The sequence below is a fragment of the Eretmochelys imbricata genome, chromosome 7, assembly GCF_965152235.1.
Source record: "Eretmochelys imbricata isolate rEreImb1 chromosome 7, rEreImb1.hap1, whole genome shotgun sequence".
Taxonomy (NCBI): Eukaryota; Metazoa; Chordata; order Testudines; family Cheloniidae; genus Eretmochelys; species Eretmochelys imbricata.
In genome coordinates this window covers 96513127-96585215 of record NC_135578.1, presented here as the reverse complement: position 1 = coordinate 96585215, position 72089 = coordinate 96513127, and the positions used below count along the sequence as shown (strand labels likewise).

At 41.0% G+C, this 72089-nt stretch overlaps 1 protein-coding gene across 1 annotated transcript; it reads left to right on the top strand.

Moving 5' to 3' along the window:
- The first annotated feature begins 21505 nt into the window (after positions 1 to 21505).
- On the top strand, positions 21506 to 65297 carry LOC144268203 (gamma-aminobutyric acid receptor subunit pi-like). The gene is made up of 10 exons (XM_077822855.1): positions 21506 to 21561; positions 26559 to 26662; positions 42652 to 42719; positions 43656 to 43873; positions 46249 to 46331; positions 49575 to 49712; positions 59190 to 59342; positions 60372 to 60565; positions 64940 to 65078; positions 65287 to 65297. The coding sequence occupies exons 1-10, from the start codon at positions 21506 to 21508 to the stop codon at positions 65295 to 65297; spliced, it is 1164 nt and encodes a 387-aa protein (XP_077678981.1).
- The last annotated feature ends 6792 nt before the right edge of the window (positions 65298 to 72089 follow it).

The following is a 72089-nucleotide window of genomic DNA, read 5'->3' as shown; positions in this document are numbered from 1 at the left end:
TTGTCTGTGTAATAGTGACTTTATTTGAAAAATATATAATATAACTGATTAAAATATGCAGCATTGAATGAAAACATTTGAATGTATTTATTAAAAACAGTTGCACTTTTAGTCACTGGAAATTTATGGAAGAAAATGTAAATATCTATATTTTTATTTCACTAGCAATCCTTTTCTACTCATATACAGTATATATGTTGTTTATTCTTATTTTAAAGGTCAGCTCTAACTTTGTATACAGGTTGCTGATGCTGCCTTTTCCATCCTTACAGAACTGTAGCCAATTCTAACAAATCTCCCAAAATCTAAAGATCACAGCCACATTGTTATAAAACTTAAAATACTAAAATCCTGGAACATGATACTATATTGATCTGAATTAAAGCAAACTAATTTGATCTGCACTAATGAAAATGATGAATTATTCATTTTACTGCATAAAAACAACATTCACGTTCATAGCCCTGTGTTGCAGTCCTCACTCAGACAAAACTCTCAATGATTTTATTCAGAGCTCAATTCTGCATTCCTTAATGACATGAGTAGCCCTTTTGGTTTCAATGGGACTGACTCGTCATGTCAGTTGGAAATGGAAAACTGAGCCCCAGAGCAAAGGTTGTATCTAAACTTTCTTTTTCAGAATGTTCAAGCTTCTGTGTATGCATGTATATTCAAGAATTGTATCTCAACAGGACTTGCTTAAAGTAATGTATATTACTAATTTCTTGGATGCTATATATTAAATGCATGTGTATCTGTAAATTTGTTCAGGATGCAAGAACTGATTTTACAATGAAAGTGACTCCGAGCTGTTTTGTTATAGAACCAGTTTATGAAACCTGATTTCATACTTTTTAATTTAAAAGCCTTGTATTGTTTACAAGGGGCTATTTTAAGCTAATTTTTCTGGCTAAAACATAGATTTTTTAAGGGACCTGTCACAGAGTAAGGACTCAGGCAAAACTCTTACTGAAGTCAACAGAAATTTTGGTTGAGCCAGGAATGTAGGCTGGACTCTCAATAAGTTAATTTTGGACAGACAGGAAGTTATTTATTAACTCTAAAATTCCAAGTCATGCTTTTTCTGTACAGGCTTAAACTATTGTTTCTCAAATATGTTAACTGAGAGAATCTATTGGTACATTTCACAATTAATGATAGCTGAAATTAGAAAAAATCTTTAAAATTCAAAGTAAAATCATTTCTGCCTAAATTAACAAAACAGTTTTATGCTGTGACTCTGTGAAGCACACACCAGAGTACGCAACCCAGTGGGAGGGAAGACAGAGGTGCCTTCAAACCTTCTCCGCTCTGCGTGGATTTTTGGTCAGTTGGGGGGAGAGGGCTGGTATGGTCCCTGGCACTGAGCTGATTAAATCGGCCCTACATTGCTTCTGCAGTGGGGGAATTCTCCCCAGCCATGTGCAGTGTCTTTACGGCCCATATATACTGCTGACTGGCATATGGAAGTTGGGGCATGTGGAGTGAGACTCTTTCTTCAGGATTATGAACTATACTTCTGTTAACTTCCATGGGAAACAACAGTTCAAACCTGCACCCGAAAAGCATGATTTTGCTTGTGATATCAAATCTAATAATTGCCCTCTTGTCATCCTCAGCCAGCAAACATTCTGATCATTTTTGCGGCTTGGCCTTTCAACCATTTATTATTATGAATTATTTCTAGTTTGATAGTGCTCAGATGTCCCAGTCAGGATTTTGGCCCTATTGTGCTATGTGCTGTAGAAACATTGAAAGCCACAGTCAATGGCCCAATGAGATTTCCATCTAAAGGCCAATCCTGCAGTTTGTAAGGGTGGACCCTTCCACCAGCACAGAAGTCACATGGGGTCCAACTGCAAGGATAGCAGAACTGGGTCTTAAACAACAACAGGCAGGGTGGAGGCTAGGGATGTAATTGAAATATGTAAAATATCTATTTACGCCTGCATTAAATACATATTTAAATATACTATATTCAAAAAAATAAATGAAAGTCAACTAAATATAAGAGACCCACCCAACCAACCCTTAATTAAATGGATAATTACCAGTAGGCATCATGGGAGAAATGGGTCTTTAGGACTATGATTCTGTGTACTGGACTTTTCGGTGAATAATTAATGTGAATCTATTCTGTGAATAACAGTCTACTGCCGGAGATTATTAGAAAGCAGTTCATTGTGAACTTTTGACATTCACATGTGGAGTTGTTCTGAAAGGACATGTGTCACCTGACATTCTTCTGTCCCTAATTTCATAAGAGTAACTCTTCTTGGGTTTCCATCTCAAGTACTTGTGATTAGAAATGTGAAATTTGTTATTTCCTGAACTATTCCTGGAAGGTAAACACAAAAGGTGTCTGAATCCATTTAAAATTAAAAGTGAATATTTGAGAAAAATGTGTACAGTATTCAGCCAGCTCTGATTCTGAATTAAATTTAATGGGTCACATTCACCTTTATCGATTTTTGGAAGAAAAAAAAGAACAATGGAGTGTATAGGGGAAAAGTATACTGGGCCAAAATCTATTTTTAGGGTATGTCTATACTGTAATCACAGGGTGTCGAGAAGACATACCCAGGCTTTAATCTAGCTATCTCTGGTCCCGGAGAAGTGAAGTTGCAGCACATGCGCTCCAGCATACAAGCCTGCCTGGAACCCTTAGAAATTACTTGCCGGGGCTAGCTCACACTGAAGCTTGTGTTGCTGTGGCTAGTTTAAAGCTGGCTAGTTTAAAGTCAGGCATAGGCAAATTCTACTGATTTCCATGGAAGTTGCATGTGGGCAGAATTTAGCACACATTATTTAGAAATTTGACAGCACTGAATTACTCCATTTTGCTATTTACAACACTCCTCCCCCTCCCATTATCATGGAAATGAACTGTATACATGCACATAATACAATACAGCTAAGGAGATTGCAATACCATATATTACATCCCAGAAATATCATCTCTAAGACTTAATGCATCCAGAAGATAAATCATTGCGTTGGTCAATCAGTGCTGGAATACATTAGAATATTGCAACCTGTCAACTTGCTATGGACCAAATATATTGGATTTGTTTTTACAATTTAAGATAAAGACTCAAAATAGAAAATCATAATAACAAATACAGGAGAAAATATCCCATAATATGGGGTAGGATTAATTAATTTTACATATTTTAGAACCTTAGCATTTATGAAGTTAACAATGTGCAGTATACAGTGACGTAACACCAGACGATTTAAGTATGAATCAAATGTGAATCTGGGTTCAAAATATGTGATATATTTGGTAATTAGATAGAAATGAAATGTATGAACATCTTACTCCTTTACGTACTACTTGATAAGTTTATGGAGGGGATGGTATGATGAAACTGCCCACAAAGGCATGTAGTTGATCTCCAACTGCTAGCAGCAAATATCTCCAATGGCCGGGAGATTAGATGGGGAAGACTCTGAGTTACTACAGAGAATTCTTCCCCAGGTATCTGGCTGCTGGGTCTTAGCCACATGCTCAGGATCTAACTGAATGCCATATTTGGGGTCGGGAAGGAATTTTTTCCCAGGTCAGATGGGCAGAGACCCTGGGTTTTTTTTGCCTTCCTCTGCAGCATGGGGCATGGGCCACTTGCAGGTTTAAACTAGTGTAAATGGTGGATTCTTTCTAACTTGAAGTCTTTAAATCATGATCTGAGGACTTCAGTAACTCAGCCAAAGGTTAGGAGTCTATTACAGGCAGGGGTTCTGGAACGGGGTCCCCCTCTCCCCTTTTTAACCAGCCATAAGGATGACTGATGGGAAGAGAGGCAGGGCTCTTGGGGGGAATGGGTAGCACGGGGTGGAAGGAGGGGTGGTGTGGAGGGTGGGGCCATGATTCTTTTGGGCACTGGTGGCCCCCCCACTGATAGGAAGCTTCCACTGACCCTGTTTACAGGAGTGGGTAGGTGAGGTTTTATGGCCTGCAATGTGCAGGAGGTCAGTCTAGATCAGGGGTGACCAACCTAAGCCTGAGAAGGAGCCAGAATTTATCAATGTACATTGCCAAAGAGCCACAGTAATACATCAGCAGCCCCCCATCAGCTCCCTCACCCTGCTTCCAGCGCCTACCACCCACCGGCAGCCCCACCGATCAGTGCCGCCTCCTCCTCCCTCCCTGCACCGCCTGATCAGCTGTTTTGTGGTGTGCAGGAGGCTCTGGGGTGGGGGAGGGGGAAGAGCGAGGGCATGGCAGGCTCAGGGGAGGAGGCGGGAAGGGAGTGGGGGCAGGGCCTGTTGCAGAGCCAGGGGTTGAGCAGTGAGCACCCCTCAGCACATTGGAAAGTTGGCACCTGTAGTTCCAGGTCCGGAGTTGGTGCCTATACAAGGAGTCGCATATTAACTTCTGAAGAGCCGCATGTGGCTCCAGAGCCGCAGGTTGGCCACCCCTGGTCTAGATGATCATGATAGTCCCTTCTGACCTTAAAGTCTATGAGTCTACTTTTGAGGACAGCACTGGAAGGATTGGCATAATCCAACATGACAATGACAATCATTTCTGTGAGGCTGGGAAGTCCAAATCTTTCACCTAGGTTCAGGCCACCAAACATCTGTTTTGGAGATACAGGGATGAGGCATGTTAACTGTTTATCCATGGAGAAATTGGAATAAGTTAGTATGAGTCATTGTTACACAGGGTGAACTCCTGGCTGCATTTGGGACAACTGTTTTGATCTCAGTGGGGCCAGGATTTCATTCACAAACTTGGAATACTGTTTTCTTTATTATCCAAATGCATTTACTTTTCAATTTAAAATAGCATAAGGTTTAAAAAACATAATCCTAAAGGGCCAACGGGATTTCAAAATTTCTTGATACTAGTGCCCAAGACTATTCATGTTGTGGAAGAAATTTCATCTCACTCCCTGGAAACGAAAAAAGCTGCTTTTCATAAATCGTTCATATTACGTAACTGCACAATCCTCTCAACACGGCCTCTTTATTTGCAGACACTTTGCAGCCTGAAGCAGAGCCATGTCAAATTCAAGCACTCTGTTCATAATCAGGACTAATGTTCCTGATATACAAAAGTCACCAACAGACTATTTAGTCTAATATGTTAAAGTCTATAGTCTTTAAAGGATATCTAAAATAAACTGAACAGTTAAGATCTTAAAAAAACCCTAAATATTAAGAAAAAAACACCCAACCAACCCAGGTTAAGGAAACATTTAGGTTGCTTGATTAAGAACTCAAAAATCAGGAATGCCAATATTAGGGTTGCATCCAAAAAACCTTATGTATTATAATGCAGTCTTCACTTTAGCTGCATAGTTGGGAAAGGAGTGAAGTTCTGGCATGGCATCTTTCTAGAAATTTTCCAAAGTGCATAGCAACTCTCCCTAACCCCTTTTTACTTTAAAAGGTCTGCAGGGATCAAGCTTAGTGCCCCAGTGGAGTCTGCTTCCGCCTAAGTGTACATCAATACTCTCTTGAGCATTAAATCAGCCATGTATGAATGTCTGTCTCACCTTCTTAAAATACATGCTTTGTGTGTTAGCAAAAATAAGCAACCTGTGATTATCACAGTTGTCAGAACAAAAACAAGTTTTGCCAAAATAGTTGAAGACATAAATACAGTTGTTTCCATGTTAATTTTCAAATTTCTAATCCCAGCTGTAGGAGTGTTCAAAACAGGTAACTAGAGGTTTTTATAATCAGAAACGTATATTCTTTTCCATTCCTGCCATATGCAAAAATGGCTGAACTATTTCTGCTCAATCTTTTCAAAAAAGTTAATCTTTGGACAGACTCCAAGCTTGGAAAATTTCATTCTGAAAAATGAAAATTTCAGCGTTATGAGCAACTATAAACAGGGCATCGGGATTGAAAACATGTAGTCAAACTAAAGCTCACAGCATCTCCCATGATAATGCACAGATGCACATTTAAAAAGTGTTTAAAAGCTTGCAATTATTATGTAAGATAAGGTTATCTCAGTATTTGAAGTAGCTCCCTGTACTGAAGGCCTCATGTACTGTGTGGCAAGATTCTTGAATTCTGCAGCAACCTGGTGAATCATAGATACCTTGGGCCCAGCCTATACTCTTCACTATGGGTAAAATTCATCCCAGTTTGGAGAATCAGCACAAGGGGCCATGCACCACTTAAGTCCCATCTAGGGACTATTTTGACCTCCCTACACAGAAGTAAAATATATGGATAAACCATAGGAAATACCTTGAATACTACAAATACTGAGGTATCTAACTGCAGGTACTTATTTATCCAACGGAATTGGTGACTTTAAGGACACAGTTACACATTTCATATATAAACCTATACCAGGTTCTTAGCACTTATATGTAATGTTCCAATTTAATACACACAAATAGATTTTATGGTGTTGCCTGGTAGTGACACCATATTTAGGGTTGTGTTATAAAATGGACTTTAAATGAGGGATGTATTTCTGTTTTTTCTCTAAAAATAGGTGGCCTATCAATGTGAAATTTCACTATGACCTTTGAATTTTCTATTCAGTTTTTGCTGGTTTCTCTTTATAAGTTTTTAATAAGAAGTCTTTGAAACTAATGCTATTTTTGTTCTTAAGAACATAAGAATGGCCATACTGGGTCAGACCAAAGGCAGTCTGACCTTTCATTGTTGACTGATATCTTTTAAAAAATATTGTCTCTGCACAACATTTGAGACATCAGTGTATCTTGTGTAGATCTGATGTAACATCTAGGGTTTTTTGGGGGGAAAGTGGATCTCATTTTTACCTGTTATTCATCATAGCTGAAAGTTTATGCACCAGCACCTGGTATGCTTTTCTGTCATATGTTATACTACTGATGTTTGATGTGCAATACCTGTCATAACCGACCACCGTTGGTTAATCCTTAAAAAAAAATCTAGGAAGTTAATATCCAAAAAACTTTGTTGTGAAGAAGTTATGGTTGCTAGATACACAACATACCTGACATAATCCCATAAAAGCAAGGGCATGAAAAGTTAAGCCACCTACAAGTAGATATCCTCTTCTCCTCCACCCACAGACACACAGCTTAACTGTATAATACACCACAGATGGCACACCTTGACCTTCACTCTGGCCCCTAAGTATACAGTCTTCCATCACTACCTTTAACAAATCAAACCCTCCTATCCTACCACACCAAACATCCACAATTAATTTTATTGGGAGAAGGTAGTTTGGTAAATGGGTGTGTGTAGAACAGCAGGTTAAGGGGAGCAGAAATAAGGTTGAGATGTCTGGTCTGTGCTATATGGTAGATGTGATAATGTTAAGGATTGTGTGTGGGTAGATGAGCAGAGCGTATGTATCATAAGGTGGTTTAACCTTTCATTGCCTTGCTTTTGTGAGGTTGTGTTAGGTAAGCTATGCTTATGGCAACCCTAAATCTGCTTCACAACAAAGCTTTTTAAATATCTAGAATATTTTTGAGGGAAACAGTAGTAAAATATTTACTAGCTGCATAAAAAGGTTACTACAATTGTGACAGGAAAATGAGGGAATTATGTCAGACAAGAAAAATGTTTTATGAGAAGGGTACTAATGTACAAAGTAATTATAAAAAACTCATTTTAAAATAAATTCAAATAGAAAACTGGTAAAATTCGGTTGGAGTTTTCTGCAATTTCATATGTGCCATGTTAGATTTTTTTTAAATAGAAAAGTGCCTCTAAGTGTATGTAATAATCGACTGCTTGATTTTGTAAACTAATGCCAGATATTTTAAATAACAGAACTAACTCAGCTAATGGTATTAGTCTAATTCCTAAAAAATATCACCACCGTTGGCACCTTGCTGGCAGTCTCAGTAGAGAGGATAAGCATCAGCTACTTTCTCTGGACTTCAGAGTACTAATACTTAGCTCTTATATAGCACTTTCTTGTATGCCCCAGCAGCCTTTGCATGCATGGTGCATGTCTTTTACAGGCAAGAATCACAAATGCTGCCAGGGCTTAGAAGTAGCCTGAGTGACATGCCGAGAACTAACTTGTCAGCCAAATGAGGGAATAAGCTGCGGCTCATAACGGAATGCAGACATGTGTCTTGGTCCACTTTCATCAATTGCTTGTATTCAGAGAGTGAATCAGTCAATCAGACTTGGAGTATAGCTGCCTGCCAGGTTTTGTCCTTTCTTCTCCCCTATTTGCCCCACTCAATAAATAAATAAATAAAATCTCCACAGTGGCAAGAGGATTTGCTGGCTTTCATTCCAGCCCTTCCTATCTGCAGTGTTAGCTAGACTGCGTTTATGGAAAATACATTTAATTATCCCCCCTTTTTTCCCCTTTCATCTTCTTTCTGGTTCCTAGGGGTTCACAAACAAGTGAAGGAACTGGGGAGGTTGCAGGTAGTCAAGTTAGAAGGTAGCTATTTAATTATACTGCATAATTATATAAAAATGAGTGAAATGTACATCAGTGAGTGTGGATTACATAGAGGCCTAATTTTGTGCAGTTTCACGTGTGACCTTTCTCGATAGTGAGCAAAAGTCACTGATTTTTCCCTTCAGGGTCTACCTGTGCAGTAGCAGTAAGTATAGGGGAGGCAGGAAGCTATCTTTCACACAACTCAGAAGCAAGAGCAACCAGAGGCAGACCAGGGTTCTAGAGAAGCCAATGGGGAGGTTAATGAAGGGAAGCAGGAGCTGCTGGGAGGGAGCTTAGTATGGGAATAGGGATTGGGCAGGAAGGAGGAGAGCCTGGAGGATTGTTGGTGGAGGAATGAGCTGGGGCAGTGGAATCCTGGGGACTGCAGGGTTGCTGGAAATATGAGGGATTCTGTTGCAGCCTTCCTTATTCTGCCCCACTCTCCATTATGACCCCTTCACTATGCTATCCCTTCACACACGCACATTTTTACTACCAGGTGCTGTTGCTGGCACTACTTCCTCCTCCCTGGGTCTGATACCAATTGGGGGAGAAGAGTGAGGCGAGACAGAGATAAATTGATAGCAAAAACCTGATTCCAGAGCATATCCCACCAGCTGGGAAGAGGAACTGCAAATGCCTAGTTGAATGCATGAGATGGCAGAGGAGATGCAGACAGGTGTGATAGGGCTTGCGACAGTGTGACTGTCACACACAATGTCTGATGCTTGGCATCCCTTTGGGTTGTTCACTGGGGATTGGGCAGTCACAGGAAGGGGTGAAAGCTGGAAAGGAATCCATACATCTTGCTGTGCATAGGGCTTCATAAAATATGGGGCGAGTCATGCTTCATTGCCTTCTTGGCTGAATTTCTAGCTACCCAAGCCTACTTAGAAAATCTGGATGCAGAAGTCAGATAAATGCAATTGTCATTTTCATAGTAACGCAAGCCCAGCTCATGCCATTTACAGAACAGTGAATGTAGTACCCTGTGGGTAACATCACCTGTAGTTTCAGAGATCATTATAATAGCCAATGAAATTGTGGCATATTGACCGCTATTATATGGCAGGGATACTGACCTTTGCCTGCTAGTTTTCAGTCCCCTTCATGCTCTCACTGGAATTTCTTGTAGACCTCCAATACAGCTGGACAAGCCACTTGTAGCAGTGTGAGGGATTTCACCCTCTCTGATTTCTCTGCATTACCACTTGCTCCCAGGAAAATTCAGAAGTGCTGCAACCATCTCCTCCAGTTCTCTGCCTGGTTCCCTTTTATCCTCAGGGGTTTGGGAGATTTAGCTTACTCCATTTCTGTGAAAGATTCAGTTTTCTTCTGATACCACATAATAAAGACTGGAGTGCTCAGGAGTGCTGGTAAGCAATTGGACTTTATTTCCTGGCCCCAATCACAATCAGAGTGACATAGGTCAGTGCCTCTGTCATGTGGTAGAGATCAGAATCTATTGACTCCTGTGGAAACCATTACAGAAACTACAATTTGCAATTATCTAATGAAATCTTTAAAAACACTGAGACAGGCAAAAACAAGAACAATAGCCCTGACCAGACTTTAACTCCAGTCAAACTGAAATGGCCACTCATGTAAAGGATATGTTAAATATTTTACAAAACTCATTGTCAGGGTTCCCCCCGACACTCTGAACTCTGGGGTACAGATGTGGGGACCTGCATGAAAGATCCCCTAAATTTATATTCTACCAGCTTAGGTTAAAACTTCCCCAAGGCACAAATTCCTTTCCTCATCCTTGGACGGTATTGCTGCCACCACCAAGTGATTTACACAAAAATTCAGGGAAGGGTCACTTGGAATCCCTATCTCCTCAAAATATCCCCCCAGGCCCCTTAACCCCCTTTCCTGGGGAGGCTTGAGAATAATGTACCAACCAATTGCCTTAGCAATGTGAGCACAGACCAGACCCTTTGTCTTTAGGACACTGAAAATTAATCAGGTTCTTAAAAGAAGAAGAACTTTATTTATAAATAAAAAAAATAAAAAAATCACACCTGCAAAATCAGGATGGAAGGTAACTTTACAGGGTAATAAAAAGATTTAAAACAGAGGATTCCCCTCTGGGCCAGCTTCACAGTTACAAAAACAGGAATAAAACTACCTCTGTAGCATAGGAAAATTCACAAGCCAAAACAAAAAATAACCTAATGCATTTCCTTGCCTTACTCACAATTTCTGTGGTTTTAGATGGATTATTTCAGGTATATTTTCAGGAGATATTGTACCTGCTTGGCTTCTCTCTCCATCCAGAGAGGGAACAACAAAAGAGAACAACAATAAATACTTTCAAATCTGTGCGGGGAAGGATCTTCTTTCCTCATTGGTCCTTCTGGTCAGGTGCCAACTGGGTTATTTGAACTGCTTAACCCCTTACAGGTAAAGCAATCCAATACAGCTGCCAAGGAGAGATTTTATGCTACTGCATACATAAAGGTTGCTACCCTTCTCCCTATATTTATGGCACCCATAGAAAGAGAATTTCCATCAGAATCTGTAAGTAAACTATTACAAGGTTTTGCATAACATTTTAAATACTATGGCTGGAGCGAAATCTACACTTAAGAGGGAAATCCTATCAGTGTGCAGCACCTGGCAAAGAAGTGCAGGAAGAAGGGAGCCATCCTGTTGGCACAGGGTAAAATGGTTTGGGATAAGCCCCTTCATTTTTTTTTTAATTAAAAAAAAAGAAGCAGTGTGTTCTTCTGGCTAACACACGCTACCGAAAGCCACCTACATTCTGAATGGCTAGCCAGTACTATTCCCCACCTGGCAGACCATAACCCTTTGCAGGTATGGCGCACCAGCCTATTAGTAGCCAGTCCTCGTCACTAGTGCTTAGGGCAGAATCATGGTGGACTGCTTTGTGGGGGGTATGGCATGCTTTCTTCTCCCACTAACACACCTGCCTAGCACAGGGCAGGATTTAATCCAACATTTTTGCACAGAAAACATGATGCGCCAAATGAGCTCCACAATGGGTATGCCACTTCCCAGGAGTACTCAGGGGTGTGAGGCAACTTGCTACCACTGGCCCTTAGTGTGAGAAATTACCAGACCTGCAGTTCCCAAAGGAACAGTGCCCTGCAGCTTACTAGTTATACCTTAGAACACAGCTCCACTTAATACATAACGCTTAGATTTATTTATGGAGAAATCAAGTATAAAAAGTTACATATAAAATAAAATCCTAACATGCATTCTACACCCTAAACACAACTCACAAGATGCCCGCTTGTCTAGTAAGGTACTGCAGTCCTTCTTAGAGCACTTTTTAACCGGGATGGCTGAGACTCTTCTTTTATGGCATCAAGTCTGATGGCAATTTGTCTCCCTCAGTGAAGGATGCCAAAGCATCTTTCTGCACCCCAAGATATACCAGACCAGTCCTTGTTCTTCATCTTTAAAACAGGGCCCTACCCCACCTGTTTTACTTCTTAATTTTCCTTATGAAGTTCCCACAATCTCTTCATTAGAATTTGATTCAGTTTGCAAATAGGTCCCCATTGTAACACACACAATACACAATGGTTGGCCAGGGATATAAATGTATCCCATCTCCTGTATAGGGTAACTTCACTGAAGGCACGCTACCTCTGGATGACCTGCCTTTAACTACAAGGCTCTAGGAACATAATTTCCAATATATACATTTCTCCTTACATATTATATGCACATACATTTCACAAAGATTATGGTGATCAGTGTAACACAAGCTTTCAGCAGAAACAATACATGACCCTCTTTAGAGAATTAGAATGTAAATACCAGATTCAGGGGATCCCTGTAAAGATTATGTATCCCTGTGCCCTCTGCCAGTTGGCATAAAGCGATCCTTTGATTACAATAAGTTTAAATTATCTTTTCAACCCTTAAAGTTCTACATTAGAAATTCAGTAATATCTGTAGGTAAAGATGATTGCTTTACAAAAGATCAGCAACTGATTCAAATGCTCATGGACATGAACCAAGGACAGAAATGCACTCACAGAAATTTCTGCAAACTCCCTTATTCCACTTGCATGTTTCCTAAAACATGTTCACAAGCCCATAGCAACAACACAAAGGCTATATTTAAAAGAAGGCTCGTGAGCCTGTTATAAAGACAATAAACAATTTCCTGGGAATGAAAGATCAAAATAAAAATAAGGGAGTCATTACTCTCACATATGAGGGAAATGTGCTCAAAGGATGAACCATGGAGAGTCAGAAAGCATCCATGCAAAAGAAGAATGAAAAATATCACAACACTGATATTATATGCACATACATGCATCCGATGAAGTGAGCTGTAGCTCATGAAAGCTTATGCTCAAATAAATGTGTTAGTCTCTAAGGTGCCACAAGTCCTCCTTTTCTTTTTGTGAATACTGATACTGTGACCTGAAGTAGGAGTGAAACAATCAAAATTCAGAGGGAAATGTTGTGATATCACCATCTGCTCATTTGCACTAAGCCAGATTCCCCTAACACAGACCATCATAATGTCTTATGCATGTTTTTCCACTGAGGACAATGTGTGTAAGTACATAATTGATCTTAACATCAATATCTACTACCATATTCAATGACCAAAGTTAATGAATTCTTGAATTGTTTTAAAGGAGACACTGAAATAGTTTTCCCTTTTTACAGGAGACAGTAATAACCATTACCTTTACTTTTGTCACTTCACTACTTTTTTAATATTTCAGATGAAGTAACATACCATTCAGATTGTGGTAATTCAACAAATAAAAATACAATCATGCTTCTTTTATTTAATTTATTTATTTATATACACACAAAAGTTACCTTGGGGTAAAAAAAGCTAGCAGTTCACACTCTGCTCAGTTGAAGGATGGGGACAAACCTGTACAAAGCCTGGACAAATTCTTTGTTATTGCTAAATTTTCCATGAACCTGCAAAGGGCAAGAGTCTGTGCTCTTGCGAAATACATGCTAAAAACTGAAAATCATGTCAGATGTGATATTTCTTTCACAGCATTTAACATGGATTCTGTATTAAAACTTTCTTTTACCCTTCCACATCCAAGATAAATCTTTTGTTCAGAATTTTTGTTAATATTTCTGTGGTACGTCTTTTCTTAATATTTTAAAGCATGCCTGCAAAACTATTCCTATCAGGGACTGGATGATCAATAGTTAATTTCAGATCTATAATGTGGGTTTGCACAAAATCATTTTGAATGATTTACTCTCTATCTTAAAGTCAGGAAATGGATTATAGACCTTACAAACTGCTTTAAAATTATCATTATGGTTGTGAATCAATCTGACAAAAGCAAGAAAATTTCATATTAAAACTAAAACACCTGCCCCCAACCAGACACAGTTTGATGAATGTGGACGTTTGTATTTTTCAGTTCAAGGATTATTTATGGCTAAAGGTAGAAAAACATAGTTTCATTTTTTTCAACTGCCATCTAAACTTTTGTCCATTAACAAAAATCTTGCTAGGGATGTGTAACAAATATAGCTATAGCATATATAGCATGAATTTTATTCTTAGATAGCAATGGGCCCTAAAACTGCTATGTGAGAAAAATACAGTGAAAAGAAATTACAGATTAGTCACCTGTGGGTTGTGAGTGTGGGTGTGTGTGCAGTGATACTATAGGCTAAAACTGTCTTGAACTTTTTGTTGTTTATAATTTACCAAAGGTATGCAGTTATTTTTATATTATAATGCCACTTTTCCAAAAATATTAAAATTAAAATGTTAAAACATTAAAAACACAAATCTCCATGCTGCTGACTCACGGAGCTACCTCTCTATTTCAGACCTGTTTTCCTCTGTCCAAATTAAAATCTCAGCCTGGCTCTCCGACATGTTCTTGTGAATGTGTAGCCATCAGCTCAAACTAAACATGGCTGAAACAGAGCTCCTAAGTTCTTTCCCCACCAAGCCCTGCCAGCTACTTCCTTTCTTGATGACTGTGGACAGCACCATCATCCTACTTGTCACTCAGGTCTGTAATTTGGGTGTCATCTTTGACGCAGATCTCTCTCTCAGGCCTCACATCCAGGCCATATCTCATTATAACATCTCTAAGATACAGCCTTTCTTATCCATCCACACAGCTAAAATGCTCATCCAAGCTTTTGTCACCTCATGTCTTGATAAAGGCAACATCCTTTTCTCTGGCCTTGACAAATGCAGTCTTGCCCCACTCATATGCATTCAGAATGCTGCTGCAAATTTTCCTAGCGCCCATCTGGTGATGTTATCCCTCTCTTTGAATCCCTCTCCTAACTCCCCGTTCTCTATTAATCAAACATAAGATACTTTTATTCATTTTCAAGGCCCTTCATGGTCAGTCCCACCCTATTTTCTCTGTCAAGCTATTGGTGCTTACTTCTGATCACCCCATGATGCCAGCCTCCTGTATCCTTTCTCCATTGCTCCCCACATGCTTGGGAGTTGTTCCCCAGGAATATCTGCAAAGCTACCTCATTACCCAACTTCAAATCCCACCTCAAAACTCTTCTTTTCCACAAGACGCACAAAACATTCAACAAAAGTTAGGGTGCTGGTGTACAGTGACAACAGTCTGTCATACTGGCCAATATTGACTCACTATTTCCTTGTACTCTTCTGGAGTCCATTGAGGCAGAGACTGTCATTTTGTTCCGTATTTTTACAGTACCGAGCACAATGGGGTCCTGGTCCATGACTAGGACTCCTAGGTACTACAGTAATACCAAAAAAAAATAAATAAATAACGACTGGTCCTCAAAAAGGACACACAGCTTGAATTTACTAGAGAGCAAATCTATTACTGAGTTAAATCAAATACTGCTGCCCTTTCAAAACGGTAATTTTTTTTTAAAATGTGGGTCTTTTTGCTTGTTTTAGATATTTGCTAATAAATATGTGGCAACACTTGTTCAGGATAAATTAGCATGGCTTTACTGCAGAGGTGGGCAAACTATGTGAATCCGGCCCCTCGAGGCTTTGGATCGGGCCTGTGGGATTGCCATCCCCGGGGAGCCCCGCTGCTCTGGGGAGCAGCCACACCATGGCCCTGCAGCCCCTGGGGGTGGGGGTGGGAAGGCAGAGAGCTCCGCACACTGCTCTTGCCTGTGGGTACCTCCCGCAAAGCTCCCATTGGCCAGGAACTGGTTACCGCGGCCAATGGGAGCTTTGGGGGAGGTACCCACAGGCGAGGGAAACTCGCGGAGCCCTCTGTGCCCCCCCACTCCCAGGGGCCATGCAGGGACCTGATGCCAACCGCTTCCTGGAGTGGCTGGGCATGGGGCTGGGGCAGGCAGGGAGCCTGCAGTGGCCCCGCTGCGCGCCGTTGTCGCTCCAGAGCTGCTGTAGGTAAGTGGCACAGGGCTGGAGCCTGAACCCCTCCTGCACCCGGCACCCCAACTCCCTTCCCTGAGCCCCTGTCACATCCCACACCCCTCCTGCACCCCAACTCCCTGCCAAGCCTCCTGCTGCACCCTGCACCCCAACCCCCTGCCGTGAGCCCCCTGCCTGCACCTTGCACCCCAACCCCCTGCCCTGAGCCCTCTACCTGCACCTTGTACCCCTCCTGCTCCTCAACCCCCTGCCCTGAGCCCCCTGCCTGCACCCTACACCCCTCCTGCACCCCAACTCCCTGTCCTGAGCCACCTGCTGCATCCCGCACCCCTCCTGCACCTCAACCCCCTTACCTGAGCTCCCTCCTGCACACCGCACCCCCTCCCACACTCTGCAATCCACCCCTGCACCCTGACTCTGCAAGCAATTTTCCCACACAGATGTGGCTCTTGGGCCAAAAAGTTTGCCCACCCCTGCTTTACTGTATACCATTACCATATAAAAAGCTTCATGTGATTTGAAGTTTGATCTACTATAACCTTTTTTTAGAATATATATTTATCATTATACTTTACTATTAAACCTTTCCCATGTTTGCTTTTAGGAAATACAAGAACTCTTGAAGCCATCTCTGACAATGTACACTCTTTTCTGGTGTTCCAAAGCCCTGTTTCTATTGATGTTTTGCAGGTAAGAAAGCTAAACTGTTGGTATCTGTTTGATATCTGTGGATAATATAGTTGGGTGTCATAAATATAAAGGGAAGGGTAAACACCTTTAAATCCCTCCTGGCCAGAGGAAAAACCCTTTCACCTGTAAAGGGTTAAGAAGCTAAAATAACCTCGCTGGCACCTGACCAAAATGACCAATGAGGAGACAAGATACTTTCAAAGCTGGGGAGGGGGGCACGAAAAAGGGCTTTCTCTGTCTGTGTGATGCTTTTGCCAGGACCAGAGCAGGAATGCAGGTCAGAACTCCTGTAAAGAGTTAGTAAGCAATCTAGTTAGATATGCGTTAGATTCTGTTTTGTTTAAATGGCTGATCAAATAAGTTGTGCTGAATGGAATGTATATTCCTGTTTTTGTGTCTTTTTGTAACTTAAGTTACTTTGTAACTGTAACTAACTTGTAACTTTTTGTAACTTTGTAACGTAATCCCTAGAGGGATTCTCTATGTTTTGAATCTGATTACCCTGTAAGGTATTTACCATCCTGATTTTACAGAGGTGATTCTTTTACTTTTTCTTTAATTAAAAGTCTTCTTTTAAGAACCTGATTGCTTTTTATTGTTCTTAAGATCCAAAGGTTTGGGTCTGTGTTCAGCTATGCAAATTGGTAAGGATTTTTATCAAGCCTTTCCCAGGAAAGGAGGTGTAGTGCTTGAGGGAATATTTTCGGTGGGAGACATTTCCAAGTGGGCACTTCCCCTGTTCTTTGTGTAACACTTTGATGGTGCCAGCGTTTAACCTAAGCTGGTAAGAATAAGCTTAGGGGGTCTTTCATGCAGGTTCCCACATCTGTACCCTAGAGTTCAGAGTGGGGAGGGAACCTTGACAGCTGGTTAAAGGCCTTCTGACACTCTTCGGTCCACTGAACGGCATTTGGCTGTTTCTTTTTGGTTAGGTCTGTCAGTGGAGCGGCGATTTGGCTGTATTGCGGTACAAATCGTCTGTAGTATCCGGCCAAGCCGAAGGATTGGACCTGTTTCTTTGACTTTGGGACAGGCCACTTTTGGATAGCATCCACTTTGGTCTGTAGGGGGTTGATAGTTCCTTGACCCACCTGGTGTGCAAGGTAAGTCACTCTGTTCAGGCCTATTTGACACTTCTTAGCCTTAACAGTTAGTCCTGCCTCCCTTATGCGCTCGAAGACTTTTTGTAGAAGTTCCAGGTGTTCTGCCCAGGAATCCAAAAATATGGCCACATCGTCAAGGTAGGCGACTGCATATTCTCCTAATCCCGCTAGGAGACCATCTACAAGTCTTTGGAAGGTGGCGGGTGCATTCCGCAGCCCGAAAGGGAGTACATTAAAATTCATACAGCCCGAGATGTGTGGTGAAGGCTGACCTTTCCTTGGTGGATTCATCTAGTGGTACCTGCCAGTACCCCTTGGTTAAGTCCAAGGTAGAGATGAACTGGGCCCGTCCCAGTTTCTCTAATAGTTCATCCGTGCATGGCATTGGATAGTTGTCTGGGCGAGTTACAGCATTTAGCTTATGGTAGTCCATGCAGAAACGTATCACCCCATCTGGTTTGGGAACTAGAACCACTGGAGATGCCCATGCACTGCCAGAGGGGCGGATTACCCCCATCTGTAGCATATTCTGGATCTCCCGTTCTATAGCAGTTTTAGCTTGAGGAGACACCCGGTAAGGTTGGACTTTAATTGGGTGAGCATTACCTGTGTCAATGGAGTAGTATGCCCATTCAGTCAGTCCCAGGGTGGCTGAGAACGTTGGCGCGTAGCTAGTGCACAGCTCCTTGATCTGCTGTCGCTGCATATGCCCAAGGGTCATGGAGAGGTTCACCTCTTCCACACCACTAGCACTTTTCCCTTTGTAGTAGACACCTTCAGGCCACTCAGAGTCATCTCCTTCCTGGGCTATAAACTGACAAACCTTTAATTCTCTGGAATAAAAGGGCTTCAGAGAATTAATATGGTACACCCTAGGCTTTCAGTTGGAGGTGGGGAATGCTATGAGATAATTAACAGCTCCCAGGTGCTCCTGGACCATGAATGGCCCTTCCCACGATGCTTCCATTTTATGGGCCTGGAGCACCTTCAAGACCATGACCTGGTTCCCTACTTTGAAGGAACACTCTCTGGCATGTTTATCATACCAGGCTTTTTGCTCTTTTTGAGCATCCTGTAGGTTTTCTTTAGCAAGGGCTAAAGAGGTTCGGAGGGTGTTTTGTAGCTTGGTTACAAAGTCCAGAATGTTAGTTCCTGGAGAAGGTGTAAACCCCTCCCATTGTTGTTTCACCAACTGTAATGGCCCCTTAACCTCATGGGCATATACAAGTTCAAATGGTGAAAACCCTAAACTGGGATGTGATACAGCTCTGTAGGCAAACAGCAACTGCTGCAACACTAGGTCCCAATCACTGGAGTGCTCATTTACGAATCATGGCCCCCAAAGTTCCATTAAATTTCTCCACCAGGCCATTTGTTTGATGATGGTAAGGGGTGGCAAAATCCATGAAAGTCAGTATGTACTGCTTTCCTCTGGGAGTCTATTTGAGAAAAGGACCCAGAATATCCACAGCTACTCGCTGAAATGGAACCTCAATGATTGGGAGTGGCTGGAGAGGGGCTTTGACCTGGTCTTGGGGTTTTCCCACTCTTTGGCATACCTCACAAGACTGGACATAGGTAGAAACATCCTTGCCCATTCCCTCACAGTGGAATGACCTCCCCAAACGGTCTTTGGTCCTGTTCACCCCAGCATGGCCACTAGGATGATCGTGGGCTAAGCTCAAGAGCTTTACCCGGTACTTAGTTGGAACTACCAACTGACTCTGAGGATGCCAGTCTTCCTGGTGTCCACCAGAAAGAGTTTCCTTGTATAAAAGTCCTCTTTCTACAACAAACCTGGATCGATTAGAATAGCTGAGAGGCGGTGGGTTGCTCCGTGCCGCCGTCCAAGCTCTCTGGAGGTTTTCATCTGCTTCCTGTTCAGTCTGGAACCGTTCCCTTGTTGCTGGAGACATCAGTTCCTCTTTGGATTGTGGCCCGAGGCTTGGTCCCTCTGGAAGTGATGTAGGGGATGGGGCTGTTTCCGTTGACTGTGAACCACTCTCCGCTGGTGCACTATGTTGAGGTTCAGGCTCTGGCTGAGCCTCTTGTGTAGGGTTATGGGCTGCTGCCAGTTCAGGTTTGGTGGGGCCCTCTGATGTTGGGGTTGCAAGTACTGGATTCAGTGCTGGCAATGGGTCTGGTGCTGGTTGTTCCACTGGTTCCGGTTCTGGGGCTGGCTCTGTCTGGGTCTTTGGGACTGGATTCACTATTGCTGTTGCTGAAGTTGGCATGGGGTCCAGTTCCATTACCTCTGACCGGGTCCTGGTAGAAGTTTCTGGAACAGAGCTAGGCGTGACAGCTTGCTTAGCCTGGCTGCGGGTGACCATTCCCACCCTCTTGGCTAGCTTCACCTGATTGCAAGTCTTCCCCCAACAGCATGGGGATGGAATAATCATCACAGACTGCAAAAGTCCACTTTCCTGACCAGCCCTTGTACTGGACAGGCAACTTGGCTGTAGGCAAATTGAAAGAGTTGGACTTGAAGGGTTGAATTGTCACTTGGATCTCTGGGGTCCACTAAGGAAGCATGGATAGCCAACACTTGTGCTCCGGTGTCCCTCCACGCAGTGACCTTCTTCCTGCCCACACTCACAGTTTCCCTCCGCTCTGAGGGTATCTGGGAGATATCTGGGCCTGAGGACCTCTAGTGTGATTCTGGTGCAATGAACTGTAATCTGTTGGGGTTCTTGGGGCAGTTGGCCTTACATGCCCCGGCTCGTTACATTTAAAAGATCGTCCAGCTGACGGGTCACTAGTGTGAGGTGGGTTGCTGGAGAGCAGTGTGGCAGGACGATAAGGTGTCTGGAGTATTCCTTGGTGTGTAGTTGGGGCCTTGGGCTGCCCCCGGTAGTAGGGTGTGGTCTGAGGGTGTCCCTTCTGGTATCCGCTCCAACTGTGACCAGGGTTGTTCCTCTCTCCTCCCTCCACCCGTTTTGTTCCAGCTTGCCCCGCCTCTCTGGTGGTCTGTGACTGCTCGTACTGATCAGCATAAGAAGCAAGACTTTCTGCTGAGTCCATTTCCTTATCCCATAAACACTGTTTTATTTCCTCCTTGGACATATTCAGGAATTGCTCCTGAGCTATCAAATCACACATTCTGTCAAAGCTAGTGACACCCTTTCCTTGGACCCATTTGTCTAACAGATCCTTCATCTGGTTTAGATAAGCCACATTATTTAGTCCAGGCCCTCTCTTAAGGATTCGAAATTTTACTCTCTAGTCAGAACATTATTTTTTGCCCAAGTAACAAACGCACCTGAGAGCCTGCAAGGAAGAAGTTTAAAGGAACACATTGGATTTACCAGCTGAATCTTACCTCACTATTACAGAAATAAGCCCACTTCAGCTAGGAGCAGTGGAAATATAGAGCTGAACTCACCCTTGGTGTAACTTCATTGTTTTCAGTGATCCATAATATTTTATATTAAGTATACTGTTGATCAGTCGAACTTGTTCAGAAATAAAGTGGACATGAACTTTGCTAAGTGATATTATTTGATTACTATTATTATTTATGGAAAGTGAACACTGTGCTAGGTGATATACGAATATGAAATATATATGGACACATGGTCCCTGCCTGAAGCATAATACAGTTTATTTCAGACAAAGCAGTTCAGCCACACATAGTACAACAGGTGATGGTACAAGCTTGAGGTACTATTAGAAGTACTGGGTGCAGGCAGGTCTAGGCCTGCCAATGACTAAAGATCCCGCCCTCAACTAAGGGGGTGGAACCACTAAGTGCAGGCTCCATTTGATTACAGGAAACAAAGGAGAACACAGGCACAGGAGTGAGGACAAAAGAGTCAGTGGACACTGCCCAGAGGAACTCTGCCTTGAGATGTGAGTGGAGAAGGGACCAAAAATAGCTCCCATAGTTGCAGAGCACCCCCTCAAGTTTCCTCCTCCTGGCGTGATGGATGATCATCTTGGCCAGTGCTAGGAAAAGAGATTGATGAGGAGGTCCCGTGACTCTGTGCGACCATGGATGGGGTGTGCACAGATCAGGAGGTGTGTGGAGAAGTGCAGCCGGAACCTCAGTAAGAGGTTCTGAAGGAGCCAAAAGAGGGCCTGTAACCTGACACACCCTACACAGAAGTGTGCCAGGGTCTCCCTCTCACTGTGGAAGGGCCAGGTGTCAGGAGTGTGTGAACACCCCTACAAACTTGAATCATCTTGATCTGATCACCACTGAAAGACTTTAGGGAAGGAGTTTGAAAACATTTTTCCTGGGTTACAGTATGTTTGTGAAATCCAGTTCCCTTTGTGACTCCCTTAACTAATGGGCCAAATTCTGACCTTTTAAACGTGTGTAATTCTGCTGAAATCAATAGGGTTGCAAGGATATAACTTTTCAAAAACAAAGACAAAAAGCACTCTTAAAAAAACATTAAAGAACAAAATAATTTTGAAGAGGTCTGTGACAGGTTGCCCTCCTTCTGGGGTACCACCTGATGTACTCGGACACCACTGAGCCCGCATGTTCCACCAGCCTTGGTTTCTTTACCCTGTCTTGCTAAGCCAGGCCCACAAGCCTCCTCTAGCACACACACAGGTAGGGACACATCCAGCTGCAGAAAGACACAGAAACTGAAATCAGTACTGCATGGGAAAGCTTTTAGCTAAGGAATTGTCCAGCACTCAAGTGCACTTCCCCTCTGGAGAGTAAACCCAAAATTGTATTGTCTTGCACTGCACAGAGAACTTTTTTCAGAGTAACAGCTGTGTTAGTCTGTATTTGCAAAAAGAAAAGGAGTACTTGTGGCACCTTAGAGACTAACCAATTAATTTGAGCATAAGCTTTCGTGAGCTACAGCTCACTTCATCGGATGCATACTGTGGAAGATACAGAAGATGTTTTTATACACACAGACCATGAAAAATGGGTGTTTATCACTACAAAAGGTTTTCTCTCCCCCCACCCCACTCTCCTGCTGGTAATAGCTTATCTAAAGTAACCACTCTCCTTACAATGTGTATGATAATCAAGGTGGGCCATTTCCAGCACAAATCCAGGTTTCATCTTCTGTATTTTCCACAGTATGCATCTGATTAAATGAGCTGTAGCTCACGAACGCTTATGCTCAAATAATAAGGAGAGTGATCACTTTAGATAAGCTATTACCAACAGGGGAGTGGGGTGGGGGGGGCGTGGGGGGGAGAAAACCTGGATTTGTGCTGGAAATGGCCCACCTTGATTATCATACACATTGTAAGGAGAGGTTTCAGAGTAACAGCCGTGTTAGTCTGTATTCACAAAAAGAAAAGGAGTACTTGTGGCACCTTAGAGACCTTATTTGAGCATAAGCTTTGTGCTGGAAATGGCCCACCTTGATTATCATACACATTGTAAGGAGCGTGATCACTTTAGATAAGCTATTACCAGCAGGAGTGTGGGGTGGGGGGAGAGAAAACCTTTTGTAGTGATAAACACCCATTTTTTCATGGTTTGTATGTATAAAAACATCTTCTGTATGTTCCACAGTATGCATCCGATGAAGTGAGCTGTAGCTCATGAAAGCTTATGCTCAAATAAATTGGTTAGTCTCTAAGGTGCCACAAGTACTCCTTTTCTTTTTGCACAGAGAACTGTACAGTGTAAGCTAATTGAAATTCTCCCTCTCCCTTAATGTGGAGAGATATGCACAGCTTTTTGCACCCCCCCCCCAGTTATGAATTACACAAACTGGGTTTAAAACAAAAAGAAGTTTATTAAGTACAAGAGGTAGATTTTAGGTTGTTATAAGGGATAGCCAACAGATCAAAGCAGATTACCTTAGTAAATAAACAAAAACTGCAAACTGAGTTTAACACACTAGATAAGTAGGATGTAAATTAGCAAATTCTCACTCTGAATGATAAACAGGCTGGCAGACTCTTAAGACACAAGTTGCTTTGGCTTTCCCAGGTTTTCATACCACAGGCTAAAGATCCTCACTTTCCACTTCAGTCCTTGCCCCTCAGGTGTTTCCAGGTGTGTTGTTGCAGGGAGAGTGAGGTTCCATGATGATGTCATTGTCCCACTTTTATATCTTCTTTCCACTTGCTGGAAAGCGCTTTTGCTGTGGTCTGGTTCAAACAGGTCCCAGTGTGTAGTGCTATCTCTGAGAGGTTTCTGTTGTACACAGTTCCTGGGGTAATCCTTGGGCTTGTGTGCATTTCCTCAATAAGCCATTAACATTGTTTGCCTTTTTACTTTGGGGACTGTTTCTGTGGCCTGCTGACTATGCTTGCTGGTCCCTAAGTGAACCACACTATACAGAATCTTGATTATTCTGGAGCCAGTTGCATGGAAAGTTTTACCCATACTGCTTAATTGCGCCCACTATTTTACTATCAAATATTTTCTCTGAGATTAGTATGTTGTGGACTTTAATCAGGAACTCCTTTCTGTTTGCCCTTTTGATTCATAATACCATGTATTTATAGATGAAATCTCTCTAAGAAATTGGGAGATTAATTGATTATCCTGATAGAATACTCTTTTGCAAATAAATCTGAGAATAATTTGGCCATTGAGTTTTTTCTGTTGATTGTTGGCTCAAAGTATCGAACAATGAGAGTTTTATAAGATTAAGGAAGGACTGTTGGATTGGGTTTTCAGGAACTGATCCAACCACCTTCTGTGAAATATTAACAGCCTTCACCTGGATTTGAGGGCATTTACCATATTTCATCATTGGGTTTTTAATAAGGAAAGAATTAACATACATATTAAATTATTGATAGACTGAAGTAACAGAGAGTTTCATTTCAATTGCTGGTATATTTCAAAGTATTATTATTTTTCTGTGTAGAAGCTTCTGTGGTTTGTTAAATATAGAATGTTTTAAAATATGCATTATACACCTGACAGACCAGAACAAATAGGCATTCCAGTCTATTGGATAAATACATATTCATAATTTTTCTAAAACACATTCTCTAGACAGTAGCCTGAGACAGCTGTTTCAAAGTAATTTTCTATTATGATGAGTGCTAATGCATTTTGGATAAATTCCTTAAGAACATTTAGGAACAAAACTTACTTTAGGAGGTAGATGTGTTTAAAAATTAAGTACCAAGGCAAAGGAAACTCAGGTACATATGTGGAGGAGATGCGTAAGGGAAAAGCAAAAAGTTCGTGGCTTTTTAAAATTCCCTTTGTTATAGCTGTACAAGATGCCCTATCGCAGTAATTACTCCTGCTCCTTTTGAGGTGGCGTAAAGAAGGAAATACACAGCATCCCTATTACAGAATAGGACTACTTGGTAGGCTCAGATTTTTGGCCCCAAAGGCAACATGGTACTTAAGCAAGGAGCCTAATTTTAAACTCTTAAGTTGGACGGTTAGCTATATGCTTAAATATCTTGCTGAATCAGGGCCTTATTTAACTTGTGTTTTGGAAACTCAAGAGTTAGTGCTATTCTGCTTATGGAAGAGGTGTAATGTACCCTCTCCAGCCACCTGAATACAATGGGTTGTCCTAATGCACAAATGATTGAGGTCTTGTGGACTGAATAGGACCCTTAGTTATTATTTAATCAAAAACAAGAGGAATGAGCTTGCACATTAGAAGCTTATTACATAAATCCAGAATTATCCTGGAATAGCATAGAGCTGGGTGATAATTAAAATGATTCAAAGAAATGGTTTCAAAACACCAATTACTTAATGGACATACACATCATGCAACAGCTTATGTAAGTTATAACAAAGTTGACACTCCAGACCACTGAAATACAATCCGCAATCAGATGTTGATCAGAAGAACGATGTTGTGTGATGTGATGAAAAAGAATGTTGTCTGGCAATTTCCCTGTTTTTTTTATAACAACATGAAATATATTCATCCACAGCCCATTAAAACTATGTGGTTAAATTCGTGCAACTCACTGGCTATTTAGCTGTAATTATGTGTTACTGGGTGAGAGACAGAAAAACTACTGCAAGCATGGCCTCCATGTAACAGATTAAAAGGTGATACTTATACAGCAAGTAATTATACTACATTTCATTCATATTTAAAATATACACTTGACTTAAAGGTTCTTTCTTCTTTAGAAGATCATTAATCTTACAGTGAACAAACTATCTAATTGTGGCCAAGTATTGTTAAAAGAGCATACTTAAAAGAAAATGGAGTAAATCAATGAAATACCTTTGCCTAATAAATCAATTTCCAGAGACAGAAGAATTCATATAGTCTATGTGATTCTAGGAGAAAGAACTTTACAACTGACAATGAAATATAGCTACCTCCCAGCAAAGATTGTGAGGAGAAATACACTTGCCCAGTGTCACACAGTAGGACAGTGGCAAACTGGGGAATAAAACAACAGTCTCCCGATTTCCAGTCTTGTATCCAATCCATGGGACTCCCACCCACATCTCTACATAAACCTCTACTATTAAGTCACTGGAATAATCGTGTTATACCACTAGTTTTATTTGTTTTACTTTCCTATATTGTACTCATAGCAAGTTTGTGTACATAGGAGCTGTACACTGTAATTCTACTTGATTTACTCAACATATTTATTTCTCTCTCTCTTTTAAAATGTGGTGCAGTAAAAGCAGGATTTTGAGAGATTTAGTGTATAAAAATATTCCTTTTTTAAAAACTGTCTTTTTTTCCCTGGGGACTTTAAGTGGATTTCGCTGTATAAAAAGAAGCATCATTATAAATGAGGAAACAAAAAAACAAACAAACCAGAAAAGATATATGGTACTGTATGTTTTACACATTCAGCGCTAGAGAAAACTGAGTTGTTTCCACAAGCTGTTCAGTTATTCGTGCAGTCTAAAAAAATATTTAAGGCTAAAAATGGTAGTTTCTGCAAATTAGGGACTGGAACAAGATTCATGAAGTCTGACATTCTCTAGGATATTATTTTTCTGTAGATAAGTGCATTATGAAATACAAAAGCACAAACATTTCATGTTATGTAAATCTAATGGCAAGCAGTCCTTTATGGCCCTGACACAAGTACCAGTTTCAAGAAACTCAATTTTGTCTGTATAAAACTCTTCCTTCGTGTTCTTCTTTTCCTTTAGGTTAATGAAAATGTCCACAGCTGAAGGAAAAGGTGAAATTCTTCCTCCAACTATTCAGAAAATAATGAAGGGATACAACAAGTACCTACGTCCATTTTTTGATAGTAAGTATATAAATTGTTTTGGACAAGTTTACGCCATAACACAGGCGCTGACTTTTGTTTTTGCTGGTGGGTGCTTTTGAGGAGGTGTGTGTGTGTTTGGGGGAGTGGGGCTCTGCCAGTTTTGGGGGGAGGCTATTTTTAGCATATTTATACACTTCTTTCATATTCTAGTTATTGAATGTGACTGTCCTTGGTAACTTTATTATTTCAATAATGATTAAATTGTTATGAACCACTAATTAATTGATAATTACATTAGCATGAATTACAGTATATTAACATCATTGTAATCTCCTACAAACTGTCTTCACTAGCATCCCAGTTTAAAGACATTAGGTATCTCACTGTAGCTTTCTCGATAACTGTCAGCAATCTTATTTACATCTAGTTCCCTGGTATGGTCTTGATGCTCGTTAAGGACAGCTACATTATTCAGTTGCACTTGTCTCATTGATGACTGGAGATGATTTTTAAGCATTCTGAAGCAGGAGAATGCGTGTTCTGCAGTTCAGCATGGTACAAGCACAGTGAGAAAGATATATAAATTTGAAGCAGTCTGAAAGCAGAGTGCTTTCATTTTGTATATATTTTTGTATATATAGTTAGGATTATATTTTGCCAATAGCATTACTTTGCATTTAACGCTGAATTTCATCTGCCATTTTGTTGCCAAGTCACCCAGTTTTGTGAGATCCTTTTGCAACATTTTGAGGTCAGCTTTGGACTTAATTATGTTGAGTAAATTTGTATCATCTGTAAATTTTGCCACCTTTTTCCAGATAATTTATGAACATGTTGAACAGCACTGATCCTAGTATGGGCCCCGGGGGGGAAGGGGGGCGCCGCTATTTACCTCTCTCCATTCTGAAAATGGACCATTTATTCCTAACCTTAGGGCTAGTCTACACTGGCAACATTAAAGTGCTGCCACAGCAGTGCTTTAACATGGCTTGTGTAGTTGCAGCAGTTGTGTAGTTGAGTTCTCTCCCAGTGCTCTAAAAAACCCACCTCCATGAGGGGCGTAGCTACCAGTGCTGGGAGTGTGGCTCCCAGCCCTGGGGCACTGTCTACACTGGCGCTTTACAGCGCTGAAACTTGCTGAGCTCAGGGGGGGTGTTTTTTCACACCCCTGAGCGAGAAAGTTGCAGTGCTGTAAAGTGCCAATGTAGACAAGCCCTGAGTTTCCTATCTTTTAACTGGAGTGCCTGGTAATGCTTTCAGGTTCCTGACAGGATCCTTAATTTAATTTAATTTAATGACAAGCCTTTTGTTATCTTAATCACTCTGCCTCTGTTTATAAACAAACTCCCTGTCCCAAAGGCAGAAGCTGTTAGCAGCAAAGAACTGATCACATTCCACACACAAGCTCTGTCTAGGGCGAGGGCGTGCCCTGTGAGCAGACCTCAGGTACAAAACTCAGGGGGGCCAGGAACCACTAAGTCTCGTGGGTGCTGAGCACCCCCTATTTTTTTTCCATGGGTGCTTGAGCCCCAGAGCACCCACGGAGTTGGCGCTTGTGCACGGTAACACAACACAGCATCTGAAAGACGTAGCCCAACTTTGAGAGCAGATCTCCTTATTCTCTGTACCTCTTTTTTTCCGGATTTGACAGTGGCACATTGATTTGCAGATGTATGCTGCCTATAATATCAGAATGTGACCAATAACGTAATGGCTTTCTTGAACCAAGGTGGGGTTTATGAAGACCAAACAATGATAAACAAGCCTTCCAATATTTCATTTATTTATATTAGACACCCACAGGTATTGGGTCATACTTTGACCATCAGTTAAAGTAATTATTTAAGCTGTGTATTTACATAAAACAATATAATATAATCTATGACTACTAGAATGTAGCATTAGACATGAGAAGAGCTTTACATCTCATTTTAATGATTCTCAAGCTGCTTATACAAAAGTGGAGACAAATATTGTTACTACTATTAATTGATAGCTCTTATCACCCAGGAAGTTAGATGCTTTAAATATGGAAATTGAAACATAAAAGTAAGGTCACAACAAACCAAATATTAAATAAGTGAATCTTGCATTTGTGTCCTAATGGTCACTGAACTTGATCTCTGACAGAGTTCTAAGGGAAGTTCATTCCAAAGCCCCCGCACCCTCACCAGACAAGAAGACCCAGATTCTCCCTTGCAATCAGGGCTGAATTTTGCTGTGCTGCAGGTACAAAACAGCTTGAAAGCCAGCTACCTGAGAATCCCCGTAGTCGGCTTCATTTGCATATTTCTAAAGGTTTCCAGTTGGTGAAGTTAAATATTAACCTTTTAAAATAAATTAAAAATAAATGCAATCATAAGTCAGTGCTAGTAGAAACATGTAACCAACATCAATTTTTGTTCTTAAATTGATAGAGTAACAGAAGAAAAGAGATTAGTATTAAAATGTAACCTTCTCTTGGGATTAGTGAGCTATGACTTTTTTACTCTTACTTTGGCCTAAGTGTAAATATATTTATTTCCTCATACACTCAGGTAAGATATACAGACAATAAAAAGTGATGAGGTTTCTTAGCATTGTGAAACCAACAGTAGCTTCTATAGACCCCCAGGATTACTGCCAACAGAAATGTTACTGCATCTATCAATATTCTCAACAGAAATCTCACTTCTGCCTCTGAACTTGGCACTGAGATTTATGGGGTCCTAGCTATAAACACACTTAGTAGCAACAACTATATATTAAACTTTTTTTTTTTAAAGCTCTGGTACATTGACTTGCATGGGATAGCTACAAATCTGAAGGCTTAATAATGGATCAGTTCTTTGCATGGATCAGCATGTATAAAATCTGTCCTCCTTGAATAACGTGCAAACTCTGAAACTGAAGTTCTTAAGTTTTAAAACATATGCAGGTCATGTATGGCATTGTAAAATAAATGAACAGAAGGGAAAGGAGGCACTAATTCTAAAGTTAGGCGTTCAGAAGCTTCCATTCTCTCTGACAAAATTATTTCCTTTTATGTAATCACTTAAAGTCATTGGCTAAAGAGGTTCTTAGATCATGCAATTATCTCCTAATGTCTGAACACATGTGGTGAGACTATTCGTCAGTTTACCAGCCAGAGCGTGTCAGACCACATGTAATTTTTAGAGCAATTTTATAAAATATGAATAGCCATTACTATATTGTATTTAAAAGTGCATAAAATACCTACATCTGTTTCTCTCTTTTATTCTAAAAGAGCCCCAAATGCTGACACAGCTGCTTTAAATGGTCATTTATGTAGTATGTTGGGGGAGACAGTCTTTTGCTAGCAAATAACAGACAATGTTAGTAAATGTGGAGTGCTAAGTACATTCCATCTAATTTAGGATAATACACAATGAGATAGGCTAATAGTGGTTACCATTAGGACTTCCGTTTTTAGGCATAATAATTGCTGGGGCCACTACATGTATATGTGGCTGGATCAGAGGAAAATGACTTTAGTTCTAGTCCGCTACTAGTACACATTTGTTAATGTGCTTTGGTTGAGTGAGACTCAGCACAGAGACAGACACAGAGCAATAGCAAAGCACTTCTGTTGAGGTCCAATACTAAAGCACCTCAGCAAAATCACTTTAGTTGAGATCTAACACATGAGCACATTTTAGCAATGGCTCTCAGCTACTGGAGTGTGGCCGGAGCTTCTTACCTCTCAGTTGTGTTATAGTAAGTCTGCTGAAGAGGTGGGGTGAGATCAAAGGAAATGCATTTTACAGGTGGCAATTTTTACAACAGGATTAATCATGATGGGAGAGAGAAGAAATTTAACAGGGAGTAATGTAGGTGACTGGCATTAGTGTTTTGGCACCATTTTTGTGAGAATAACATATGGGCAGCAGTGGCACCGAATGATGATTTTTAGTAAGGAAGTTATTGAAGCAGCATGGCTCTCTAATGTAGACACAGCCTACACTGACAAAGGCATTTTTTCTGTATATGTAGGAACACCACTTCCCTGAATAACATTAGCTACATCAACAGAAGCCCCCTTCTATTGATATAGGTGCATCTACACTGAGGGTTTTCCCGGCATAGCTTAGTGGGTTTTGTTGTTGTTGTTTTTCCCCACACTCCCGACCAATGTACTTATGCTGACTTACCTTTTAAGTGTAGACCAAGCCTAAAGTATAACAGACTTTACTCAGAGCTGCAACAATGTCCACAACCCCTAAATGCAGGGTTAAGCCACTGGATCAGTGTAGTCACATAAACCTCTTCTCGGGTCTTGTTGTTATGGGTACCTCAACTATTTTTTCTCGTTTAGTTGTTTAATAATTGTATACAGAAAATGACAAAGCGTTGACCAAATGCAAATGGATTTTTTGCTGTAAATGGGTGTAGCTTCACTGAAGTCAATGAAGCTATGCTGATTTATACCACCTGAGGATCTGGTCCTAAGTGCAACATATAGACCCACATGCATATGCACATAAGCATATATGTACACTGGCATGAGTCCAAAGTATGCCTGTACAATCCCTGAAATGCATGCAAGTATTTGTACATATGTATGTTGGATACGCATAAAAGTGTGCTTGCAAATTTGGAAATCTGGGCCATAATGCTGCTTACACTACTCAGGAGACTCTGCAGATTGTATAATTCATTTTATCAAGGAGTTCATAGATTTAATGAAATCATCTCTTGTTTTCATTAATTTTCTTATACAAACTGACATTGGAATGCAACACATAGTGTGCATATTCTTGTTTGTATCTGCTCTCCGTTTGATTTGCTATTAATTATACACTCAGTAAAGATGTTTACAGAAAAAATATGCTCCCAAAAGGGAATTAGTTTGTCATATGACTAGATAATCTTGTTTAGATGAGCTGACTGCTGGCATCAACAATGTTTAGAGTTTAGTATTAACTAGGTATAAAGGGATCTAGTAATATGATTTAATCTGGTGAAAAATGGGACAGATTTTGTCCTGAATTTTGAAACCCAATAGTTCAGAGATGTTCATATTTGAGGTTTTACTTCAGGCAGGACATGAAATTTCTTGGAGTGATACTAGTATGCAAGGATTACACCATCAAATAAAATTGACACTAAATTCTCTTTAATATTTAGCAAATGGATTTCTAACTCCTAAAAGAGAACATCATTTATTAACAGATTGGCATCAGACAGATACTGTGGATTCCCCATTGCTGTTGCCAAGAGGGAGAGACAAGTATCATTATAATTAATTAATGATACATTTTAAGGAGGCATAATTTCTTGTTTCAGCAAAGCCTCCATCTTTCCAGTTCCTTTACATGTTTCATTTATTCTGAGGTAGACAGATGACTGGAAATTATTTTCAATTAACAAAAAAACCAAGCTAGAATCACCATTGAAGAGACTATGAAGATATTTATTCTTGTGAATAGAGTGAACATTCTTCTCCAGCAATAGAAAAATGGTAATTTATCCCTCTTGTTTAGTGTAGTATCCATGTAGTTAATAGAGTCTAATCTCTCATAGCTTTTTGCAGATGTAAAATTGATCAAGAGGTTTTAGGTTTGTCTATATCAGATCTGTTTAAGTACATATCTACTCCTCTCATTTACTAGAGGTTTGTAGAATATTTAACACAACAGGGCACCAACCTTGTTCCTAAAAGGTGCTACTGTAATATCATTAATTTTTTTTATTATTAACAATAACGATAATGTTCACATTTCCTAACAATCCTATGGCAATGTCTTTCTTTTGCATCAGTTCATCGGTCAAGTCAGAATGAATTCAAAGGATGGAAGTGGGGTGATAATATTACTGAAAAATCAAATTCCCTAATGTAAAGTGACTCCTGAATGTATCTTACTTTTCATGTTTAATGACTGTGAACTCTCCTCTCTTTCCCCCCACTCCCTTCTGAGTTAATTTATGTATGTTTGTCTAGTTGGTTTAGATTGTAAACTTGTCAGGGCAGGGACCCTATCTCTTAATTTGTTGAATTTGCTTTGTAAACCACCATGTACATTGATTGCCTGGTATACAAACAAAGGTACACATAAATACAATATTTTTTCTTGAAGATTAGCCAATCAATTAGTTCACGTTTTCCCCAACAGGTGGTATTAGCATGTATTCAAATGACTGATCAAGACTTTTAAGTAGGCTAGCTAACAGATGGCACTATGATGCAATCAAAAAGGTAGGCTGCCACCTACATCAGGTCATTCTTGCTGGACTGTCCGGTGGTAAACTGACTTCTTGACAACCCTTGAATTTATACTCACAACATCCCTGTGAGGTATTGAAGTATTATCTCCATTTTTACAGATGAGGAATTGAGGAACAGAGTGACTTGCCTGAGGTCCAACAGGATGTCTATGACAGAGCAGGGAATTTAACTAGGGTCTCCCAAGTTCTAGGCTTGTGCCCTAACAAGAAAATTATCCTTTCCCAAGTACATAATGGCTATCTCCAGATGAAAAAGAAAAAACCCATGTTTAACGGCACTCTCAACCTTAAAACCGTATTTTTTGTGAAAATATCATTTTCTTTAGCTTTGTAACTAACTAGTAGACACTTTACTAAAGTCTTTGTCAGCTGGTAAACATGCTCCAACATAGTGACTTTGGGTAAAATTTTCATTAACTTTCAATGAGACACACTCCTAATAGGGGGATTTCCAAAAGCACCTACCTCCTATTAAAAGTCAATAGGAGTTAGGCATCTAATCTGCTTAGGCACTTTTGAAAGTCCTGTGCTAAATGCTTTTGAAAATGGGCCTTAGGCTCCCAAATCACATTGGGGCTTTTGAAAGTTTTAACCTTCATACCTGTCTGCATGATTTTTCTTGTAGTTCTTAAAGGAACTGGACACCAAAAAGTCAAATTAGTATGTTTCCCAGACCTTAAGAAAAGCTCTGTGTAAGCTCAAACACTTGCCTTTCTCACCAACAGAATATCGGTCCAATAAAATATATTACTTCACCCACATTGTCTTTCTGATAGCCTGGGACCAACATGATTACAACAACACTTTAAATTACCACTGTCTTGTGTGAATCTGAATATTTTTTTTCTAATTATTAGGGCTGTCAAGCGATTAAAAAATTAATTGTGATTAATCCCATGATTAAAAAAAAATTAATGACAAACTTACAAATGTAGAATTATGTACAAAAAATAGCTGCATTCAAAAATAAAGCAATATAAAACTTTAGAGCCTAGAAAGTCCATTCAGGCCTACTTCTCGTACAGCCAATCGCTCAGACAAACAAGTTTGTTTACATTTGCAGGAGATAATGCTTCCCATTTCTTGTTTACAATGTCATCTGAAAGTGAAAACTGGTGTTCGTATGGCACTGATATAGCTGGCATCACAATATATTTACATGCCAGATATGCTAAAGATTCATATGTCCCTTCATGCTTCAACCACCATTCCAGAGGTGCTGATAATGATGTTAATATCCATACTGATAATGATCCAAAGCATTGCAGACTGATGCACATTCATTTTCATCATCTGAGTCAGATGCCACCAGCAGAAGTTTGATTTTCTTTTTTGGTGGTTCGGGTTTTGTAGTTTCCGCATCAGAGTGTTGCGTTTTTAAGATTTCTGAACGCATGCTCCACATTTCGTCCCTCTCAGATTTTGGAAGGCACATCAGATTCTTAAACCTTGGGTCGAGTGCTGTAGCTATCTTTACCAGCATTGGTACCTTCTTTGCATTTTGTCAAATCTGCAGTGAAAGTTTTCTTAAAATGACCATGTGCTGGGTCATCATCCGGGTCTGCTATAACATGAAATATATGGCAGAATGTGGATAAAACATCAGGAAACACAATTGTCCCCCAGGAGTTCAGTCATAAATTTAATTAATACATTTTTTTTAACAAGTATTGTCAGCATGGAAGCATGTCCTCTGGAATGGTGGCCGAAGCATGAAGAGGCATATGATTGTTTGGCATATCTGGTATGTAAATACCTTGCAATGCCAGTTACAAAAGTGCCATGCAAATGCCTCTTCTCACTTTTAGGTGACATTGTAAATAAGAAGCAGACAATGGCTGAACAAGACTGAGTGGCTGAGTGAACTTGTAGGCTCTAGAGCAGAGGTGGGCAAACTGTGGCCCACGGGACCATCCTGCCTGGCCCTTGAGCTTCTGGCTGGGGAGGCTAGCCCCCGGCCCCTCCCCTGCTGTCCCCGCACCCCCACAGCCTCAGCTCACCATGCCACCAGCACTCTAGGTGGTGGGGGTGTGAGCTCCTGCTGGCCAGCGTGGCAGCATGGCTGGCTCTGGCCAGGCAGTGCGGCTGCCAGTCCTGGTGCTAAGAGCAGCTTGATAAGGGGGCGGGGAGTGGAGGGGTTGGATAAGGGGCAGAGGGTCCCAGGGGGCAGACGGGGAACAGGGGGTGGTTGGATAGGTGTGGGAGTCCCGGGAGGCCTGTCAGGGGGCAGGGGTGTGGATAGGAGTCGGGGCAGTCAGGAGACAGGGAGCAAGGGGGGTTGGATAGGGGGTGGGTTCCCAGTGGGGCAGTTAGGGGCGGGGGGTCCTGGGAGGAGGAGGTCAGGGGACAAGGAGCAATGGGGGTTGGATGGGTCGGATGTTCTGAGGGGGGCAGTCAGGAGGCAGGGGGAAGATGGGGACGGATAGGGGGCAGGGGCCAGGCAGTTTGGGGAGGCAAAGCCTTCCCTACCCAGCCCTCCATACGGTTTTGGAACCCCGATGTGGCCCTCAGGCCAAAAAGTTTGCCCACCGCTGCTCTAAAGTTTTACATTGTTTTGTTTTTGAATGCAGTTATGTAACAAAAAAAGTCTACATTTGTAAATTGCACTTTCAGGATAAAGAGATTGCACTACAGTAGTTCTATGAGGGGAATTGAAAAATACTATTTCTTTTATCATTTTTACAGTGCAAATATTTGTAATAAAAATAATAATATAAAGTGAGCAGTGTATGCCTTGTATTTTGTGTTGTAATAGAAATAAATATTTGAAAATGTAGAAAAACATCCAAAAATATTTAATACATTTCATTTGGTATTCTATTGTTTAATGGTGCAATTAAAACTTCAATTAATCATGATTAATTTTTTAATTGTAATTAATTTTTTGAGTTAATCGTGTGAATTAACTGCAATTAATTGACAGCCCTACTAATTATGCTAATTTGTTTGAGTAATGCAGTGTTTTTTTAAAAATAATTGTATGTTTCCTATTTAACATGCAGTAAATTCACACTCTTACACCCCTCTTCTCCTCTAGTCACCAGTATTCCAGACAGATATTAGCCCCAAACCGCATGCCCACTCTCCAATTCAACTTGATACAGGCCTGTGTGTCCCCCAAACTCTCAAATTCGGGGTAAAAGTTGGGACTCCCACATCTCTGTGTTGAAGTTAGCCACAGTCTAAACTAGGATGACTATTTTATCCCCTCTTCCTACAAAGATGTGTTCTTAAAAATATTTGTAGGCTGGAATAGTCTCACTCTCAAAGTTTTTTTATAAATCTATTCTAAGTGAGGGGAGTTTCAAAACTTTCTGTTTAGTTCATCATCGTCTGATTTCCTCTTTTCACTTCCTCTTGTCTGTCCTCTTTCCAAAGAAAATCCAAATATGCAACTTATTTACATTATTATAAAGTAGATATAAACTTAAGGCATCCGCTCCCTCAGAATTGTTTCTTTCTCTTCATTTGTCGCCACAATCCAATTAGTGTTCTTGGGCTAGAGAGCAACACTATCTACATGTAGATGTCAATAACATGTAATGTTCCTCAATTAGAAACTCTTTAGAGAGAATTCTATTGTGCATTAAATGTTCTAAGTTCTCTAGTATACACAATCCTGAAGCTTTCAAAGTGCTTATTCGCTCTGCCTTTGGCTAGTAAAAGTTTTATACATGAGCAATAACTATTGTTTCCGTGTGGACAATTATTTTTATTGCATAATTCTCATCCTCTGTTCAAAGTACGAATGGCTAATCACAGTAATAATCAGTTTACATTTATATTTCTGGATCTTGCATTTTATGCAAAAAATGACAAATCAAATGCAGCAAAGGTTAATGACTGTTACTGACAAATCTGGCTTTATTAGTGTAGCGTGCCTGGGGTTGGACCAGAGAAAGGAAGCATGGAGTGCTAAGAGACAAGCAGAGATTCCTTGAGCCATCCTGCCTGCTCAGTGCAACAATGTACTCTGCAGTGCTCCTTGCTGCTCTACAAGGATCAGTGTGAATTTCCCCATAATGCAGTGACAATAGCAGGAAGAGGCTAGGGGGCCCAGAGGCCTGCTCCTTTATGTCCATAGAACATGGAGTACACCATTAGCCAAGAACACCCCTCCACCCCCACTCCTAGCTTTCAAGAGAGCACCAGGTTCATATTCTGTGCTGGTTATGTACATATACCTTAGAAGCAGGGGGAATAGGGAGAAGCACCAAGTGCCCTCATCTTTTTTTTTGTCAACAAGCAAACCTATGCAAAGCAGGGCAGAATTTTGCCCTAAAAATTAGATGAGGTTAAAATGTCTGTCCCGTCTGCAAATATAGAATTACATCAGGGTAAATGCAATCCCACCAAACAAGATGCCTGTATTGCTGAAGCATGGTGTGTGCACTATATCATCATAACAACATCATGGTTGGATGTATCAGCTGAAACAATGGCCATAATTAGAGCTTTTACAAAATTGCCCTGAGGAATACATTTTTAACACAGTTGTTGAAAGTTAGATTCAAAAATAACAATGCATGTTAACTAGATTTTTGCGCAAATCACCACAGTAAGACACTCACTCTCTTTGGCATTTCTTTGCTATATTTACCACATTTTATCCAGAGGCTATGAATAGATTCCCAGCAATAGCTATTGCAGTAATAAAGAACAGAATATATGACTTTACTGACGTAAATTATTTTGAGCTGTGGTTGTACATATATTTGCTAATGCTGCTTGCAAAGCACCTAAGAATTTGCCATATCAGATCAGTCCAGCATCCCATTTAATCCAATGTCCTGTCTCAGATAGTGCTAGTAGAAGATGCTTCAGAAGAAAGTTAGAGGAACTCTTTAGTGGATAATTATGGAATAACTTCCGTGTAGACATTTTGTATAACCTCTGTCAGTTATTTTCTAAGGACTGATGATTTATAGCCTCCCTCCCCAAACACAAAACATTCTATATGTAACTGTGAATATTCTCATCAATATAAATATCCATTTCTTATTTTATTCCTACAAAGCTCTTAATCTCAATGATACCTTGTGGCAATGAGTCCCACACATAAATTATATTTTCTACAAAAATATCTGCTTATATCAGTTGGAAATTTGCTGTCAATATAATTGAATAATTCCTATGTATCCTTTCTCATAATGCAAAAACAAGGAATGCATAATTTATCCTCTTTATACCATTCATTATTTTGTATAATTCTAACATGTCCCCTCTTATTCATTCTGTTTCTAAATGAAACAGTATTATTCTTTTCAATCTTTCTTTATAAGGAAATATTTCCATGCCTCTGTTCACTTTCACTCTTCCCACCCTGAACCCCCTTATTTCTGCTCTACCTTTTTTGAGAAAGACTGACCAGAATTTAACACAGCATTCCAGCTGAAGTTACAGGATTGATTTATATAATAGTATCATATTATTTCCAGTATTAACATCTATCCCATTCCTTATTCACCATAGCAATTTGGTTGGTGTTGTTGTGTTAGAATACCACTACACATTGAATAGGAATTCCTTCCAGTGGGCATCACTTTGTGTTTGTCAACACTGAATTTAATCTGCCATCATTCTGCCCATTCACTCATTGTTGTTAAATCAATTGAAACGTCTGATGTTTTGAGTCTTAACTAATCTGAATAATTGTGTGTCATCTGCAAATTTACTGTTCCACCTTTTAACCCTTTCCCAGATCATTACTAAATATAATAAACACTGGTCCTAATATGGAACCTTGACACATACTACAGTTAACCTTTTACCGCGTTGAAAATGGACAAATTATGTGTATTCTTTTTTCCCGTTTTTTTCCTTGTTTACAATTCATAATAGTTCTTTCCATATCACCTCACGAGTACTTAGTTTCTTTGGTAGCTTCTTGTGGGGGGACTTTGTCAAAATCTTTTTGAAAATCCAAATTATGTCAACCCATTCATCTTAGTCGACTCTTTTGTTGACATTCTCAGAGAACTTTAATAATTTAGAGTCACAGTTCTCTTCTACAGAAGCTGTGCTGGTTTGTCCCAATCATGTTATTCACCTAGCTGTTTTATAATTCTGTTTTTAATTTGTTTAGCCAATTCACCTGGTACTAGAGTAAATCTTACTGGTCTGTAATTTCCAGGATCATCCTAGCACCTTTTTAAAAACAGGTTCAACATTTTCTGCCATCTTGAACAACAGCCAATTTTAACTAGCAATGGCATATTTTTACAGGAGGCTCAGCCCTTTCATTCTTAAGTTCCTTCACAACTCTTGGATGTGTGCCATCCTGTCATAGTAACTTGGGTTTTTTTGGTTTTTTTGAATTTATCAGTTTGTTCCATTACTCTTTTTTTTTATGTCTCAGACTCTGTTAGTACCTCATCTTTATCACCAGAAAACAGTAGGTCCATGGTAAGTATCCTACTAATATCCTCTATGGTATACACTGAGGCAAGCAAATCAATTAGCTTTTTCTGCAATATCCATACCGCCTTAATGGCTTCCTTTACATCCTGGTAGCCAACAGACCTACAGATTCTCTTGCATGTTTCCCACTTCTGATGTATTTAAAGAATTACTTGTTTATTTTATATCTTAGGGCTATTACTCTTCAAAATTCCTCTTCACACACCCAATTTTCATTTTATATTTTACCGGAATAGTTGATATTCTTTCAGTTTGCCTCCTTAGTCTTCACTTGCCATGATGATGTGAACTTATGGCATCTGCAAACACAGACAGTGCAAGATAGCTTATGCTATTCTGGATGTGTTAGTATACATTTGTCCAGAGGGTATCAAAGGGATTGTGTTTGCACTGTTTCGGCTAACTCTATGATCATTAACAAATTTATGTTCTTGCACAATATGGTACAAAATTGAAACTAGGGATGGGCAAACATAATTATGTCATTAAATAAGAATAAATTATATTTTTAAAAAGTATCCTTCATGATTGTGTTAAATATAAAAATAATAAATTATTAAAACAAAACATTACTTTGGGGGATTGGAGGTTTTTAAGAACTGGTTCGATAAACATGTGCCAGGGATGGTCTCAATATACTTACTCCTGCCTCAGCAAGGGGAGTGGGCTAAATTAACTCTTGAGGCCCCTTCCAACCGTACATTTCTATGATATTATAAGCCTTTCAGGATAGAAGGAGTGCTTTGTATCATAAGGGTTTGATGTACAAAATAGCTGTTAAAAGATAGGTCTTTATTTCCTGTCCTTCACCATTGAAGAGGAAGTGGTCTGTGCTGTAGACTACAAGGTTGTGGATTTAGACCCAGCTATTAACCCATTTAGGGATGGATCCTGGAGTAATTCCAGATTGCAAATCATAGCATTTATGAGTGAATTTGGATGTTGTGCTAATATTGTTTTTACTATTGCATTTTTAGTGTTTGTGGTTGGGTTTATGGGCTCAGCCCTTTAAGAACAGAATGTGACTGACAGAGTCTGTTTGTCCTCACTGCAGTTAGCTCAAGTGATGTAAACTTGAATTAACTTCTGTTGAATTAGCTTGACCACACTGTGAAAAGCAATTAAACTGCAGAGTGATTGGATCAGCAGCACAGGGTAGCTGTGTCCTACTGTATTACTAGCTTAAGCGTCAGCATTGGTTGAATTTCAGCCCATGCCCCCGGATGTTAACATAGGTGTGGGTTTGTGATGTGGGAGCTGGAACTGAGGTTTACCAAACTTATCATCAAACTTCCATTAGATGGAACATCTAATCCCTGCAGAGGTAAGCAGGATTCAAATGAGTGACCTACAGGTGAAAGGCTTTATAGCTTATTAGCAACACCCTGAGACAGCCAGTCCGAATAAATGCTAATGTTACACATTCGAGAACTACGCTAATTTCAGTAGGCACTGCTGCATCCTGGATGGAAAGGGATTGAATTTCATGAAAGTCCAGGTTTTGAAGAAGCAGCAAAGACAACTCAGTTGCCAGATCCCATAACTAGACTTTGCAGATTCTGGTTTGTATAAATGACCATGCAGGGTTTGTTCAATGTTAATAATGCAATCCATTTTCATGACAATTTACAGGAGAAAAGAATGGGAAATGGTATAAACATGAACTGAACAATTCTTGTGGCAAATTTTACATAGTAAAAACTTACCCTCTTCCTGGCTTATTATGAGTTGAAGATGATGGAAGTTACTGTAGAAACCAGGAAGATAAGACATCAGTGATGTATCTGAGAACTCTTCAATCAAGTAATTTCTTCCAAAATTTGCTTAGATCCTCAAAAATTTAGTTTGAGTAGTGGAACAATGCCTCCACCCCTAAATATAGTGTACAATGTATAGGGAAACATAATGTTACACTGATAGACCAGTGAGCTACTTTAAACTGGAGCATTTGTATTAAATTTTTTGACAGAATCCCAAGCTAACCACCGCTGGAGTGTCTTCCAAGAGCACCAAACTTGGCCATGATCATACTCTATTCAACAGAGCTACATTTCCTCTAACCTCTTCAGCAGAGTTCCAGCTCTTAAAAGTAAAGGATACTGGAAAATAGAACCCTGCCATTCCATCCAGATCTTACTCCAAGAAAACATTTTACAATTATACTAACATACATACATACATACATACATATATATATATATATAGTAACTTCAAGTGCTACACAAAAAATGTGATACTCTGTGGGACTGCTTCTGGACCCCATATGTCACTCTGATAGCGTACACGAGATATTAATGCACTGCAAAGAGCTGAAGGAGCAGCATAGGGCCACTGTAAACTAGATACATTTTATCTAAACCTTCCCTTATTGCTAGATGAAATATGCTCTACGTCTCATAATTACTTTTAAAAAGTTGTGCATATATTCAATGTTGGTTTCCTAGTAGGTGCTCTCTTTTTTAATCATTATGCACACATATAGCCAGGACAACTGTGTACTATGATCTCATGGGAGCCCTTCACAATCCTGAATACTTCAGTTCACAACTGGCCATCCTCTCTCCACACTATGTAAATGTAGACTCCTTTGGGGCATCAGAAGCCTAGCCCTACAAGCATCACTATGAAACAATGACAATACTGTATCTCTTTCTGTCTAACTAATATATTTCTAAGTTGCTTAATCACATTGCTATATAAGGGTTCTTGATGTGCAGGCTCTCGCTAAAGCTGTAGTATTTTTAGGGGAAGAATGGAATGCCCAACTAGCTTTCTACCGTAATTATTCACAACTACACAAATGATTCATTGCTAAAGATCAAAAAGCAATTAGTGATGTCAAGATACAGTGACACCAAACAGACAGTAATCTCTTAAATAGACACTGTATAAGGTAGCTCATATAGCCCATCTGTAGATTAAGCATGTGACAGACCCAGAAGCAACTCCATAGCTGACTGACATCTGAGGAACCAGCTGCTGTAACAGGAAGAATTCTTTCCATGGCTGTGCATCTGGATGTAAAAGGGTGTGATGTACAGTGGGAACAGTACCCTCAGCACCTTATTGCATCATGTATTCCCTACAGCTTTCATTACAATTAAAAAAGCCTAACATTTGATAAAGCTTTGGAAATAAATATCTAAAGAACAAAAGTTGTTATCTAAATGTATTAAATCATGGTATCATTAAATAATTAAAATATTGATATTGAAATTGTACTGTTGGTTTAATTTATTTTCATTGAAAATAGCTGCCCTGCTAAACATCAACTTCAATTAAAATGGAAGTTACTATAATTTTGTAGTCTATTGTAAATGATGAAAACTGAATATTTAAATACAATTAATTTAAACAATATTCTGATCTTCAATTTTTTTCAGATGGTCCTGTCTCAGTAGGAATGAGTATGGATATAGCAAGCATTGATACAATATCAGAAATAAACATGGTATAGTAGCTTTGTAATATTTTTTATCTTATCTAAGTTAATGCCTGTTGTTTTACAGACCCCAGTAGTGTACTTTTCAGATGGCTTTCCTTCTTGTTCAACAGACTCCATGCCTTGGATATTAGGAAATGGAGCCTTATATTTAAAGGACATGCAGTAGTTACCTTATGATAAGATTGTGTCTTCTGTAAGTACAAGTGCAAATCATGTCCCCCATAGATCATCATCAGTTAGGGGTGGGGGTGTTCATGTTGGGCAAGGGGGCTGTGTGGCACGGCATGGGCCCGCCCCTGAGGGGAAGGGGCATGCTGGCAGCACAGGGCCGGGCAGGCCAGTGTGCATCTGGCAACTTCCAGTTTGTAAATAGTGCCCTTGCACTGGGCTGGACAAGTGGGGCCACCCCTGCCATGCCATGCCCCATTGACCCTGGCTGGCCCCTCGCTCTGGGGACTGACCTCCCCTCACCATGCTCCATTGCCTCCATGGGGGCCCACAAATATGTTTGGAAACGTTAATCCGGCCCTGCAAATAGATGTTTGTAGTATTTACATAAATTACCCTGAAGACCATAGATTTACAAAGGCAGCTATGTCAGCAGAGAGTTTGGCCCACAATGTTTGCTATAAGAGTCTGTTCAGTCATAAGGAACTAATTCCATTAGAGACAATACTTATTCATGATGTCATCCTCACACCAAATGACAAGAATTCTCAAATGCTGGAGAATTTAACAGCAAGCAAGCTACTAAAACTACCTACTTTAATTCCAATAATTAAGAATTAGAATTGCAGAGTTACAGTCTGTTTTGAGTGACCCATAGCTCTGTTTCCATGCATTTAGGAGAGGAGAAAAAGGACAAAATTTCTGTCAAATTACTTGTGAAAAACAGAAGAATAATGGTTTGTTCATTGTGACATCTTGTGTATCTCCCTTCAGGATTACACAGCTACCATATTTCTTAGACAACGATGGACTGATGAACGACTTTGTTTTGAGGGTAATAAGAGTTTAAGCTTAGATGGTCGTCTTGTAGAAATGCTTTGGATACCAGACACCTTCATAGTAGACTCAAAGAAATCTTTCCTTCATGATATCACTGTTGAAAATCGTCTAATAAGAATATATCCCAATGGAACAGTCCTTTATGCCATACGGTATGTATACTTTATAAGCCATATTTATACATAAATTCTATTTACATTTTAAATAATTCAGATTTAGCATGATTTGCTCTTAATCTGGTCCCAGTTTAGAAATTTTTCTGCTTGTAGACATCTACTATATATATATTTTTGTAGTTCTATATAAATGCAGGTATTGTCTGGCTATACTGAAAGAAGGACAGGAGATATTTGACATGGGTTTAATCAGGCTGCAACTTTATTATTAGATGTCTGGGACTACCTGGCAAATAAAAGTATACAGTGCAGGTAACATGCTTATTCTATGTAATTACCAAGAGGGCTTTTACCAGCTCCGCCTCTTTTTCCATCTAGGTCAGGAGTCACTAGGGGTCACCAAATGAAATTAATAGGCAGCAGGTTTAAAACAAACAAAAGGAAGTATTTTTTTCACACAACGCACAGTCAATCTGTGGAACTCCTTGCCAGAGGATGTTGTGAAGGCCAAGACTATAACAGGGTTCAAAAAAGAACTAGATAAATTTATGGAGGTAGGTCCATCAATGGCTGTTAGCCATTGTTAGCAGCAATGGTGTCCCTAGCCTCTGTTTCTCAGAAGCTGGGAATGGGCAACAAGGGATGGATCACTTGATGATTACCTGTTCTGTTCATTTCCTCCTGCGCATTGGCCACTGTCTGAAGACAGGATACTGGGCTAGATGGATCTTTGGTCTCACCCAGTATGGCCGTTCTTATGTCCCTCCAGGAAATCCATTGCTGGGACCTGACCATACTCATGGGGCTTCCACCAGCTCCCCATCTTTTTCCATCCAGGTCCTTCCAGCAAATCCATTGCCTGGGACCTTACCATCTACCCTCCTGCCCCCCATAGGAGGGTAAAGGTGGGATAGAATGGGGAATTGACTCTCTGCCTTACCAATCATAGGAGTCCCCAACAACCCCCCATTCATTCCTTTAATGAACACCTCTTTTTAAGTCCTTTTTTAGTCACTGTATACCTTCCCTATGGAGTATCTGTACTGGACATCTGCCACAAGGAGGTGCCAGCAATTAATTTGCCTGCTTCCCCCGCAAACCCAGTCGCATTCCCAGACATGTCTCACTGCTCTCTTTTATATCAGCCAAAACAAATGAGCTCTAAAGCTTTAGAGAGGAATCCCATCCTCCCTGAATAATTTGGTGCCCCACTATGCCCAAATTGCGGAACCTTTTATGATCCTAAGGGATTTGGCCACCCCCCCCGTTAGCATCTGTCGTGCCTTGTCCACCCGGGTGGCATTCCTCGGCTCCCAGACAAACCCTGTGTTAATGCATGTCTGACAACACAGATGTGCATCAAGTCCTTTCTTGTTCTGGGCTATAATTGAACCCCTTTTTCACATTCCCAAATAGTATTTTCCAAGGTGTGCCATATCATGTTGGTGACTGCTGACTGGCCTCTATGGCACACAGCAGTGGCATCAGCTGGTCCAATAACATGCTTCTTCTTCCATGCCAACATAGGTTCACCCCATCACTGGACCCTGGTTGCCAACCAGCCTGCTCCATGTAAAAGGGAGGCTTTGGGCACAGAGATACCCCTTTTAAAACCTGCATTCCCAGGGGATGAGTCAGCAACCACACTGACCCTTTTGCAGCCGTTTTCATCTCTTCCCACACGACCATAAAGCACTGTTCCCTTCATTTGGCCAGTCAGCCAAATATTACTCCCCTCCACAGCATACAGGTGCAGGGCAGTCATTGGTACCCGCCACTTGTAGATATTAATATCAATATAAATTCTTTGACATTGTAGGGGCCTTTGATGCACCTTGGTCCCTCCTGTTCTCTGCCAGTGGTGCACAATAGCTTTGCCTCCTGTGGATTATAGTACTTTGGTCTAATTTCAGTTGATGGAATTAGTGCATGGGTGGCTCGGTGGTGTTGGTGACCTGTGTTATACAGGAGATCAGCCTATATGATCTGATGGTCACTTCTGGCCTCTAACTCTGATTCTATGAAAATAAAAGCCAATGCAATTAACATATTAACTAACTGATTTCTAAGTAGATCAGCTTGCTTAGATGTAGAGACTAAATTCAGCAATTAGACCTTGGGCAACTCCAATCATTGCACATTACAAATGATCACAGGATATGGCCCATTACTATTAGTTGTTGTTATTTTGCTATAGCTACTTACAAAGCTGAGGTTTACATAACAAGTGCGAGATATTTTATTGAACCTAAACTCAATTGTTCCTTGTTTACATAAAGCATCAGTTACCTTCTCCTAGGAATATGTATTGCCCACAAATATTAGTTGAAGAAAGTAGGATAACCCATTTCTAATTATAGTACATACAATATTATGTATAGTTAATAACCATCTGCTTTTGGTTTTTAAAGGATAACTGCAACTGTTGCATGTAGTATGGATTTGACCAAATACCCTATGGACAAGCAGACATGCACCTTGCAACTGGAAAGCTGTAAGAGACTTTTTTACTGCTACTTTTATATAGTTAGGACAATATTTGTGATCTATTTTAAGAGCTGCTAGATAATGTATAACATTATGAAAGAGGGCTGGGATTTACAAAGAAGACTAGTGAGAATTGGGTGACCAACTGCTACTGAATTTCAGTGGGATTTGGGTACCTCTCAAGTTTAGGATAATTTGAAAGTCCAGCCCCAGAACACTGAAACACTACGGGCTTGTCATCACTATTGGCTAAATCAGCGCCGCTGTGATCAATGCAGTGGCGTCGATTTAGCAGGCCTGGTGAAAATGTGATAAGTTGATGGGAGAGGAAATACTTGTGGATTTTTTTTTCAGTATTTTCCCATTTTTACCACTTCATTTCTGCAGAACAGCAGCACATCCCATATTCATTTTGCAAATGATGCTATGGGTAATTTCCATCAAGCAGATGCTGTATAGTTTAATATTATGTTGCCATTTAAGGGCTTTATCCTGCAAGGCTCACTCACACAAGACTCACACTAAAGTCAGTGGAAGTGCTGTGGAGGCCACAATCAGAATTACTAGTTAGCAGTGATATTTTTTCTTAAAATAAATAAATAAATAAATAAAAAATAAAAAGAGAGAGAGAGAACATATTGTTAAGTCAAAAACAGAATGATGTAATTACATCATCGACATTGCCTAATGAGTCGTTCAGCAGTTTCTGTACTTCCCTCAGGAACTTAAAATATATTTGACAAGGGGAAAAATAGAGGAGTTCCCTGTCTAATTGAAAACTCAGAGTTTTAGAATGATTCCATCTGTTATTTTAGACAACCCACAAGTATCCCCTAACTAAAGGGAAAACACGGTAATATAATCTAAACTGCTCCCATTCCATTCTTCTTTAGTTTCTCAAAAAATAGCCAAGAACACACATTGGAGAATGAAAAGGATTATTAACAGCCTTTAGCAGTGGCAGTCACTTTTTTGTTAAGAGCACTTTAGCAATTTTTTTTTTTTTTTTGGTTACAGTTCAGTGGTGTTAGTTTTCCTATTGGATAAGCAACACTGACTTGCAGAAGAATAATATTTTACTTCTCCAGATACTGTTCACTTGTAAATATGGTTGCTGGGTATTATACACATATATAACATTTACAATATAAAGCAAATATTTGAACTAAAATAAAAGGTTAGGAATTTTTTTGGTTAAACTATTATAAATATAAATACTTATATAATCATTATCTTGTAGTGTTATTTGAGTACATTGCTACAGTGGCTTATGTAATGAAACACCCTACCTTCATTTGTAATGTTGCTATTTAATTATAATTATAAGAGCTGATTGAAAAATGGTAACAAAAATATCAACAAGAACTGGGTTTTTTGGTAGAAATCATAAATAATTTCAACCAGTTTTAATAATTCCACCACTAGAAATTTCACTTGTCTCCCAGAAAATCAAGTTTCGATTGACTATAAAATTATTAATTATTATTAATATTACTGCAGCGCCTAGAAGCCTGAACCCCAGTTGAGACCTTGTTGTGCTGCACACTGTATGGGCACATAGTAAGAGACAGACCTTGCCCCAAAGAGTTTACAGTTTCAATCCTTATCGACACTGCAAGTATCCAATCACATTACTATGTTTCCACACAGGCCGCTATCTCACTTGCAAATAGTTATTCATCTTTTAGACCCACCTTTGAACAGTTATTCCCTTTTTGAATTTGCTCTTCAACTGCTGTTCAGTGAAGGCCCTGCACTTATTCTTGAGAATCAGGGAAAAAACAGACTCTGAGGAGAAAGGAAATCTACGTATGAGATTCTGAAAACCTTTAGGCCTGGAAAAGTTCCTGCAAAGACCTACTCATGTGATTAACTTTATGCATTGTGAGTATCCCATTAACTTTTTTGGGACTACTTACAGCTCATAAAGTAAAGAACATGAGAAGTCTTTGCAGGATTGAGGCATTAGTATGGATGTAAAAGTTAGCTTCTCCCACTCAATGTTATTTAAAGAGACAAGAGGATACCCATTAAAGAAAAATAATGTGGTTTTGTTCCTATCAGTTTCAAAATTTTTGTCAAGACAAACTTCCTTTAACATGTTGTGATATACAAAACTCGTTCCCCTACCCTAAGAATAATGTTAGAGTGGGGAAACAATGTAATATTTCTATGAAAAATTTAATTTTCCTGATACTCATGAAGGCCCCCCCAAAGTTCTTCATAAATGGTAATGGATAGGATTGGTATTTTGAATATGTTTTGATACCAAAATATGCTCTAAATCTGTGAATTGCTCAAATAGAACTATTTGTCTTTCCAAAAAAATGGGGGCTATTCAAGAAAATAAAAGCCTCCTTTCTGTAGTGTGCTTGCTCACACCTTTCTCAGGCTTCAAGAATTGTTTTTATCCACTGCCAGTTCATAAAGTTAGATGAAACCTGGAAGTATGAACATCTGCATTTTAGCAGGGATTCAAAACTATTTTGGACATCAGTCTGAATGTCACTTTGCAGTGAACTGGAATTGAGTTATTCCACAGGGCAGTAGAATGAGCAATAATGAGAATCAGTGTCTGTCAAATGCAAAAATGATTGATCTATGTAAGCAAAAATAGATATTCAAATGCTTGCTCTTAATACCTAGGTGTTCTCAATATGTTCTCAACTGGACCATATATATTAATGTATAAACTGTATAATGTATAAACTCTAATTTAATGTAAAATACCTTTCAAAGGTGTTTTATTGATGTATAAGCCATGTATTGATTAATGTATACACAGCACAATTGCCGCCTGCTATGTGATACTTCTCCCACCTTGGGTGCCAATCATCTATGCCGGTTAAGAGAAGCCTTCCCTAGAGCATGCACAACCGGTATGCCTGTAAAGAAGTCTCAGTTTTATAGCATATGTAATTTATAAACTCTGCATTTCCAAGCTCCAGCAATTTTCCCTCTTCCTGTTGGACTTGATGGGCTTTGCCTTTAGAAGTCTGATACAACTCATCCTTTCATTTATCAGTTTATACCAGCTTTTATTTTTCTACACCACCTATAGTATTTCTTTTGAGATACTCAGACCATGCACTCAGATTCAATTGTCAAATTTTGTCATAAAATTGCATTATTTATAATCCAATTTTACTTTTTTTACAAATGGCAAAGGATCATAGATAAACTTGTTCCGCACAAACTATTTATTATATTTAACAAAAACATTCACTGGTTGGTTTCTCTATAACTACAGGGGGCTATAATATCAATGATGTCCAGTTCTACTGGACCAGAGGAAATGATTCAGTTCGAGGCTTGGAGATACTCCAGTTGGCACAATATACAGTAGAAGATCATTTTACTTCAGTATCTGAAGCAGTCTATGAAACAGGTAGGAACTCCCTTTGAGAACTTTTCTCTTGAAGTTCAGAATATGGGGATGAAAGTAGAACGGTGTGAAGGAACTAAATAATTTGCCTTTCTTTTAGTATTTGCAAAAATGAAAAATCTCATCCAATTTCATTCATGTAAGCTATATGGCTTGTATGATATTCTTTAGGGAATTTGTAGCCTCTTAGAAAATGCACTCGACTGTTCAAACGTTTACAGTTATTGGACTTCTGTGGTAACATCTTGGAAAGTTACATACAATTTGAAGAAGCTGATTTCAGGCAAAGTTCTGCTCATGCAGCTCTTAGCTGAAGCTTATGTTGTATGCTATACAGAATACATGGAGAAGAGAGAGAAGGAGGAAAAGTGTTTAATGTAACAATGAGGTTGTAAAGTGAAACATTCACATGACAGGGAATTCTAAAAGATATGCATCTAAATTTTCAAAAGTAACTAGTGATTTTAAGTGCACAACTTAAGACACCTTAAATAACCTGGCCACTGAAAATCAGATATCTTTCAGGTTTCCTTAATTGGGCAAGCGAAAAATCACTAGTCACTTCTGAAAACATAAACCAATATTTATCCCACAGTGTTAAAGACTTGTACAACTTACGAGAAATGCAGACTTTGCCACGAGGGCTTGTAAGTTAAACCACAGCTTTTTGGTTTTGGCAGTTTCAGTCAAACCTTGATAAGCAGAACCTTGAATAAGCAAAACTGTGAGTTACCTTACCTAAGATATCTAGGGTGCTATAAATAATCATATTAGAAGTTCCATAGGACTTCTGCAACTTTGATTCATCATAGAACAAAGTGGTGGAAAATATTTCTTTAGCTGTGAGATTTGACTTTCTGACTGTATAAGTTATGGTGGCTGTTCTGGAGATGCTAAAGGATCTTTCAAAGGGAAGAAGAGCTATCAGACATGCTTTATGCTCCTTGAGTTATTCACTGACTCTTCTTTGTTCCTGTTTTATGGTACATATTAAATACTATTTGTCTTATGCACAACCTACCATGCCAACCATAAGGATTTTCTTTATGTAAGGACTCCTAATGCACCCATTTACATTGTAATTCGGGTCTCTGGAGCATGCTTTCCTGACCCTCAGTTTCACACAGATTGCAACTTCTTTCCTCTACTGCATTGTTGGGATTTTATTCTTGAATAACACAGTATAGAAGGAAACACTATGATCTAACCTGAAATATTAACTCAGGTTAAAGCATCAAAATCCTCTAAATGGATATAAAAATACAGATGAAACACAGAATAGCAGGCTTCATTATCACAAAGAGTCTTGCTACTTATATAACTGGCATCTGTTTCCCTTCCTCCCTTCCACAGCCCCTAGATAAACTGCAGCAGGCTCAGTCAAAGGAGAATAACCCTTTAGTGCTGTTCAGCATAGCCAAACTACATGTGTAATGATGTGGGGGGAAAAGTCAAAGGCCTCTACTTTCCATTGTCCATCACCTTAGGGTTGCTTCAACATTGAGTGCTTGGCCTGAGACACGAAGGGCCTAACTTTACCGATGGGCTGACAACCTACAATTCCAATGGGCTTCAATAGGAAATATAGATGCTGAACACCTCTGAAAAGCAGGCCCTGCATGTCTCAGGCTGGGCAGACATCCAAAGTGAGTGGATGTGTTTGAAAATGTAGGCCACAGTGTATTCGATATTCCTCTTAAAACAGAATTCCAAAGTAACAATGTCTAGATAAACAGGAGCTGTATTTCTGTACAGTTATGTTCTTTGGTTTGGAATGAAAATCATCATTGATTCTACTTGGGGCAGAGAGGCAGTGCAAAACTTTTGGAACCATGGTCAGAGTGGCAGTGAATGGCATAGGTGGAGGGAAGTCTCTTGACTTATTACATGCCCTGCAGGGGGAAAGTACAGCAAACACACATACACTGTTAAATGAGAGGTTTGAGAGCAGATCCATGCATAATGCACATCGAAAGGACCAGAAACTCTGCATAGGAAGTACAGAGCAGTAGTTATTGCTATTCTGGACAATAGCTGGAACAACAGCCATAGAGGAGCTGCACTGCAGTCCCACAACCCAGTTGCCAGGAAGAGGAATGGAGAACCTACTCCTTCCCCAGTTTCATTTATTCAGGAAGGGTGATCTTCATCCTAAACAGTAATAGCCCATTTTGGTCACATACTGCAATTTTCTGTAATCAGCTATGTTTGAGGCACCTTTCAAATTTTATTTAACTCTTCTCATTGTGCCCTTATTTATGCAAAAAGCAACACCTTGTAAGGCACAAGAGGAGAAGCAAGGGATGCATGGCTAAAGCTGTATTAATGCCTTTGTACAGGATGTACACCATACATCTCAACTGCCACCCAAGGGGTTAGTATAGATATTTAATGGGGGAGAGGAGATTGTGTTCTTTGTGCCTGAATGCACACTTCTTTGTGGAATTGCATGGGATAACAAAAGTGCATCTTATATAAAGAGCTCTGTGTAGCACTTTATCTAGAGTAAATTTCACCAGGAAGAATACAGGAAATAGCCATGGGCCAGATTCTCCCCTCCACTTGCACTGAGCAGAAATGAGAAAGGGAACACAGAAAGCTAAAAACAGCATCCCTGTAGCATGGTTCCCCCTACAAGCCCCTCCCACTGCCACTGATTGTTGGGGGCAGAGATGTGGGAGAAGTTGTTCTATGTGGCATGTTCTCATCAGCCAGAAGTACGCACAGTAAGGATTTCAGTGAGTTATAGACCAGAACTTTATTATACAATTGGATATACAGGATGATTATCAACTGCCAAAGATAAATGTTATAGCTTGAGAAGGAAATCTGTTTATTTAATCTTGGGTATATTTCTCATGTGGTACAGTGACATTCCATATTGATAAAACCATGGTTATGATAGTGATATCTGTTTGAAGAATCAGAATCAACGTTGGAGACTAGCGTATGGCTTTGGACTCCAACAGCCAAATTCAGAGACAAGTTATAAAATGGGGTAAGCCTTACACTCAGACTTCCTTAGACTTTACACCTGCTTTACCATTGCATAGGGGAGTCTATATTGATATAGCTGATATGCCACTGAGCCAGAAAAGGCATATGCTATGTTGAGTGAGAAACATTTTTACTTACACCTTCTGCTCCTCACTGTTTATGTTACACCTGTTTATTTTCATGTAACAATATTCTGAATGTAAGTATATGCAAGGGTATCTAACTAAGTGTAAGGAAGTCTAAGGCTATGTTTTCACTACAGAGTTAGCTTGAGTGATTCATACTAGAATTAGTCCTCTTGAGTTAGCCTGGCTTGAGTGAGAGTCACTGCAAAATTACACTTCATTTGCACAGACTGATTGCAATCAGCTGACAAATTGTGCTACCTCAAGCTTTACCTTCTGCCCCCTCTCAGGCCAGACAATTCAAGTTTATAGTACCACAACTCTCAAGTTACAGGTTTGTGGGTATGGACAGTACCTATTCGACATTGGTGAGGCCTCATCTGGAGTACTGTGTCCAGTTTTGGGCCCCACACTACAAGAAGGATGTGGATAAATTGGAAAGAGTCCAGCGAAGGGCAACAAAAATGATTAGGGGTCTGGAACACATGAGTTATGAGGAGAGGCTGAGGGAACTGGGATTGTTTAATCTGCAGAAGAGAAGAATGAGGGGGGATTTGATAGCTGCTTTCAACTACCTGAGAGGTGGTTCCAGAGAGGATGGTTCTAGACTATTCTCAGTGGTAGAAGAGGACAGGACAAGGAGTAATGGTCTCAAGTTGCAGTGGGGGAGGTTTAGGTTGGATATTAGGAAAAACTTTTTCACTAGGAGGGTGGTGAAACACTGGAATGCGTTGCCGAGGGTGGTGGTGGAATCTCCTTCCTTAGAAGTTTTTAAGGTCAGGCTTGACAAAGCCCTGGCTGGGATGATTTAATTGGGGATTGGTCCTGCTTTTGAGCAGGGGGTTGGACTAGATGACCTCCTGAGGTCCCTTCCAACCCTGATATTCTATTCTATTCTATTCTATGACAGAACTCAAGTTAGGGACAACACGCAAATAGCTCAAGTTATCTCTACTATGAAGACGACACCTCCACTATATCTCATATCTCATCCTTCTTTCAGTTATACACAGGAGAGCAGTTTTATTAGATTGCCTAATACTTTCTATTATAGAAGATTCTTCTGACCTTTTTTGAAAAGCTGTGTCACCTCCATTGTTTCCTTGTATGCAGCAGGTCTTTGAAATTTGGCAGGGAGAAAGCCCTCAGACTAGAAGAGTGCCTTTTCTTTGTGCCTTGCAATTCCATGCAGATTAACTGAGGGTAGGTCTACCCAGTGAGTGGCAGTGAGTCTCAGAGCCAGGGTGACAGACTCAGGCTTGTTCTGCAGCACTAAAAATAGCTGTGTAGACATGCAGCTCAGGCTGGAGCTTGGGTTCTGAAGCCCAGGGATGGGGTGGGTCTTCCGAGCCTGTTCTCCAGCCTGAGCCACATTTGTCTACCCAGCTATTTTTAGGGTCGCAGCAGAAGCCTAAGTCTGTTGACCTGGGTACTGAGGCTTGCTGTGTGGACTATTCTGAGTTATAAACTGTTAAAAAACTCTAGGGTCACAAAATAGAGCATGAGCTCCTGGTGTCCTGGAAGAGAGACCATTCAGTCTCAGCATGTAGTGCCAGTGGCCCATCACCTACACTTGAGGACAGCAGCATTCCCCTGCTGTCAGCTAATACCATTTGTTCGGTCGTTCAAGCTGTGCTGCAGTGTTGAAGTTTCAGGGGTCAAACTCTTCTGATGAATGGGTGGGAGGATTGTTACAGATGTACCTAACAGAATTTGTGTTTAGCTTTTTCCTTTTAAAAATCCTAGGAAATTACAAGGAAAACATTGCTTAGAGAATGTTATATAGGTTGCAAAATCAAGTTAGAAAATGCCAGATTTACAGTTGCTTGCACAACTGTAATACTTTATGTTACAATCTGTCATTACATGATTGCACAGTGTTTTTCCCCAGCACCTTTGCCTCATTAAATGCACAACATGGATGAAGAGAGGGGAAGAATTAGCAAAGGAAACCGTAAATTTGACATTTTTAAACTTTTGAATGCTTGACTTTAGCCTGATCTACACTTGAAAATTTTACTGGAATAACTCTTTTGCTTAAGGAAGTGATTTTTAAAAGATATATAGTTATATCGGCAAAACCTCTAGTATAAATGCAGTTATATCGGTATAAAGGAGATTTATGTCAGTATAGTTTTCTTTTCCCTGTAAGAATAGCTACTACTGGGGGGGTGGAGGAGGAGAAGTGATAGGTCAGTGGTTTGAGCATTGGCCTGCTAAACCCAGGGCTGTGAGTTCAACAGCCTTTGAGGGGGCTATTTAGGGATCTGGTCCTGCTTTCAGCAGGGGATTGGACTAGATGACCTCCTGAGGTCCCTTCCAACCCTGATAGTCTATGATTCTGTATAAATCTCCTATTGTACTATATAACTGACCCCATTAAGGATGTTGAACTCTCAACTATACTGGCATAGTTAAAGCAGTACAACTTTCTAATGTAGCCAAGCCCTTTGTAACCTTAATAACTTCTTTAGACCAGTTTTTTGTATGTTTTAAAAATACTGTAAACGTTTAAATGTAAGCAGCCATATTCTAGTCTGGTAGCAATAAGACAGACCAGCGTGTGCATTTGTAGGCTGTGGTTGCACTTCACGCTGTTAAAAAGTACTCTGAACCTCATACTTCACAGTGCACCTGAGGGATGCACAAATAGCCTATTAATGCAGATATTGCTTTTGTGGCTTACAGCTAAAGTGCATCCATATTTATAAAGCACACTCATGACTCATGGCACACAATATTAGAAACGAACACGTAACTTCACTTAGTCAAACAAAATAGCTCAAGCCAACTGACCACAGTGAATACCTGAATTTCGCCCTTTCATTGATATTCTGGTAGAAGTAGTAATTACAGAGGTTGGAAAAATTGGAATTTTTAAAAGTTAAAGGTTATCATCATTTTGTAACGTTCAAAATAAAGTCTGTACTGAACATTAATTGTGGGTCAAGTTATGTTAATAAAAAATCAGATTGTTTCTTTATTTTCATGCATTATAGCCTAGAGGGAACATAAGGTAAAGGCAAATTCACATCCTGAACTTTAATTGCACAGATGTACAAAAGCTCACTTAGGACTCTGGGACTATGAAGGACGAAATTCAGACTTAGCATAAGGGTGTGTAATTCCACTACTTATGCCAAGTCTGCATTTGGCTCCAAGGTTCAGATCTTTGTGCAAATCATAGAAACATAAGATTGGAAGGGACCGCAAGAGATCTTCTAGTGCAGTTCCCTGCACTCAATGCAGGACTAAGTATTATCTAGACCATCCCTGATAGGTGTTTGTCTAACCTGCTCTTAAAAATTTCCAATGATGGAGATTCCACAGCCTCCCTAGGCAATTTATTCAAGTACTTAACCACCCTAACAGTTAGGAAGTTTTTCCTAATGCCCTTGCTGCAATTTTAGGCCATTATGTCTTGTCCTATCCTCAGAGGTTAAAGGGAACAATTTTTCTCCCACCTTGTAACAACCTTTTATATACTTCAAAACTGTTATCATTTGTCCCTACCCCCCCCCCCCCACCACCAGTCTTCTCTTCTCCAGATTAGACAAATCCAATTTTTTCAATGTTCCTTCATGGGTCATAATTAGGCCTCCAGTTGAGACTTAATCAGCGCAGAGTAGAGCGAAAGAATTATTTCCTGTGTCTTGCTTACAACACTTCTGCTAATACATCCCAGAATGATGTTGCTTTTTTTGCAACAGTGTTACACTGTTGACTCATATTTAGCTTGTTATCCACTGTGACCCCCAGATCCCTTTCCACAATACTCGTTCCTAGGCATTCATTTCCCGTTTTGTATGTGTGCAACTGATTGTTCCTTCCTAAGTGGAATAGTTTGCATTTCATCATATTTACTTCAGACCATTTCTCCAGTTTGTCCTGATCATTCTGAATTTTAATCCTATCCTCCAAAGCACTTGCAACTCCTCCCATCTTGGGGGGTTTATAAGTGTACTTTATATGCCATTGTCTAAATCATTGAAGGCATTGACCAGAACTGGACCCTGAACTAATCCCTGTGGGACCCCACTTGATATATGCCCTTCCAGCTTGACCATGAACCACTGATAACTACTCCCTGGGAATGGTTTTCCAACCAGTAATGCACCCACCTTATAGTCGTTCCATCTCGGTTGTATTTCCCTAGTTTGTTTATGAGAAGGTCATGTGAGACAGTATCAGAAGCCTTACTAAAGTCAAGATATATCACATCTGCTCCCTGTCCCCATCCACAAGACTTGTTACTCTGTCAAAACAGGTTATTAGGTTGGTTTGACATGATTTGTTCTTGACAAATACATGCTGTTATTTATCACCTTATTATCTTCTAGTTGTCTGGAAATGGATTGCTTAATTATTTGTTCCATTATCTTTTTGGGTACTGAAGTTCAGCTGACTGGTCTGTAATTCCCTGGGTTGTCCTTATTTCCCTTTTTATAGATGGGCACTATATTTACCCTTTTGCAGTCCCCTGGAATCTTACCCGACATCCATGACTTTTCAAAGATAATCGCTAATGACTCAGATAGCTTCTCAGTCGGCTCCTTGAGTATTCTAGGATGTATTTCATCAGGCCGTGGTGACTTGAAAACATCTAACCTGTTTAAGTTATTTTTAACATGATCTTTCCCTATTTTAGCCTCTGATCCTACCTCATTTTCACTGCCATTCATTAAGTTAGACGTCCAATTGCTACTAAACTTTTTGTTGAAAACTGAAACAAAAAACTCATTTAGCACTTCTGCCATTTCCACATTTTCTGTTATTTCCCCCCCCCCCCCCCCCACGCACCCTGCTTATTGAGTTACGGGCCTACCCTGACCTTGGTCGTCTTCTTATTTCTAACGCATTTGTAGAATATAAATATTACCTTTATGTCTCTAGCTAGTTTAATCTCCTTTTTTGCCTTGGCCTTTCTAATTTTGTCACTACATATTTGTGTTATTTATTTATATTCTTAGTTTGCCATTGGACCTCATTTCCATTTTTTGTAGAACTCTTTTTTGAATTCAGATAATTGAAGGTCTCCTGGTTACACCAGGGTGGTCTCTTGCCATACTTCATATCTTTCCTACACAGTGGGATAGTTTGCTCTTGTGCCCTTAATAATGTCTCTTTGAAAAACTACCCACTCTCATGAACTGATTTTTCCCTTAGACTTGCTTCCCATGGCATCTTACCTACCAACTCCCTGAGTTTGCTAAAGTCTGCCTTCTTGAAATCCATTGTCTTTTTTGTGCTATTTTCCCTCTTACTATTCCATAGAATCAATACTCCTAACACTCCTTAGAATCACTTTTCACCCAAGATGCATTTCACTTTCAAATTCTCAATCAGTTCTTCCAAATTTGTCAAAATCACATCTAGAACAGCCTTTCCCCTAGTGGCTTTCTCCATCTTCTGAAATAAAAAAAAGTTTCCAATACATTCCAAGAACCTGTTGGATAATCAGCATAACTTCACTGAATTCATCAGATCTACAATCACTTAGAGTGGTTGAGGATCTGACCCTGAATGTCTTACTATTGAAGGCAGTAAACATAAGAGGAACAGTTGTACCACAAACAATACAAACATTGTAATGCAATATATATATATTTTTAAAAAGAGTGGACCATGAAAATACAAAGAAACTGTAGTTATGGTTTTTGAAAAGAAATACAAACTGTAGCCCAACAAGATTTGTGAAAGTACTTGTAACCCACATATAGGGGAATAATAAATAAAAGAGCCATGAACAAATGAACCCGAATGGATGCAGCCACTACACCTAATTCTATGTTATAAAAATATAATTATCATGTCAGTTTAAATAATATTTGCTGGTGCCAATTGCTAATATGCTGCAAATAGCTACATTTAAATATGTTTCCAAAAGTCAAATTCTTAAGGTTGCCTTGTGATGAAGTAGATTGATTTAGTTAATTGATTTTCCCATAGATTAGGAGTTTTGTTCCATCCTCCTACTCCACTTACCCCCAATTTAATACCCAGCACAAAACCTAATTGCTCAGGTTAATGTATAGAATGGATGACTCTGACATATACTGAATATAGGTTTACTTTAAGAAAGGCTCTCCTCTCTACACTGGAATTTTAGCAAAACAAAATTGACAAGAATTACAATATTGGTTTACCAGTTTGGACCTAATTAGAGCTTTTACTGCCAAAGTATCAGAAATGGAAAGTTAACAGATTTGTTGGGAAGTGTGCAAGACAAATGTAGAAAAAACATTTTTAACGTTAAAAATTGACATTTGCAAGAAATTGTGGTAAGTGGCACCATCTAACATTACCTTATACCAACTAATTGTTTGTTTCAAAAGATTGTTTGCTGCTCTTTTCACAGGATGCTATCCAAAGTTAGTATTCCATTTTGAGCTCAAGAGGAACATCTTGTATTTCATACTAGAGACATATGTACCATCCATCTTGCTAGTTGTACTCTCCTGGGTATCATTCTGGATAAGCCAATCATCAGTTCCATCCAGAATCTGCATAGGTGAGTAAGTAAAAAGACAAAATGGAGGTTAAACATTAAAAGGTGTTCTTTGTTGCATGGTACATAGCATTCATTTCCAGAAAGTGCAAAGACTTCTGTATTTTAGGCAATTACTTCTTTGGTTTGCCATACATGCAATACATCATGTAGATTCCCCTCAGATTTTTATTTCTGTGCATTATTTAACAAGGAAAATGTCCTGGGAAGCCATAGGGAGTCTAGATGGCAGACAAGCACAAAGAACATTCAGTCATTCCTGAACTCACTTCAAAACATTCAAGTACAACGTGTTGCACACAAGAAAGAATTATGAGGTGTTTGTGAGGATGAACAATACATACTAATTAACACACGAATAACGGAAGAGAAAGTACTGTACGAGAGTAAAATAACACATTTTAAATGAGAGAGAGAGAGAGAGATGTGGAGTTGGGAAGAAAAAGAATCAGCTGCCACAAGACTGAGATGTTCAGAGCAGAGGAGAAACAATTATAAGATGTATAGCCTCATGCTTCTGGATTTGTAAGAAGGAAAGGTGTCCATACAGAGTGAACACAGTTGAATGGAGTGGTGTTAGCACTATGTGTGTAACTTCATAGAAATGGTCACTGTACCTACTTTCATGCAAATGCTACACAGCAGAAATACAAGATAATTACACTGTGGTTATAAAAAATCATTGTGAACCATCTTTGTAGTCAGGGAATATCCAGACCATTTGCATAATACCGTAATATCACAAGTGGACACAGCATGAGTCATTTCAGTTCCTCTCATTTTAGATTACAGACTCTCTGGATTATTAACCTTGTTTTTCTATTTCTTTTAAACACGGGAATTCAAAATCTTAAACATATTTAAAAGTCTTATTTCCAGAATATCCAGCAGTAAATGGGGAAATGCGATTGCACACACTGAACAGTTCACAGTGATCATAAAGCTCAGAAATCACTAGTTTGCAGCTATTCCAAATGCTGCATAGAATGCCATAACTAACACCACTTTTACCTCATTCCTTGTGTTCCGCAGGCGTCACAACAGTGCTTACTATGACAACTCTCATGATGGGAGCCAGGACTTCACTTCCTAATGCTAATTGCTTCATAAAGGCAATTGATGTATACCTTGGTATTTGTTTTAGTTTCATCTTTGGGGCTTTGTTGGAGTATGCTGTGGCTCATTTCTGTACTCTTCATCGTTCCAATTTGAGGGTACTCACAAAGGTATTTAAATTTTTAAATATTTGAGTAGAACAAATACCTCGGGAACTCCTTGTCAGGAGAGTACATTACCTGCATTAGCACTAATGGGAATTGTACATACATTTAATGGAAATATTTCTTACAACAAGGACACTAAAAGGCATTATGGGTCTAACAAAAACTAAGATTTCTAATACCCCTTGAACTTTGGGGTATTAGAAAGCCAGCTCTGAATTTTGCAGCTTAGGCCCTCTTTACTAGGGGACACTTTATGTCTCTCAGTTATATCCACACAACCCAATGACAGTAACAAAGAATAGTTCATGAATCACTGAAGTCTTTGGCACTATTATTGTGGCATTTATATTGCAGCTGTATGTGGGAGAAGGCATGGAATTGTCTACCCCCGGAGGAGGAAAGGCAGAGTTTGGGGCTGTTCCATGCACAGAAGGGGGTAAGCAATCTGCCATATCCATTAAGATGGAGAAAATTACTTCCCCGAATGAATACTCCTTGCTCTGCAGAGTGGCATGGAGTGGGTGGGGCAGGGCCATAGCTCTGACTCCGCCTTAACCTGTTTTAAATGCAGGGACTGCTACTACAGGAGGCCCTTACATAACTACACAAGAGTTGGGCAATCCTCTGAGCTGTCTCTACAAAGGCCACTCATAATCTGACTCTTGCCATGATCATAAAACTCTCAGTACTGTTTAGATGCAACCAAGAGCAGCATATTTGGGTCACAATCACTTACTAGCATTTCCTCTTATAGCTTAGGAAATTATTTTTGTAACTTCTTGTCTTCCACCTTGCTTGCCCAGGTATTAAGCATGATATCTACTCCATCCCTTGAAACTGTCCGGGGCACATGCTACATGATATCCTGACCTTTCTATGGTCTCTAGTTCGAAGTGTCTGTTTCCCATATAACCCCATTCTTAGCAGCAGTTGCAATCACTACATTCACAATTCAATGCCCCACACTGTTGGTTACATCGGTGGAAGTGCTCCTCGTGAGGACATGCACCACCAAGAGAAAAAGCTAGTATGGACATGAAAAATCACAGTAATTACTGTGGTGGCAGTATATCAACCTAACTTAGGTTGACTTAATTTTGTAATATAGATAAGGCCTGAGCAAGGCTAAGACATGTAGTCTGAGGGTATTCTCTGGGAATGGTTGCAAATGCAGCAGCTAAAGATTTGTTTGGCAAGCTGGGTGTGGGTGAGAGAGAGGCATAAAGCCAAGAGAAAGCCATCTGAAAGTGAGAGAAGCAGTCGTGAGCATGGAGCAGAGATAGTGCTCCTTGGACACAGAAATGACTGAAGGACCAGACTTAGAAATTGTGAGCAAGGAAATTTCAGGGAAATAGGGCTTTGTGCACAAATCTGATTTTGAGTAGAGAAATTGTGCATACAAAATTGCAGAATCAAAATTCAGAAGACAAAGTAGAAACCATTTTCTAATGGTAGCCTTAAACAATGAGTAAGAATGATTTGTGTTGCACTCTGTTTTAGTATTTAAATGAGTTTGTTCAAGATCCAGCATTGGTTAAATTGGCACATTTTAGTTCTTTTGATGTGCTGGGGATTTACGGTTTATAATATGAAATATGAAATAGCTAGCCATATACAGACACCTGCAGTAGCAAGTTCCACGTGAGCCATGATCAACACAGACAACATCAAAGTCGATGACAAAAACTGATGAGTCACCTGCTGCATGGGAATTCAAGCACGATGTCCCATTCATTTCAATTCAATTAACCCACTGCATAAGAGTCTGAATAAACCAACAGGTTACCTTTCAAAGGCCTTACATCTTACTTTCTTCTGTACGAAGAACAGAACCCACCTTTATGACTAAAGAAACCCTTTGACTCTTTCCCCTGCATAAAAGAAAGGAATCCTCATCTAGCAGTATTTTTTTAAATTCACCTTTGGCTAGAGAACAAGCCTGGAAATTTTCATCCTGAAAGGAGAAAGTGCCACAAATTGAAAATGGGGTAGTAGTGGAAACACTCATTCTTATACCTACTGGTCACACCTGTTGCAGCTACAATGCACAGCATCATGTTGCCTTTACAAACATTTTAAATTGGCTTGGCAAAGGAATCTCCAGGTGCACGAGATACCAGGACACTCTTGGATGAAACACTTAATCTTGAAAAATCTATAATTTTCAGCAGAAGTGACACCTTTCCTCCTGTCAGCTGTTGGATGTCAAACACTTCAGTTAATATAGACAGCAAAAGCAGATAACATATACAGTACTTTTCAGCTCTCATACAGTACCTTTTCATGGATGCTGCTGATTTTTGTATTCAAACAAATCCCTTTATCGTGCCATCTGCTATTCTCTCATTAAGAGCTGAGAGTGAGAGAAGAGTAAATGGCATCACCTTTAAAAAATACAGCTGCAATTGAATTCTCTCTTGAAATGCAAGGTTTTCATAATGTAAAGCAGCATAATTATTCTTCTCACACAGTTCCCCAAAGCCCCTCTTTTTCTGAAGTCCCCCAACATCCCTGATTTGTAAGGCAGATAGCTATTTGTAGTTCTGTTGTAGATTCTCTTTCTTCTTTTCACAGGTGCAATATGATAATCAAACTTGTGCTGTAAATGCATCTTTTTATGTTCTGTGAAAAAAGAGTGGCTTGTAACGCAGCAACAGGAGTGAAACGTGCACCACGCCATAGACAGCATTTTCCACTCAAGTTTTAAGGCTTCCTAGGGAAAATAAGTTAAGAATAGCCTAATAAAGTATAAGCCACCTGTGAATCATTTCCGTGCAGCTGTGTGAAAAGAAAAATGGCACATAGGCAGTGTCCTTTCCTGCTGTGCTATAAAACTGTAATTCTGTACAAATTTTATTTGACTTTACTTGGGTGAGAAATCAAATTTTAAACTGAACAATGCACTAACTCCCACCATTTTTAAAACACAGATGTTGTTCTGCTCCTTTTCTCTTTCTAATAAATGAGAACCTGGGAACAGTCAGATTTCTTCTGGCAGGTTTCTTGATTTTATTAACTTTTGAAGTGCCAGTTACAATCATTATGACTCAGCATTGATGCTTTGTTTAAAGTGTCAGAGACACTGCTGGGAAGGATTTTCTCTGGCATCATGAGAACGATGTTGTGCTGAGTACAGTTTTTAAAGTCAACTAGCTCAGAAATTGAAATGTGTAGTAGAGATAGGTTCAAAGTAAAACTCAATTGCTAGCATTTCCTCAGGCAGTGCTTAAAATCCAGACTGGAATTTTATGGCTTAATCTTATCTGTAGTTTATAAACATATTTTTAATCTCAGTTTTTGATTTCAAATTACTGACATTGCTGCAAGAAGCTATACTGCAGACGAAAGGAATATTTCCCATCAGGTGCATTTTCTGGGAAGACCCACCGTGTTGTGCATGGTTTCTCTCTGTCAGATGGAAGAGACTAGATTTTTCAAGCAAATTGAAAAACAAAAATGATGGTGATGATAATTTTTCCAATTCCTTCTATTTTGTTTCACTGACTCACTGCATTTTACTTCTAAATCTGAGGTAGAATTCTGACCCCACTGAAGTCAACAGCAGAACTTCCATATTTCAAAGGGTCAGGACTTCAGCCATGAACTTTCTGGCTCAATGCTCTTTCCAATCAAAGCAAAGGAAAAACTCTTGAAATATTTGTGTAGGGCTCAACAAAGCTCTGTTTCAGCAAAGCTCTTAAGCATGTGCTTAACTTTAACCTCCTGAACTTTAAGCATGTGTTTCAAGTGCTTTGCTGGACCAGGAACTGAAATAAGGGATTATGAAATATTGAAGTATTAATTTAGTGGTGGGGTTCGTTCCTCTTCCTCATCCTTGTCAGGATAGATCAACCTTCTTCATGAGCCTAAGAGGCTGAAGAATAGTCTGCCTACTGTGCAAAAAGTAAGATACTCTCAAATTCTGAGGTGCTTGAACTAGCTAGCTAGACCTAGGGATAGCTGCAGCTCCACTGATCTTCTGCTAAAATAATGATGTACTCCTAAACAGTTCCTAGCTGCACAATTAACTTGATCTTTCCAACAAAAAAGTTGTTTATCCCCTTTGATACATTCAACAGATTTCATGCTCACTTCAACGTTTGATGGAACATTTCTGTACAAATCTAGTTTTCCTTTACAGTCAGATTTGAACTTTTGCCAAAAGCTGCCATGTAAGTCATTGTGTTGTCCTATATTTGGCGACTTTGAAAACTGACAGTAGTTACTGCCATGTATGTTTATACCCACTAAAATCAGGTGTGCACTACAAAAAGGGAGTCATAGGGAAACCTAATCATTCAGTTTAGTGCAAATGTAAATATATGCAATGAAACATATGCTTAAGTGCCTCTCTCCTGCTGTTTTGTTTCCTGTCAGGATGAGGATGAAGAGATCGAAGAAGAGATTAATGGAGTACTGGCAACAATTGCAAACAGTTGTAATGTCTCTGACAAGATTAACAAAGTTGATTCAAAGAAAAACATCAATACCAGCAGTAACAGAAAAGAGGAGAAAAGTAAACACAGTGGGTGTAATTCACCAATGACAGTGATGAAAAGACTCTTCTGTATCTCTGACTGCTTCTATGTTAAAAACCCATACCACATAGACAACTATGCCAGACTCTCTTTCCCATTATCATTTATCATAATAAATGTATTTTATTGGGTGTATTATTTGTATTTCTAAGTATTTTAAACTATAAAACTGTCGTGTAAACTTAGGTGAGACATAATGAGTAAAGTTGGGAAAGTTGCATTGGTTTTGTCAGAGTAACATTTTTATTCTACCGTGCATTATGGTTAGGGCCCTACCAAATTCATGGCTGTGAAAAATGCATCACAGACCATGAAATCTGATCTTCTCCATGAAATCTGGCTATCGTAGGAGAGGAGCAGAGGTGGAGGCACCCCAGCTTGGGGGCTCCTACCATGCGCCGGGCTCCAGCTGCTAGTCCTGGCCTAGGCTGGGGCGGGACTTGACTTCTTCTTCCCCTGCAGGGGCTGCTCCTGGATGCAGGTCAGACCCATCTCTGGGATGCTCAACGGCTGCTGGCTGTGAGCCTAGCTCTGAAGGCAGTGCAAAAGGGAGGGTGACTCTCTGTCCCCAACCCGGGCGGAGAGGCTGGGGCCCCAGCTGTCAGCCCCAACCCTGGGCAGAGAAGCTGCTAGGAAAACACGGACGTATGGTAACCCACCCTCCATATCCTGCAACCCTCACTTCTGTGCTGCTGTTGGTGGCGGCATTGGCTTTAGAGCTGGGCACCTGGCCAGCAGCTGCAGCTCTCTGGCTACCCAGCTCTGGTGGGTAAGCAGTACGGGTGGCAATCCCACGACCACCCTACAATAGCCTTGGGACTGCCTCATGACAGCCTTTTGGGTCAGGACCCCCCCACCCCCAAGGTTACAACACTGTGAAATTTCAGATATAAACATCTGAAACCCTGAAATTAACTATTTTTAAAATCCAATGACTGTGAAATTGACCAAAATGCATGACCAAAATGAAATTGACCATGCATTTGGTAGGGCTCTAATTATGGTAAAAGCTTGCCATTTTATCAAATAGTACTTCTGTTGAGTTTCAGGTTAAATTACTGTTCATCTGTTAAATTACTGTAGTATAAGATCTGTTACTGTAAGTTACTATAGTCCAAAATTGACCTATTTTTAGCATGCCTATCCCTCTGTGTACTATTTATCAAAAGCCAAACAGTTCTGTTTTTAAACTTTACATGTTAAATTTTGTAAAATGAGAGAGTTATATAACACTAATTTCTGCACTGTGTCGAATATATTTAAAAATAAAATCCGTAAAGTTATTTTTCTGTTATGGTTCCATCATTATGTTCCCTGTGGCTTTGTCAATAATGCATACATCTCCAAGAATATTATATAACAACACTTTTATCACTGGAGGGTAAAATTTTTTTGCTTAATAGCAAATAAGTGGTTTGAGAGATTGAACTATTAACACAATCCAAAACCACATGTAAGACTTTGGAGCATCGCAAATAATTAGCAACACTGGCCCCTAAAAACACATAGAACTCCCAAAGCCAAAGAGCCTGGATCCAGATCTGTACTCTTCTCAAGTGAAGAGATGTTTAGATGTGGTGTTTAGGTGTGGGCCAGTCTCTAATAGAACGTGGCCATTTATACTGCCATTTACACCTTCTTGTCAACTGTCTAAATGGGCCATCTTGATTATCACTACAAAAGTTTTTTTCTCCTGCTGATAATCGCTCATCTTAACTAATTAGCCTCTCACAGTTTGTATGTCAACTTCCAACTTATCTGTATGTATATATATATATATATATATCCTCTTACTATATGTTCCATTTATGCATCTGATGAAGTGGGCTGTAGCCCACGAAAGCTTATGCTCTAATAAATTTGTTAGTCTCTAAGGTGCCACAAGTACTCCTGTTTTTTTTGCGGATACTGATGAACATGGCTGCTACTCTGAAAGTAGTAATATTATGGAAATTATTAGGTATATGACCCGTTTTTATATTGCTACACAAAAGTTTAGAAATAGTGTTTCTCATCAGCTAACTAGAATTCATTGAGCTGCTCACATGTGTGCACACTGTATATCACAGAAAGGGCAGTGATCTGACAAGTATTTTACATTATAATGCACACATATATGTACCTGTGCAGAATACTGACACCGATGGGTTCATATCCACCCATCAGTTTTCTACTTGTGAGGGAAGACATCACTACATGTTAGAGAGGAAAATTCCATGTTCTTAATATGGCACTGGTTTTCCACACCCCTGTTAAGTCAATGGGACTGGTACCATCAGTTCAATAGCAGCAGGTGTAAGCCGTTATTTAGAACATATTTGATATAGTTCCATGTATAGCAGTTGAGTGTTTTTAAAAAACAAGCCAATGAAAAAGACAATCAGTTGGGCCCCTAAGTACATTTGAGGATCTTGGCCTTAGTGCCTGATTTCTAAGGCCTCAGATGCTTTTGTGTCAACAGGAACTGCAGAAGGGCAACTCCAGATTCTCCTCCTATATAAGGAATAGGGAACGCCTACCTGGTCTGAGGGTTTCTGAGTTCAGCATGACCACTCCTGCCATTCATATAAAAGAATGTGGAAATGATAAACCAAGGTACAAGCACTTGCATTAAGGACAAGAAAAACAAGACCGCTAATTCATGTTCTGAGATGTCTATCAGTAGAATAGCCTCAATAATTATATATTATGACAATGTCGAACAGAACAATTTTTCTTCTGTGCCACTGCACCCCGCATTCTATACCCCCACCGGCCTGATCCCCTCCAGTTCTTTCTTACCATCCATGGTGGCATTGGAACAACCTCTCTCTCTTTCTCTCTCTCTCTCTCTCTCTCTCGTAGAAGAGCAGTCCCTTAGCCTTTAGAGTAGCTGTTATCAGTTCATTTACGTATAGATTGTGAACACTTAAGTGATTAGATGCTTGGAGGCCTCCAGCACCAGCCCAGGCCACGGGGCATGCCGCAGGCCCACGGCTTCAAGGCTTGCACCACGTGCCGCAAACCTATGCTGGTTAGTGACCCCCATGACTCGTGTCTACGTTGCCTGGGGGTCGGACATCAAACTGAAAGGTGTAGGATTTGCAAGGCGTTCAAGCCAAGGACAAGGAAAGAAAGAGACTTTTGCCTAAAGCAACTGTTGATAGAGACCGCATTGCAGCTGCTGGGCCCGGAGCGCCCGACACCGGCTCAGGCTTCCTTGGTGCATAGTGCCCCAGAGCCATCAGGAGACCCGGCACCGGCGAAGCACTGTAACCTGTTGGCCCCAGAGCACCAGGCTAGGCCCCAGCACCGATCGTTCTCCCCGCTGCGGCCCCCGGCGCAGCCTAAAGGAAGGCGTAGTCGTTCCCTGCACAGGAGGCTGGCACCTCCCAAGGCACCGAGCACTGACAAGAGGGGGAAGGCTGTGGTATCGGCGCTCACACAGGCGGTCCCAGTGGCAGAAGCCCCACCGAGCCCAGACCTAAGTTAGCTCAGTGCGGACGATGGGCTCAAGGGCATAATGGATCAGCCCTCTACGCCTGGCACCTTTGAGGCTGCAAAGGACCTCACTGAGCTGTTGGCAGCAAACCCCCTCCTGTATGGGGAGGACCCTCTGGCACCCATGCCTTGGGCGCCGTCGAGGGGTAAGCCGGCAATGGTGTGCTGCTCAAAGACACCGTCCCGGCACCGCTCCCGGAGTTGGTCCCAGTTGAGCTCCGACTCTGCAGACTTGCACTTGCCAGCGGCCCAGAAGGAGGTTGCTGCACTGGCAGCGGGTCGATGCGAAGAAGCACCAGGAAGGACACACCGCTCTCCGGCACCGCCCAGAGACCGGCACTGGGAGGAGTTGAGACGGCCCTTGCCAGAGGTCTCCCACCGATGGTCCCAGTCCAGGGAACACCAGCACCAGTCCTGGTCCCGGTACCGCTCCCGGTCCCGCTCAGCTAGGAGCCGCTCATTCTGCCGCCGGCGCAGATCGTTGGTACCACCATGGCCTTTGCGATCAGCATCGCCACAGTCCAGCACCAGCTCCAGCCTCTATAGCTACCCACACCGGGGCCCAGACAGCAGGGACCCTCAGGGGAGCTGGCAACCTCAATGGGGGCCGCCAGGCCATTGGCCCTTCTGGACCTCCTGGGCCTATCAGGAGCGCCAAAGGGCCCCATCCAGGGCAAGTTACTTGGTGCAGTGGTCCCAGTCCCCACACCGATGCCAGATGGTGCCAGAGGTAACAGTATCCAGGCCTCCAGCAACCCCCCAGCTTAGACCAGAGAGTCCGGCACCGAGCCTGGTGCCGTCCCATGGACTCTCGCCCTCGCCTGAGCTGGGGGCCCCTGCCATGAGAGATGGGGAGCAGGAGGACCAACCAGAGGGGGTCGAGCAGCAGCTAACCTCCTTGTCTTCCCCCGATGAGGCGGTGGCGGGTACAGAGGTATCCAGCCCTCCGCCAATAGACCATAGAGCCCACCAGGAACTGCTGCGCAGAGTTGCCCAAAATTTGGGGTTGCAGGCCGAGGAGGTGGTTGAGCAGGAGGACCCCATGGTGGACATTTTGAGCCCTGAAGGGCCATCCAGAATAGCGCTCCCGCTCATTAAGACTATTCAGTCTAACTATAAGACTATATGGTAGACCCCACCCTCCAGCGCTCCAACGGCTAAAGGAGTGGAGCGTAAATACTTTGCCCCATCTAAGGGCTATGAGTTCCTATTCTGCCACCCGAGTCTATGCTCCCTAGTGGTTTTGGCGGTGAACAAAAGGGAGCGCCATGGACAGCGGGGTGCCCTGCCACGAGGGGGCCCCTGCCCCTAAGGCCAAGGAGGCAAAACGCCTGGACCTTTTTGGTAGAAAGGTGTACTAATCTGGGGGCCTTCAGTTGAGGATTGCTAACCAGCAGGCCATCCTCAACAGGCACAATTTCAACTCCTGGGTGGCAGTGGGGAAGTTTAAGGACAACCTCCCGCAAGGTTCCCAACCGGAGTTCACAGCCCTGATGGACGAGGGCAAGGCAGTAGCCAAGATCTCTCTCCAGGCCTCCTTGGATTGGGCAGACATGGCGGCTAGAACAATCGTGTCTGGGGTGGTCATGAGGTGCTCAGCGTTGCTCCAGGGGTCAGGCCTGCCCCCCAAGGTCCAGAATATGCTCCAGAACCTCCCCTTCGAAGGGTCTGAGCTCTTCTCGGATCAGACAGATGCGAGGCTGCATAGCCTCAAGGACTCGCGGGCTACACTCAAGTCGCTGGGTATGCACACCCCAGCGACCCAGAGGAAGCCCTTTACGCTGCAGCCCCCCCCCCAATGCCAGTACCAGCCTCGCCATAGACATGAGCCTTACCGTAGGCGAGACAGGGATAACAGGCGACGGCGCAACAGCAATAATAACAATAATGTGCCAGGCCAGAACCAAGGCCAGCACAAACCCCAGCCGGGCACTAAGCCAGGCTTTTGAAGATGCGCTCGAGGACAGCGTACCAGACCAGTCACCAGATCTGTCTCTTTGTTTCCTGAACCGCCTGTCCCGTTTCTCCCGTGTGTGGTCCACCATTACGTCAGACCGTTGGGTCTTACGCACGGTGCGGAATGGGTACTCGCTGCAGTTTGCCTCCCTCCCCCCTCCCACCCCCACTTCCCTGTCCCTCTTCAGGGACCCCTCTCACGAGTATCTCCTAGAGGAGGAAGTCCGCTCACTGCTACGGGCAGGGGCGGTAGAGGTGGTGCCTCATGGTCTAAGGGGAAAAGGGTTCGACTCCTGGTACTTCCTTATCACCAAGGCCAAAGGGCGCCTTCACCCAATCCTAGACCTGTGCGGGATCAACAAATTTCTGGTCAAGGCCCTGTTCTGCATGGTCTCTCTGGGCACCATCATCCCTTCCCTGGATCTGCGGGACTGGTACGCCGCCCTCGACATGAAGGACGCGTACTTTCATATCGCCATTTTCCCAGAACATCAGCAGTTCCTACGCTTCACCATGGGCCGAGAACATTATCAGTTTGTGGTTCTCCCGTTCGGTCTAGCCGTGGCCCCAAGGGTGTTCACGAGGTGCATGGCGGTGGTGGCGGCCTTCTTACGGAGGCAGAGAATCCGGGTGTACCCGTACCTCGACGACAGGCTCCTGGCGAGCTGATCCTACGCGGAAGTGCGGGGCCATGTGGAGGTGACCTTGAGATTGTTCTGCGAGCTGGGGCTCCTGGTCAATATCCCCAAGTCCACGCTTGTACCCACGCAGAGAGTGGAATTCATAGGGGTGGTCCTGGTCGCGGTGCAGGCCAGGGCAAGCCTTCAGGTATCCCGATTCTGGGCTATCCAACAAGCTGTGGCCTCCCTGAGCCAGTTTCCAACAACAACGGCCAGGTGCTGCCTGCGGCTGCTGGGCCACATGGCAGCATGCATGCACGTGGTCAGGCATGCCAAACTGAGACTCAGGACTCTGCAGGCATGGTTCGCTCGGGTGTACCACCCAGGCAGGGACCCCCTGGACTTGGTAGTGTCAGCCCCAAGGGATGTGCTGGACTCCCTGCTGTGGTGGCAGTCCCAGCCTGTGGTTTGCGAGGACATCCCCTTTGCTGCCCCACTTCTGGACCTGATGCTGGTGACGGATAAATCAGACCACAGATGCGAGGTTCACCTGGGGGACCTCATGACGCAGGGGTTGTGGTCTGAGGCAGAGCGGTCGCTCCATATCAACGTGAAGGAGCTCAGGGCGGTTTGTCTCGCCTGCTAGACCTTTCACGCCGCTCTGAGTGGTCACAGCGTGACAGTTCTGACAGAGAACATTACTGCAATTTTTTATATAAGCAAGCAAGGCGGGGCTCATTCCTCTCCACTCTTCCTCTGGGACCTTCGCATAGCCCATGCGATTTACCTCGAGGCGTCCTATCTCCCAGGGGTGTGGAACGAGCTGGCGGACTCCCCCAGCAGGTCATACTGCATGCACGAGTGGACGCTCAGGGCAGACACCGTGCTTTCGCTCTTTCTCAGGTGGGGGTTTCCCCGGGTAGATCTGTTTGC

Excerpts from the sequence above, each read along its gene's own strand:
- LOC144268203 (XM_077822855.1), top strand. The coding sequence starts at position 21,506 with ATGGATGGGGTGTGCACAGATCAGGAGGTGTGTGGAGAAGTGCAGCCG. Across the intron at positions 26,663-42,651 it reads CCTACGTCCATTTTTTGATA|ATGGTCCTGTCTCAGTAGGA; the intron begins GTAAGTATATAA and ends AATTTTTTTCAG. Across the intron at positions 49,713-59,189 it reads TGAAGCAGTCTATGAAACAG|GATGCTATCCAAAGTTAGTA; the intron begins GTAGGAACTCCC and ends CTCTTTTCACAG.